General features: G+C 48.5%; 1 protein-coding gene across 2 annotated transcripts; it reads left to right on the plus strand.

Moving 5' to 3' along the window:
* The first annotated feature begins 4,450 nt into the window (after positions 1 to 4,450).
* GPSM1 (G protein signaling modulator 1) lies at positions 4,451 to 59,108 on the plus strand. 2 transcript variants are annotated; one of them, XM_077305711.1, is made up of 14 exons: positions 4,451 to 4,582; positions 19,128 to 19,349; positions 23,624 to 23,759; positions 26,845 to 26,987; positions 27,487 to 27,610; positions 28,545 to 28,660; positions 30,835 to 30,990; positions 35,121 to 35,229; positions 37,245 to 37,371; positions 39,342 to 39,412; positions 40,739 to 40,909; positions 53,075 to 53,234; positions 55,219 to 55,427; positions 57,598 to 59,108. In XM_077305711.1, exons 1-14 carry the CDS (start codon positions 4,527 to 4,529, stop codon positions 57,832 to 57,834), a joined length of 2,037 nt encoding a protein of 678 aa, XP_077161826.1. In that variant the 5' UTR covers positions 4,451 to 4,526; the 3' UTR covers positions 57,835 to 59,108. The 2 variants fall into 2 exon arrangements, with proteins under 2 accessions (XP_077161826.1, XP_077161827.1); XM_077305712.1 differs by lacking the exons at positions 53,075 to 53,234; positions 55,219 to 55,427; positions 57,598 to 59,108 and adding exons at positions 44,075 to 44,185; positions 44,371 to 44,662.
* Positions 59,109 to 70,992: the final 11,884 nt, after the last annotated feature.

The raw sequence follows: 70,992 nt of genomic DNA on the forward strand, positions 1-70,992 counted from the left end.
TTGCAGCTCTGGGCTGTTTCTCCCCCTCTCCCCCAATTGCAGGGTCTCCTCCTCCCCACATTGCTTGGCCTCCCCCCCCCCCATGGTGCCAATGTCAGGGCTTTCTTCCCCCTCCCTACCTGTTCCTGGCCGCCAGCTGGCCACCCTCCTGGCCTGCGAAGCTGCCTGAGTCGGCAGCGTGCATGTGGGCACAGGCCATTGGCAGGCAGGCAGGTGGTGGCAAGGCCAGGCATCACAGTGTCCCCCTAAAGCAGGGGTAGTCAACCTGTGGTCCTCCAGATGTCCATGGACTACAATTCTCATGAGCCCCTGCCAGCAGTTGCTGGCAGGGGCTCATGGGAATTGTAGTCCATGGACATCTGAAGGACCACAGGTTGACTACCCCTGCCCTAGAGAACACCCCTGGCTGGGTATCTTAGAGGTCTAGACTGATGGTTTTAAAGTTTTAAATTGCATGTTCATTTCATTAATGCTACCCACCCATGAGCATCTGGCTGCAAATAAAAATGTATTATTACTATTCCCTCTATCACTCAAATAGCTGTGCTTGCGATGAAGAAGACCTGGCATGAGCCTCCCTATTTGGGCTTCAAGGCTGCTTTTCTTGTGTAGACTCTCACCCAGATGTAGTCTCCAGGGTAGATGTTTTGGCTTGTGACATCTGTGGGAACTGTCTGCTTATGCAGTGCTTTCAATATTCCACACAGCAGTAACAGAGATTTGCTCAGAGCACCTGACAATTCTGAGATAGTTTTTCTTTGGGGTAGTTCATTCCCTACAAAAAAAACTTTCCAAACAGAATCTCAAAGACTGTTTATGCACTGGAGGTTTCATGCCAGGCTGCAGCCTGGAGTTTTCGTTGTGGCAGGTTGCCCCACCTCTTCCTGCACCCACACGGGGAGCATTTGGCCAGGTGCTCCTAATCTGCCCCCAATTTTTGCACCTGCACAGTTGCTGGGGCAGTGAAGTTCCTAGTGCGTAAATGGTCAAAGAAAGCTGATATAAACCTGACTATATGAGGGCAGTTCAGCGAAATCAAGTTGCAATTGCTGAAACTGATAGTTGCAAGGGGTCATGCAGGCCATCTAAGTCCAACCCCCTGTTCAATGCAGAATCAGCCTAAAAAGCATCCACGAAAAATATCTGTCCAGTTGCTGCTTAAAGACTGCCTGTGAGGAGTGCTGACCACCTTCTTAGGCAGTTGTTTCCACTGAACTACTCTGTGAATTTCCCCCCTTGATATCTAGCTGGTGCCGTTCTGCATGTACTTAAAGCCATGACTGTGGGTCTTATCCTATGCTGACAATAGGAACCACTCCCTGTCCTCCTGTAAGTGGCAACCTTTCAGATACTTAAAGACAGCAATCCTGTCCCCTTTCCCTGATCTGGCTCTTTTCATTTGAAATCTCCAGGTGAAGGTTTTTCTCAGTTCAAACCTAAAGAAAAATGTCTCTCCTCACACCAGGTGTTACAATGAAACATTATTACAATGAGCATTCTCTGTCCTGGCCCCCACCTGGTGGAACGAGCTCCCGGAGGAGATCAGGGCCCTGACGGGGCTTAAACAGTTCTGCAGGGCCTGCAAAAAGGAGCTTCTCCGCCAGGCATTTGGTTGAGACCAGGCACAACCAACAGCGAATTAAGGGCCCCCGCTCCCCCCTTCCTCCCAGAACTCCACCAGAGCGCTCTGTTCCACTGTTCCATCGTTATATTATTTTATTATATTGTTATACTGTTACATTATTCTGTTATATGGTTACAACCACTGTTATTAATTACTGTATGTTTTTAACGAAGACTGTTTCATGTATCGTTGACTAGTTTTAATGTAAACCGCCCTGAGCCTTTGGGGAGGGCGGTATATAAATCTAAATAAATAAAAAATAAATAAAAAGGAAGCTATCATTCTCAGGATACCATGTACACCACTCATATGTGCTTCTTCCCCTGCCCATACACGTTAGGCCTCTGCTAATGGTGCCCATGCCAAAACAAATGACTCATCCCATCTCTTTGGGCAGGGGTAGTCAAACTGCGGCCCTCCAGATGTCCATGGACTACAATTCCCAGGAGCCCCTGCCAGCATTCGCTGGCAGGGGCTCCTGGGAATTGTAGTCCATGGACATCTGGAGGGCCGCAGTTTGACTACCCCTGTCTTTGGGTAACAGATAAACGGGGGGGGGGGGAGAGTTCTGCACTTCCAGGCTCTCCTAATATTTGGTGACCTGCCACACCCACCACTCTGGCCCACCCACCTCAGTTCCAGTTCTCTAGAGCTGTGCAAGATGAAGGGCGGCAGGCGGCTGGGGGAAGAACACATTTCCTTTTCCCAGGCAGAGCATATGGTGCATTTCACAGCCTTCTGGTGGCTGGCACCCAATGTGATGAATGTTGTTGTTCATGGCAACTGTGTGTACAAACGCTTGACTGACTGGGCAAGAAGCTGGAATGGCAGAGGAACACACCAGAAATGCCTGCTGGGATCCACCGAAAGCAATTTCCAGTCACCAGGGACATACAAGAAGTGCCTTCCCAGGCCCAGGGACACCCACGTAGTCTGCCCCCTATTAGTGCCCCATTAAAACAGAAATGGCAGCTTTTTAGCCGGCTGTAAACGTATCAAGCGGTGAGCCTGGTCTTTGGTTCGTGGTCCAAGTATTATCTGATCTAGCCAGCAGTCACCCACTCTAGGATGGCCCACTGGGTAATTCTTCCCCATGCTGCAGTGCTATGGGGTTCTTCCAGCCCCCAAAGTCCTAATGTTGCTGAAGCAAAGACAGAATATGACGAAAGCCTGAGAGCGCCTCAAAAACCAGCAGCATTTCAATATGAGCTGTTGTCAGTCACAGGTATGTGAAAGGAAGATCATGCTGGGAATTCTCCTTATGAGAAAGATTGCATGGGACTGGTGTGAATCCTGTTATGAAGCATTGACATGCAATTCGCTATGGAAGGGGGGAAAGGGAGGAGCCAAGAGAGCATGAATCTAGGTCACATTAATCAAAAGAATAAGCAGTTATTTGAGATGGATGACAAGAGGTCAGCGCTTAGGAGAAGCCGGTTAAAAGAGCAATTAGAGAGGGTGGAGAATCAAGGATTTGAAGTATTGCCTTTTCCTGGGACTGGAAAACACTGGAGCAGGGGTAGTCAAACTGTGGCCCTCCAGATGTCCATGGACTACAATTCCCAGGAGCCCCTGCCAAATGGCCAAATGGCAGGGGCTCATGGGAATTGTAGTCCATGGACATCTGGAGGGCCGCAGTTTGACTACCCCTGCACTAGAGGATGACTTGGCAGCCTCCCTCTGTGGCAAGGCCATCAGCTTTGTCTAGCTGGTGGATTGGTGAAGAGCGGCAGCCTCTAACCTGGGGAGCCCAGTCTGATTCCCCACTCCTCCTCCTCCACATGCGGCTGGCTGGGTGACCTTAGGCTTGTCACAGTTCTCTTAGAGCTCTCTCAGCCCCACCTACCTCACAACGGTGTCCGTTGTGGGAAGAGGAAGGGGTTATGTAGTGTGGCTTTAAGTCTCTACTGACTGTTGGGGTGGAGCTACAGGGTTCCTGTGGAGGAAACCCAGGGGAGATTTATATATGGTCAGTTGTGATGGAAGTTAGCCTGTTCTGTGGCATGAAAGTTGTTGCTGAGTGCAGACTGTGGGAATGAATCGCCACAAGCTGCTTTGTACTATAAATTAAATAATAAATCAATAAATCATCAAGTTACACTAGAGAAGTGTTGGTTTTCTCTGCCAGAAGAAAATTGCCATCCTTTTCCCCTCCCCACAACAGACACCTTGGGAGGTAGGTGAGGCTGAGAGAGCTCTGAGAGAACTGCTCATTCAGAAAGGCTCTATCAGCTCTGTAATGAACCCAAGGTCACCCAGCTGGCTGCATGTGGAGAAGTGGGGGAATCAAACTCGACTCTCCAGATTAGAAGCTGCCACTCTTAACCATTATGCCACTCCGGTTCTCAAGGAGGAGGGGGAGGGTAATGATTGTAAGTCACTTTGGCACTCATTAGGGTAGTGAAGATGGGGCATAAAAGCCGAGTTCGTCTTCTCTTCTTGTGAAAGATCCAGCGGTACAGAGCCTCCAGCTGCCAGCTCTCCCCCTGGTGAAAATGGAGGGAGTGTGTGTATGTGTGTGTGTGGGGGGGGGTCTCTGGCCGACCCTCAGGAGTCCCCGGCCGCAACCGCCCGCCCCGCTTGGCCTTCTGCAGGGCTCCGGCGGGACTGGCTGCCGACGGGTCTCCCGGGGCGCCTAAGGCCGGGGTCCTGCGGGAGAAGAGCCCGCCCAGTCTGGCGACCCTGCCCACGGACGTTTCGCCCCAGGCGCCGGGCCGTCGGGAGCAGCGGCGATCAGAGCCCTGTCGTGGGTGCCGGAGAGGGCGGCGAGAGGGGGGGGGGTCCCTCCGCGGGGCTGGCGGCGCCTGGGTGGGGGGCGGGGCGCGAAGGAGGGAAGAAGCCGCCGCCTCCTCCTCCTCCTCCTCCTCCGCCCGGAGTGGCGCCGGGCAGCGTCAGGCCCGCCATGGCATCGCCAGCCGCTGCAGAGGCAGGCGCGCCCGCGCGGAGGCTCCACGCCAGGTAGGTAGGTAGGTAGGTAAGGCGGGCGGGGGCGGCGGGGCTCTCGGGTGTCCGGAGGCGGAGCGCCCCCCTGAGACCCGGCTTCGCCGGCCTCCGCGCGGGGGCTCTGGTTCCGCCCAGCCACGGCGCCCCCTTTCTGCCGCCGCGGGTCGCTCTCCCTCCCTCCCTCCCTGGGGGGCCTGGGCGGGCGCCCCTGGCGCAGGGTCACGGGGGGGGGGGCGGCCCCGTCTTGGCGGGGTTGGAAGGCGCGGGTCGGGCCGCGGGCGGAGGCTGCCTTTGCCTCGGGGCGGGGCTTCTGTCTGCGAGGGCTGCGTGGCTCGCGAGGGCTGTGCCGCTGCCCACTCTGCAGCCGCGCTTCGGGTCCGCGCCAGCCTCGAGGGAGGCAGGGAGGGCGGGCGGGCGGGCGAGGAGGCAAGTCGGACGGGACGGGTGGAAGGAAACGGCGCGCTGTGGAGTCGCCTGTCCACGCGGGGACCGGGGGTCGAACCATCTTGCGGTCGGGGCAACCTTTGCCTCTCTTGCCGGCGGCAGGCGTCGCCATCCAGCCGCTTCGAGGGTCTCTTGCCGGGGGTGGGAGTGGCGCCGTCTGTGGCTGTCCCCCAGCGCCGCATGCTTGGCCAGCCCGCGGCGAGCAATGTGTCCCCTGGTGGGGTCTCCCCTGCAGCCTGCCAGGCCGTCCTTTCTGCAGGGCTGGAAGTGTCGTTCTCGCCTGTTGGCCTGTCGGGGTCTCTTGGGTCGACGCCGCTCAGGTGCGAGGCCTTGTATGGACAGCACTGTTGCTTGCCCTTGTGGTGGACCCGCCTTTCTCGGGAAGCTTTGCCTGTAGCAAGGCTGGGATGTCAAACCTGTGCGGGAATGGCCATGAAGGGCCAAGCATGTGGTCTCTGTCAAAGAGTTATGGATGACCAGATTAAAGAGAAGAAGAACTCGCTGAAGGGTTATAAAATTGTTTTTAATACATTTCACTTGGGTTTTTACAACTTGTGTTCTCCGTGTCTCACAGCTTCTCCTTACCTCTGAGACTAATTGGCCTCAGTTGGTGTGAATCTTCAGGAGTTCTTATACCTTTGGGACATGACTGAGAAGTCTCCTTGTGGGGTTGGATTGTCCTGGCCCTGAGCCAGCCCTCCTTACCTCCTGAGACCTCTCTGGGAGAGAAAAAAAGATTCCCTCAAGGCTTTGGGCTATTGGAAAGCAAAAGGGAGCAAGCCCCTCCTGCCTCCCTTGCATTAGAAGTCATAAGCCTCATTTCATGCCAAGATCCTTGAGGTTTAAGATATATTTAGTTTAAGCTTACCTTTACAGAGGCCTATTTTTTTTTAAAGAAGCGCTAAAGTAAAAAAATATGGTTTAAATCACAGAACCATAGGTCATCTTGTCCAGCCCCCTGCAGAATGTAGGAAATGTCCACAAGAGCCTAGCACCTGCACAAACTGTTCTGTCCACCCACTTACAATCTGGCAAAGTTCACAGAATCAGCATGTCTGTCAGATGGCTATCTAGCCTCTGCCTAAAAACTTCCAAAGAAGGATAACCCACCACCTCCCAAGGAAGCCTGTCCCACTGAGGAACCACTCTAATGGTCAGGAACTTCTTCCGGATGTTAAGCCAAAACTTCTTTTGAATTAATTTAATCCCATTGGTTCTGATCCAACCCTCTGCTCTGCTTCATCTAATATGTGACCAAGTTTTGGTGCTTTTTTGGCGGGTATTCTTGTGCTTTGTTTGTTTAGTTTCGGGAGCAGTCTGATTCCGTGACTGCTCCGGCCGCCATCTTGAAGGCATCATGGACAGAGGGTTGCAATAGGAGAGAGAACATAAAACTTACTTGCAGAGCCCCACAAGGAGCGGTCTTCTCTCCTGTCCTATTCAACATCTTCATGCGGCCTCTTGCACAACTGATACAGAAGTTTGGGATGAGTTATCATCAATACACAGATGACACCCAGCTCTTCCTCCTGATGGATGTCTGCCCTGACTCTCTCCCAGAAGCATTAGCCAGCTGCCTGGAAGCAATTACGAGATGGCTCGAGCAGAGTCGTCTGAATCTCAATCCTTCAAAGATGGAGGTCCTGTGGCTGGGTAGGAAAGACCCGTGTCTGGAAGCATGTCTACCCACCTGGATGGTGTGCAGCTCTCTGCGGCTCACTCCGCCAGGAATCTGCGCATGATTCTGGAAGCTTCCCTCACAATGGAAGCCCAGGTTGCAAAGGTAGCACGGCTATCATTTTACCATCTCTGCCAAGCTATCAGCGCCCTAGCTGGCCCTGGAATACATAGCCCCAGTGATCCCTGCAACAGTCACCTCTAGACTGGATTTCTGTAATTCGCTCTATGCAGGCCTGCCATTAGCCTTGATCCAGAAACTACAGCTGGTCCAAAATGAAGTGGCCAGGATCCTCATAACACTGTGGAGGTCCCACATCTGGCCCATTTCCCACCAACTGCAGTTGTTGTCAGTTGAATTCTGGATCAGGCTAAAGTTTCTGGTAATTACCTTCAAGGTCTTTTGATTAATGCCTGAGGGATCGCCTCCCTGCCTATGTCCCTCAAAGGCCCATTATGCACAGAGTGGAAGGTCTGCATTCGGGGTGCAATGGCGGCGGCTAAAATCACCAATTATGCACGCTGCAGGCGGCAACCGGGTGCAGAGTCAATGTATGACGCCGAAAAAGCGCAACCAGAAGTAGCTCCGGAGTAGCCGCATGCATAATCGGATACTCTGGTTTTTGCCACCGTTGCGTTCCGTCCCGTGCGTAAGCGGTTTGCTTCGCTTCTTCCTCCTCTGCGTTCTCTGTGCCGCCGTTTCAGTGGCCGTGCATAATAGGCCAAAGAGCTCTACGCTTCACCACCACCAACCGGCTAATGGTCCCTGGCTCTAAAGAATCCCGTCTGGCCTTGACCAGGGCCAGAGCCTTCTCCATCCTGGCACCCCCTGATGGAATGAGCTCCCGGAGATCAGGGCCCTGATGGAGCTAAAACAGTTCCTCAGGGCCTGCAGAAAGGAGCTCTTCCACCAGGCATCAGGTTGAGACCAGGCATAACCAACAACATCTGATGGGCCTCTGTTCCCTCCCTCCCAGAACTCCATCAGTGCGCCCTGCTCCTAGACCTGTTTGAATGTTGCACTGTTTGCATTGCCACAATTATCAGTTATTAATATTAATGTTATGGTTATTTATATGTTATGGATTGTTTCTTGTATTGTTTATAGGTTTTCTGTAAACCTGAGCCTCTGGGGAAGGTGGTATATAAATATAATAAACAAAAAATTGGAATACTAGAATAGAGGGTTACAATCTATTCAAAAGGGACAAACAAGTAAAGAAGGGTGGTGGTGTAGCAATCTATGTTAAGTATACTTGTGAAGAAATACAGGTATCTGGGCGTTGTGTATGCGTGGCAGCAGAGGGCTGAGCTTGGGGTTCAGGCGAGCGTATTTGATAAATAAAAAAGGAGTAGGAAATGAAAATGCTATTATTGTGGGGGTCTGCTATAGACCACAAAGCCAGTCAGAAGACTTCTAGACCAAATTACACAATTCTCAAAGAGGGAAAAACAATGGTCATGGGTGACTTCAATTACCCAGATATTTGTTGGAAGACCAACTCTGATAAAAATACAAACTCCGATAAATTCTTAACTTGTCTTGCCAACAGCTTCATTTCCCAGAAAGTTGAGAGGGGAACCAGGAGCTCTGCTATTTTAGACTTGATTCTCATCAATAGGGAAGAACTGGTAGATGAGATGGAAGTAGTGGGCACACTTGGTAGAAGTGACCATGTGATTTTGGAATTTTCAATTGTGAGAAAGAGAAAACCTTTATGTAGTTGAACATATAAACTGTATTTCAGGAAGGCAGATTTTAACAGACTTAAAGGTATGTTGGGTAGAGTCCCGTGGTCAGAAAGACTTAAAGAGATGGGAATCCAAGAGTGCTGGGAGTTTATTAAAAGTGAAATACTAAATACTCAATTACAAACAGTTCCCTGAAGAAGAAGAAGAAGAATAAGAAGAAGAGTTGGTTCTTATATACCTCTTTTCTCTACCCAAAGTAGGCTCAAAGTGGCTTACATTCACCTTCCCTTTCCTCTCCCCACAACAGACACCCTGTGAGGGAGGTGAGGCTGAGAGAGCCCTGATATTACTGAAGAAGAAGAAGAGTTGGTTCTTATATGTCGCTTTTCTCTACCCAAAGGAGGCTCAAAGCGGCTTACAGTCGCCTTCCTTTTCCTCTCCCCACAACAGACACCCTGTGAGGTGGGTGAGGCTGAGAGAGCCCTGATATCACCCAGCTGAGTCCAATCCCTTCTTGAAAAAATACATTTGCGAATCCTTGTTGAAACCAGGGACCCAGCCAGATGAGGTGCAAAGGTCGCTAATATACTGACCCAGGGGAGAGGTGTACTGCCACAGCTGCTGAGTTGGTCCGAGCCTTCTGTTCTTGGAAGGGGTCTACAGAATGCACCTGCAAGGACTCTTGCAGCCTGTGGACACTCATGAGTTCAGGATCCTGTCATTCATAGAGGTTGGCCTATCATTCCCCGATCTCCCCCCCCCCCCCACATTTGTCCCAACTTGGCAGACAATTTGGGCTTCGATGTGAAAGGTATCCCCCCAAGCCCTGCATAAATCTTGCTGCTTTGACCAGGGAATAGGACAGTATCAGGAGATCTGTCGTATCTGGCATGGAACTTTCACCCAGCTACCCCCCTCCCAGGTCCCTGGCTGTACACAGGAAAGTGTGGGGGTGGGGGTAGTACCTGTGGGTAGAACAGGGGGCCCCTGTAGCAGAGGTACGTACACTGGGGGCAGCAGGGCATAATACTGGGCCCCATGGGGTATGTGGCCTAATTTAGGGGGAGCTGGCCCCGGGTTGTTTTTTGTGAGGGAAGCAGCCACCCATGTGTGGGGTATAGGTGGACACTGCGTCCCCTGTCTGTCCACTGAATGGGGGCAGTTAAAAGGAAGACCTCGGTGTGACCTGGCCAGAGACATTCATCCCCATTGTTGCCATTGTCCCCTAGGGTGGCTTCCCCCCTCTAGTCTCTGAGGTTACCCACAGCTCACTCAGGTGAGCATACACTTGCTCAGACAACCCTGCAGGCAGGTTCAAGTTGTCGGCCCATTGGCTGATGGAGCCCTTTAGATAAAGACATCCAAGATTGGATTGTTTTGAATAATTGAGCCAGGCATGAGCTTGCGGAAGCAATGGAGATTGCATAGAATTCCTTCTTCGCAGTCTTCACGGCGATTTCGTAAGCATTCATAAACATCCTATAACTCTTGCAATTCCCCTTTCCACTTGCACAGCTCCAATAACTACCATGGATCTGGCTTTGGGTGGGAAAACAGGACATTGGGGAGCGGTTTCGTTGATGGCTTTAGAGAGCCGGAAATGCTAGCCCACTGGGGGGCATCAGATCCTGCAGAGCATTCTGGAATCCAGTTGGATCTGTAAGTCTCCTTTGGCAAGCAGAAATCTGCTGGTAAGGCATTCGGTGCACCAGACAGAGGGCCAAACTCTTCAGATGTTAAAATATGGGACAGACTCCATAGAGTAGGAAGTTGTAGATTTCTACAGAGTTTCTTTTGCTTTGCAACTTCATTTAGCTATCCAGGCAAATACTTGACTAATGGCCTCCTCCTCCAGACGTCATTTAAAAGTTCCTTCTGCTCTGGTACACTCGGCTCCAAAGAGCTCTTCCTCCTTGCTTCCCTGACTGGGTTAGGCCTGGTCAGAGAAGCTTTTCCTAGAGATGTTCTAAAGTCCTCCAAATCTCAGAGCTTAGCCCACCCATCATCTCTCCTGCTAGATATATTGGCATTTGCAATAAACTTGGTGAGTCTGGTGAGTCTAGAAAGCAACTGAGCTGACTTCTCCCTTCTTGCATGTTCTCTGACCTGAGAGGGGAAAAGTTTTTGCTCATTTCAGCCTCCTAAGGAAAAATAATACATCAGTAACAATCCAGCAGTGGATCTAAACCAACAGAACTCCAATGGCTTTGGTCAGCAATAACAACTACAACTTAGACAAACCCCCAGGTCAGGCTGGTTCAGGTCATGGAGGGGGTGTCTGAGGGAGTACCCATGGATGCCGTTGGGCCAGTGGAGAAGCTCCCTTTTGCAGGCCTTGTGGAAGTTAAGGCAGCACCCTGATCTCTTCAGGGAGCTCATTCCACCAGGTGAGGACCAGGACAGAAAGTTCTGGTCCTTGTTGAGGCCAGACACACTTGTATGGGGCCAGGGATCATTTCCTGGAGGGGGATCTCAATTCTTATGTCTGTTGTTTTTAGGAGCCATGATGGACATGGGTCTAGGGCAGGGGTAGTCAACCTGTGGTCCTCCAGATATCCATGGACTACAATTCCCATGAGCAAATGCTGGCAGGGGCTCATGGGAATTGTAGTCCATGGACATCTGGAGGACCACAGGTTGACTACCCCTGGTCTAGGGGGCAAGTGGTTGGCCTTGTTGCTGTTAGCATCCTGTCAACTTCAGCTAACGAGAGTCATCTGAAGTAACTCAGTGTTCTCTTCAAGGATGGCCAAGAGGCCTCTAGTTCACTTTCTGTGTCCAAAGTTGGAGGGAGGTTGCGGCGGAGAGTCAAGATTTTGTCTTCGAAATGACTCACAAATCCCTCACAGCTGATATTTAATTGGCTACTGTTTTGGCATCGAGGGTGGTGAGGGATTGAACTACTCTGAATAATTGTGCTGGGCATGAGTGTGCAGATGTGATGCGTGTCGAGTTAAAGTTGCGTTTCACTGACTTCACCGCCATCTCATAGGCTCTCATCTGCATTCTATAAGATGTTCTCGATTCTTTGTCTTCCTTCAAATTCACTCTAGTCATCTCAGTTCCAGTATGTATGTATGTATGTATGTATGTATGTATGTATGTATGTATGTATGTATGTATGTATGTATGTATGTATGTATGTATGTATGTATGTATGTATGTATGTATGTATGTATGTATGTATGTATGTATGTATGTTTAAATTCATATCCCACCAGTCCCACAAAGTGGCTTGTAGCAGGAAACAATAATAAAACCTACATAAATTGCTCTAAAAACACTATAACCCCCTATAACCTTCCCTAGCAGCGAAATGCCCACCTGCCCCTGGCTCAACAGACCTTTTCGATAAAAGAGTTCTCGGGGGGGGGCAATGGACTGACTAGCCAGTGGCAGCCTGGATCTTACTAGCCCTGGCCTCAACAAAAGACCTGGCAGAAGAGCCCCATCTTGCAGGCTCTGTGATCTCCTGGAAACTCATTCCACCAGGTAGGGGCCAGGACCGAAAAATCCCTGGCCCTGTTGAGGCCATATGAACCTCCCTTGGGCCAGGGACCTCCAACAACTTCATACCCATGGAGCGCAGTGTCCTGCAGGGTTCTTAAGGAGATAGGTGGTCCTGCAGATATGAGAGGCCCAGACTGTGGATTGCCTTGAAGGTTAACACCAGAACCTTGAACCTGATCTGGGCCACAACTGGCAACCAATGCAGGTTCCTCAGCACAGGCTGGATATTGGTCCTCCAAGATATTCCAGTGAGGACCCTATCAGCTACATTTTGCACCAGTTGCAGTTTCTGTGTCAAGTACAAGGACAGGCCCATGTAGAGCAAGTGTCAGAAGTCTAGCCTGGAGGTTATCTTATTGACTTCAGAGTTGTTGTTAAATCTGAAAAATTCTTTGAGATCCTCTTGACATCTTTTCAACAATTCCAGGTTTTGCATTAGTAATTCATTAAGTCTCCATCTTCTTATGCCTGCTCTTTGTTGTACCAAGATTAATTCTATTGGAGAGTGATCGGTGAAAGTGGCCGGTAAAATTTGTGTTGTTTGACATAGAGGAAACATTCCCTTGAATACCCAGCATTGCTCGATTCACGAGTAAGATTGGGATCACGTGGAATAGAAAGTATACTGCCGCTTCGTTTTATTTTGTTCTCTCCAAAAATCACTCATTGATGACTGATGTAAACAATTTAAAAACTTCTTTGGCAGTTTTAATCCTGGATTTTTACTTGATTCATCCATTACTGCAGTGGTCCCCAACCTTTTTGAGGCTGGGGACCAGCAGGGCAACTGCCTGCCCGTGCATGCCGCGCATGCGTGCCCGCACCTGCATATTGCCCATACGCTGCCGAAATCGTGCATGCGCAGCACTTTCGTGCATGCGCAAAAGTGCAGCAAATGTGCGATTTGGCCGCGCATGGCGCATATGCGCCACGCATGAGCAATACGCAGCCGCGGCCCTGATTCCCTCTCCCCCCCCCCCCCGCAGTAAGAAGCTTCCCGGGCTGCAAGCTTGCGGCCTGGGAAGTTTTTTACTGCGGGGGGGGCGGGGAGAGGCAGCCGCGGCCCAGCGCCAAGGCCTTTACAGCCCGGCACTGGGCCGTGGCCCGCGAGTTGGGGACCACTGCATTACTGGATCAGGCACAGCGATAGCATTACCATCCACTATCCACTATTTTCATTATAATTTTGGAAAAACTTTTCAAAAATTTCTCCTAATTATTTGGGGTGTAGGTATTCACCAATGTCCATTCTTTCCTATTTGCCAGTTTCGGGTTCAAAAATAGATATCTTCCTTGTAGATATTTGAATTTCACTTGTGTGTCCAGTTTCAGATTAACATATATAGCCACCCCTCTCTGTTTTGAGGACTCTGATGCTTATTTCCCAATCTTTTAGCTTCTAAAAGATGCTCATGAGTCTTTTTAATATGGTTTTCTTGAATGCAAATAATATCTGCCTCCAACTTCCTTAGCTGTGTAAAAGTCTTGGACCTTTTCCCAGGGGCATTTAACCTATTAATATTTACAGAAATTATTTTCAGTTGCTTCTTTTTCTCCTCTTTGTCGTCAATCAGCTTGTCTTTTTCTAGCAACACAGCCAGGGGTTTTTGTTTCAACTGTTTTGATAGTGCACCTGCCTGAAGGTAGCACTGCTTCCAATGCAACTGGAATCTTCCAGAAGTATCTGATCTCTTTTTGAATTAGAATTTGACACAGGAAGAGGAGCTCTGCTCTTTTCTTTAACAGGTCTGCTGATAAGTCTTGAAATACCTTTGCTTCTTGGTATTGGAAGAGTAGTCGTGTCTCTCTGTTTTTACGTAAAATTGAATCTCAGATTTGCTTGTCAAATCTTGTTAAGATGTCTCTGGGTTGCTTGGCTATTGCCACTGCTTTAGAATTAACTCTGGAAATGTTTTCCATACCAATGTTTTCAAAGCCACATTTTCCCCATGGATGTGAATCGGGTTCGATTTCTGGCGCCAAGACTGGAAGGCAAGGCGGCTAATTGGCTCATGGGTTTACTTGATGCAGACTCTGCCATGCTGCAGAACTTTGAGAAGTTTATGTTCATCTTGAGAAAGCCATTTGAAGACTGGTTTCAGGAGCATATTGATTCCGTTTCAGCAAAATGTCAAATCCCCATTGTCAGCTTCTCAATGAAACAGGCTAGGCTTTGCGGCAAAAGGAGTTTAATGAAAAAACATTACAAAGTTCATAACGTTTCTTATTGAAACTGAATCAATATGCAATGCACAGACCAGTATCCCCTGAAAGTCTCACCCCCAAAAAGTCGTGGAACCACCGTGGTGAGCGGAGGCGGATTTTGCCAGTTCCCAGGAGAAAGCCTGCCAAGCAATCTCTTCCAGGTGCGGGTCCTGTGTAGCTGGCTCAAGGCCATCCTTCACAATAACACACCATCTCCCCTCTCCCATGGCAACAATTAGAATATCCAACAGTTCCAGCGCTTATTTAACAGATCAAAGAAATGCAGGCATGAAACATTCACATATTTCCAGGTCAGTCGTCCCCCCCAGCAGGTGATCATACACAAAAATAGCCAGAGACCATGGCAGGAATCTAACAATAGGCAGTTAACCATGCACCCTTATTCTGCTGCTCAGCCCTTAGTTCAGTGGTGGGATATTCTGGCGAGGGAAGGAAGGAGGCCTTCCTTTTCTTTACTTGTTCTTTACCTGTTCTGAAGAAGAAGAGTTGGTACTTATACACCGCTTTTCTCTACCCGAAGTAGTCTCAAAGTGGCTTACATTCGCCTTCCCTTTCCTCTTCCCACAACAGACACCCTGTGAGGGAGGTGAGGCTGAGAGAGCCCTGAGATTACTGAAGGAGAAGAGTTGGTTCTTATATGCCGCTTTTCTCTCCCCGAAGGAGTCTCAAAGCGGCTTACAGTTGCCTTCCCTTTCCTCTCCCCACAAAAGACACCCTGTGAGGTGGGTGAGGCTGAGAGAGCGCTGATATCACTGCTCGGTCAGAACACTTTTATCAGCACCATGGCGAGCCCAAGGCCACCCAGCTGGCTACATGTGGGGGAACGCAGAATCGAACCTGGCATGCCAGATTAGAAGTCTGCACTCCTAACCACTACACCAAACTGGCTCTTAGGTTAGGTTCCACAACCATATGCCTGGTGGAATAGTGTTGTTTTAGAAGCCTTCCGAAACTTAATTAGTTCTGTCAGGGGCTGAATCTCAACTTGCAGCTTATTCCACTAGGTTGGAGCCAAGGCTCTGTTCGAGGGACCACCAACATGTTGTTATTGGAAAATCATAACATTTTGGGGGGGGGGCATACTTGGAAAAGTGGTCCCTCAGATATGCGGGGCCCAAACCACATAAGGCCTTAAATGTTAGAACCTACACCTTAAACTTGATCCAGAAATTCCATTGGCACCCAAGGCAGCTGATTCCATCCACAGTGTCCTAGTAAGGACCCATGCAGCTTCATTTTGCACTAATTGCAGTTTCTGGGTCAGGGTTAAGGGCAGAGCTGCATAGAGCAAATTACAATAATCTAACCTTGAGGTGACTATCGTATGGATCATTGTGGCTAGGTTTACCAGGGTCAGGTAGGCACAAATGGCTTCGCCTGGTGGAGATGGAAAATTGCCTGGTGCTCTGCCTTCATGATCTGTGCCTCCTTTGACAGGAAGGTGTTGAAGATCACCCCAAGTTCCTGTTGTTAATTTTACTCTGCCCAGGCAGGGAAGATGTGCTTTCTCTTCCAGCTTTTTCTTCTCTTTGTGGAGTTCTACTGAAGCCATCCCATTAACAGCTTCAGGCACCTGGCTAGTGCGGGGGTGGTGGTGGTGGTGGTGGTGGTAACTAGCTAGTCACCCTAAAGAAGATAAACCTGGTGACACCCCAGCCCATACTTCTGGACCAGCATTATGCGGGTAGCATAAAGATGTTAAATAATATTGGGGAAAGTCCTGCACCCCATGGTACCCTGTTGCCATTGCTTGCCTCTGTATAGTAACCCTGGAGTTCCCGGGTGGTCTCCCATCCACATTCCAACCAGGACTGACTTTGCTTAGCTTCATGAGGAGAAGCTGAATTAGTAGCTGGCGGTTGGCTGCTGGCAGAGAGTCACTGCTGAGGGGAGATTCAAGTCTGTCTGTCAGGGAGAACCAGGAGTAATTTGCTGCAATGTGATGACCCCGTTCCTTACTGTGAGTGGGAAGGAACCCTGCCCAAAGAACCAACACTGTTGAAAGCCAAGATGGGGCCCACCCATTTAATTGTGGGTTTCCTGAGTTGAACAGACTGCAGTGGGACTTGCCTAGGAAGGGCTTTTAGCATCTGATTGCCTTTTGGTGTCTGGCCAGGTCAGATCTTCACCAAAGCACTCCAGAGAGAACAGAAGGCCTCTTTGTAAGGGAGCAATACAGAGTCTGACCACGTCAGGCAGGGCTTTCCTGACTGTGCAGAGGTGAGAGGGTAGGTTGAACCCAAACAACTCCTGGTTCTTACCTGCAGACCAGGAGCTGCCAGCCATTGTTCATCCCAATCCAGCTCTGGCTTCAGCCCATCTAGCTGCCACCAGAAATCTCCAGAAGCAGTTCTGTGCCCTTTGGTTCCGGGGTTGCCTACGATAAAGTGACCTTTGCCTCGTGGAGGCCATGCTGGAATAAAATGCCCCATCAGTTGTGGTTGGCCCCCCAAATCCATAAGCCAACTCTTACCCTCCTTTTTGCTGGTGGGACACTGCCAGTTTCCCAATAAGACAAACTTCTGTATAAGAAAGTTTCTTTATTAAGAATGAAAACATCTGTTACACATAACTGAAGTCCTTTGTCCATGGATAGAGTATAGTGAAACTCATTCTCCCTTGGGAATATTGCTAACTGCATTTCACAGATAGACTCAACTTACGCGATAACCTAAACTACAAAGAGGAGAAGAACTAGAGGTGTGGGGGAAGAAGGGAGAAAAGGAAGGTAGAGGGTGAATAGCCATGAGAAAGCTAGCAGTTATAAACTAAACAGCAGAATGCAACCTGAAGGAGTCAAGACAGGTATCAGGGGAACATCACAGATCACAAACATGGCCGAAGTACCCAGGGGATTCCGACAGACACCAGAAGAGCCCTGCTGGATCAGGCTAGTCCAGCCTCCTGCCTCACACACAGTGGCCAGCCAGTTGCCCTGGAGGCCCAGTGAACTGGACACAGAGCCCAAGGCCCTCTGCTAATGCTACCTCCTAGCACTGGGGTTCAAAAGTATATGGCCTCTGAAGGTGGAGGCTCCCTTAGTTGCTGTGACTGACCACCACTGAGGGACCTGTCCTCTATAGATCTGTCTAATTAAAGCTGTCTAAGCTTATGACCATCACTACATTCACTGGCAGTGAATTCTACAGTTTGATTACTCACAAAGTGAATAATCATCTGTCTTGTATTTTTTGCCTGCCAACTTTATTAAGTTGTCCATGGTTCAGGGAGAGAAATTATTTATAGATACAGATGTAGAAGAAGATATAGAAGGGTGGAGAGTGTCCTGGCTGTCCAAGATGGATTAGGGCCAATCAGAATGCAGCCGGCAAAGCTGGCCGCACCCTGATTGGTCCACACTCTCCAGCTCCCGCCCTACTTCCCTGGATGCTCTCAGATGCCTGAGAGAGATGCACAGAGACACAGAGAGCCCTGCCAAAGTGCAAACGACCCCTGATTATCTGCTATGGCTCCTGCTGTGAGGGAGACAGACAGACAGAAACTGCAAACAAGCCCCAAACTGACTCTTGCTTCCCTGCAAGGAGCCCTGATTACCTCCTATGGCTCCTGCTGAGAGAGAGAGAGAGAGAGAGAGAGAGAGAGAGAGAGCTGCGCCTGCCAGTGTCCCCTGGGTCGTAGCACCCATTGCATTCCTGTTTGCAATGGGCTTTCATGCTAGTGTATGTGTATGTGTATATGTATATATATATATATATATATATATATAGTAATAAAAGTAAATACCTACTATTCAAAGCATATAGTGAAGTATAAAATAATACAAAACATAAAGTGCTATTGATGGACTTCATGCTGCAGCTGGAAGATGCTTATCCTGGATGCTTTAAGCTGATCCTACATTGACCAGGGTGGACTAGGTGGCCCATATAGCCCTTTTCAACTCTATGATTCTAGGATTCTATGAAAATGTATCTTGGACATTTTTCAGGCTAAAAACAAAGTATAAAATGATATTTAAAAGATCAGCCTTCTAGTCAAAAGCCTGGGTAAATAGAAGAGTAGTGGTCTGTCACCTAAAAGAAAGTAGTATAGGGGCTAGGTGGGGAAGGGCATTGCATGGGCCAGGTACCACCACTGAAAAAGCCCCATCTCCAATCATGATCAACTTCATTTCTTAAGCTGGGGGTACATAGAGCAGGTGTGCAATATGGACCCAAAAGCCTGAAAGACAAGAACCAGCACTTCTAATTAGCAAATTGGTGACCAACAGCAATCTATCGGCACTGGAGTGATGCCATCCCTGTATCCCACCCCCACAGTAGCCCGGCTGCCCCATTTTGGCTGCTGCCTTCAAAGGCAGCCCCATGTAGAGTGTTTGGGGAGGGACCTTGTCAAAAGCTATTTGAAAAGTCAAGTGTATGAGGTCTATCCCTACCCACATGCTTGTTGACCTGCTTTATCTCCTGTATTAGTGAAGCAGCATTTCCTTCTGCCGAAGTCATGCTGATTTTCTCTTGTCAGGCTTTGTTCCTCGATCTTAGAGCAGGGATAGTCAAACTGGGGCCCTCCAGATGTCCATGGACTACAATTTCCATGAGCCCCTGCTAGCATTCGCTGGCAGGGGCTCATGGGAATTGTAGTCCATGGACATCTGGAGGGCCGCAGTTTGACTACCCCTGTCTTAGAGAGCAGTCCTGCCACCTATTTCAGTTGTAAATATGCAGAACTAAGGGCAGAATCTTGGTCTCAAAGCTGAGAGTGATTTTTCTAAACTGATGCAGAAATTATAATTTTTTTTAAGTTGATGCGGAAATCTTTTGGCGCAACATCTGGAGTACTTGGAGGAATGAAAGGCCAGACAGGAACAATTGGCTGTGTCTGTCAGCCAGTTCCTTTCTAGCTTTGCAGGTGAATAGTAGGAAGTAAAACCTGTGATTTTTTTAGACTTTCCTAATCTGAAATATCCAGCAGATCAACTTTGGAGGTTTTCCCCTGGGTGATTTTCCAGAGTTTTAGAGACTGAACTTACCGGTTTGGTGCATCTCTGCAGGATGGAGGCTTCCTGTTTGGAGTTAGCCCTTGAAGGAGAACGTTCCTGCAAAGCTGAGGATTTCCAAGCTGGTGTGGCCTTCTTTGAAGCAGCTGTGCAGGTGGGGACAGAAGATCTGAAGACACTGAGTGCAATCTACAGCCAGTTGGGCAATGCCTACTTCTACCTAAAGGAATATTCCAAAGCTCTTGAGTACCATAAACATGATCTCACACTAGCAAGGTAAGCACCCAGCATCCAGAAACACTTCCTTACTGGAGGGACAAAATCCCATCTCTGATAGTGTCATAGGAACCTTTAATCTGGAGGACGGGTTGATTCTTCACATAGAATAATAGAGCTGGAAGGGACCTCCTGGGTCATCTAGTCCAACCCCCTGCACTATGCAGGACACTCAGTACCCTATAACTCATCCACTGTAACCTGCCAGCTCCTTGAACTTTCACAGAATCAGCCATCAGATGGATAGCCAGCCTCTGGTTAAAAATCTCCAAAGATGGAGAACCCACCACCTCTCGAGGAAGCCTGTTCCACTGAGAAACTGCTCTGTCAGGAATTTCTTCCATATGTTTAGATGGAATTTCTTTTGCATTATTTTCATCCCATTGGTTCTGGTCCATCCCTCCGGCTTTAAAAACAACTCTGCTCCATCCTCTACTTGATAGACTTTTAAATACTTGAAGATGATTATCAGATCCCCTCTCATTCATCTCCTCTCCAGGCTAAACAGACCAACTCCCCAACCTTTCCTCAAACATCTTGGTCTCCAAACCCCTCACCATCTTTGTTGCCCTCCGCTGGACACGCTCCAGTTTGCCTACATCCCACTTCAACTGGGGTGCCCAAAACTGAACACAGGACTCCAAGGGAGGCTGAATCAGAGCAGTGTAAAGCGGTTTAGCCATCAAATCACACTGCTAACTAATGTTCAATGTATGTCTACTAAGTCTCCTAGATCCTTTTTGCACATACTATTGCCAAGACAAGTCTCCCCCATCCTATATTGGTGTAAATTATTTTTCCTACCTAAATGCAAAACTTTAAATTTGTCTCTATTGAATTTCATTTTATTCAGTTTAGCCCAGTTCTCGAGTCAAGATTATCCTGTATTCTGATTTTGTCTTCTGTTGTGTTTGCTACCCCTCCCAGTTTAGTATTGCCTGTAAATTTTTATAAGTACCCCCTCTAATCCCTTATCCAAATCATTTATAAATATGTTGGACAACACAGGCCCCAGGACAGATCCCTGGGGAACTCCACTTGTCATTCTTCTCCAAGAGGATGCTGAACCATTAGCAAGTACCCTTTTGTTATGATCTGTCAACCAGATAAGGATCCAGAATAAGGATCCATACCGCATTTTAGCAACTTGTAGCAAGAATATCATGTGGGACTTTATCAAAAGCTTTACTGAAATCCAGATAAACTAAGTCTACAGCATCCCCCTGATCCAGCAAGGTAGTCACTTTCTCGAAAAAAGAGATATGGTTGGTCTGACATGACTTTTTCTTGCGAAACCTGTGCTGAGTCTTAGAAATCATGGCTCTCTGTTTCAGCTGCTCAAGGACCGACTATTTGATGATTTGTTCCAAAATTTTGCCTGCTACAAATATCAAGCTGATTGATTGGCAGTTACCCGCATCCTCCTTTATCCCTTTCTTGAAGATGGGGACCACATTTGCCCACCTCCAATCGTCTGGCACCTCACCTGTTCTCCAAGAAATGTAAAAAAAAATGGACAGAAGTTCAGAGATTACATCTGCAAGTTCTTTTAGCACTCATTTGGCCCAGAATGCAGTTCATCTGGCCCAGAAAACTGTTTCATTTAAAGAAACTAGGTGTTTAGGGACTGCCCCCACAGTGATCCTAGGCCACCATTCCCGTTCCCCGTGCTGTGATACATTTTTGCCACATTGAGCACTATTTCCCTCACAAGAGAAGACTGAGGAAATAGGAGTTAAGCAGTTCAGCCCTCTCTTCATCATCTAATTTCACTTTCTTTTCCTCACAGTGGTCCTACGGAGTCCCTACTCTTTTTCTTACTTGAAATATAACTAAAGAAGCCTTTTTTCTATGTTTAGCACTTCTTGCTAGCCTTATTGAGTTTTAGCTCTTCTAAACATTCTCCCTACAATCATTGGTTATTTGTTTATACTCATCCTTGGTAGTATGGCTTCCCTTCCGTTTCCTAAATGATTCTTTTTTATTCCTTGAATCATTTGATAGCTGCTTATGTAGCCACCTTGGCTTCCTTAGGCTCATTCCATCTTTTCTTCTCAAGAGAATTGTTTGTGACTGAGCCTTCAGTATTTCACTTTTAAGAAACTCCCCGCCCTCTTGGACTCCCGTCTCTTTCTGACCACGGGACTCTACGCAACATACCTTTAAGTCTGTGAAAATATGCTTTCCTGAAGTCTAGTCAATGTGTCCGACTACGTAAAGGTTTCTTTTTCCCACAATTGAAAATCCCATTTGCCTTTTTAGCCACTGAGTCACACTGTTGACTCATGTTCAATGTATGATCTATCAAGACTCCTAGATACTTTTTGCACAGGCTACTGTCAAGACATACTACTCAACATACCTTTAAGTCTGTAAAAATCAGCTTTCCTGAAATCCAGTCTACGCGTCTGACTACATAAAGGTTTACTCTTTCCCACAATTGTAAATTCCAAAATCACATGGTCACTACTACCAAGTGTGCCCACTAATTCCAACTCATCTACCAGTTCTTCTCTATTGATGAGAATCAAGTCTAAAATAGCAGAGCCCCTGGTTCCCATCTCTACTTTCTGAGAAATGAAGCTGTCGGCAAGACAGGTTAAGAAATTAATGGAGTTTGTATTTTTAGCAGAGTTGGTCTTCTAACAGATATCTGGGTAATCGAAGTGCACTGTTTCCCCCCTCTTTGAGAATTGTGTAATTTTGTCTATGAATATCTCATCCAAGTCCTCTGACTGGCTTGGTGGTCTGTAGCAGACACCCACAATAATACCACTCTCATTTCCTACTCCTTTTATATTTACCCAAATACACTCAATTGAACTTTCATACTCAGGTAGCTGTATTTCTTCACAAGTATAAACATTCTTAACCTCCCCCCTTCTTTACTTGTCTGTCCCTTTTGAATAGATTGTATCCCTCAGTTCTAGTATTCCGATTGTGAGTACTATCCCACCAAGTTTCTGTGATTCCTATTAGATCATAGTCCCCCTCCTCTGTTAGGACTACTAGTTTCTCTTGTTTGTTTCCCATACTCTGTGCAGTAGTGTAGAGACATCGTAATCCATCCTTTGTGTGCCCCATAGTTTTGTTTTTTGAACTTCTTTGTAAGTTAGTAGTTCCTCTGGCTTATGTGCCATTCCCTGTAGATTTCCAATCTTCCCATGTTCACTTCTTGCCATTACACTAGGTTTTGAAATGATCTCTTACCCCCTTTGGATTTAGTTTAAAGCCCTCTTCACCAGGTTTGCAAGGGTTCTCCCCAAAATACTTTTTCCGTCCCTTGTGCGGTGCTAACCATTTCCTGATCGTAGCCCCTCATATTGACATCGTAGACCAGGGGTAGTCAAACTGCGGCCCTCCAGATATCCATGGACTACAATTCCCACGAGCCCCTGCCAGCGAATGCTGGCAGGGGCTTCTGGGAATTGTAGTCCATGGACATCTGGAGGGCCGCAGTTTGACTACCCCTGTCGTAGACCATGATCCAGAAATCCAAACCTTTCCCAATGACACCAGTGACGTAGCCAGTCATTTACTTGCATGATTTTTCTCTCTCTTCCTAAGCGACTTAGAGGAAGAACTGATGAACATACAACTTGTGCTTCTAGGTCCTTGACCTTTTCCCCCAGACCCACCAAGTCTTTCTTAATACGTTCCATGCTGCGCTGGGCAGTATCATTTGTTCCTACATGGATGAGAAGGAAGGAGTAATGATTTGTGGGCTTGATGAGCCTGTCCAGCCGCTCTGTGACATCCTTGATGCGTGCATCAGTTAGGCAGAAGACCTCTTGAGACAACAAGTCTGGTCTACACACTTTGGCCTCTGTGCCTCACAGTAGGGAATCCCCAATTACCAATACCCGTTTCTTTGTACCCTTGGGATCAGGCCTAGAACTCACACCTGTGGGGACCTGTGAAGTGTTTCCTGGACTTCGTGGGGGCTTTGGGGAAGAAGTCCTAGAACTCTCACCTGTGGGGTCCTGTGACTTGTTTCCTGGTCTTCGTGGGGGCTTGGGAAATTGCTCATGCTCCTCACTCTTCCTCCATGTGCGTCCAGCTGGGTGACCTTGGGCTAGTGACAGTGCAGAGTGGTTCTTGCAGAGCAGTCCTTTCAGAGCTCTCTAAGCTCCACCACTGGGTGTCTGGGAGGGAAGGTGATGGCATTCATCTCAGCAGTAAAGGAAGGAAGTCCTCTAGAATATTTTCACTTTGGGTCTTGATTGTGACTTTGTTCTCTAGAAGCTACTTCTGTCTTCTGATTTTCTCTGCAGAACCATTGGGGACCGCACCGGAGAGGCGAAAGCCAGTGGGAATCTAGGAAACACGCTCAAAATCCTTGGGCAGTTTGATGAAGCCATTACCTGTTGCCAGAGGCACCTGGAGATTTCTCAGGAGCAAGGGGACAAGGTACTGGGCATCACACAGCTGCCTGCCATGTTGGAGGGGAAACCAGATGGATGCATCATATTTTGTATTTGGAACAGACTACTTAGAATCATAGATTAGGTGAACAAAATACACTGACTTGAATTGATTGATTTTGGCTTCATAGTCTCTTCCTGGCCTGTTGGCAACATCTTGTCAGCCTGGACTGTCGGGTGGGACTCCAAAGGGTTATGCTTAAAGAGGATGCAGGGGCCAAGGGGCGTGTGTGTGTGTGTGTGTGGGGGGGGGGGGGGGGCTAGGCAGTAGCCAGGCTGTAAAAGGCTCAGCAGGAATATTTCACACCCTCCTGTGATGGGTTTTTACCTGGCCTCTCATCTGGTGGCCTCGAAAGTGGCCAACTGGAATAAAGTTCATTTAGAACCACCTCTTATTAGAAAATAGCATCACTAAGAATGACAATGATCAGTGGCACAATAACATAAACTATTGATTTGAGAACGAAATACCCACACTGTGAGTTTATTTAAATATTCCACTTTCCCCCCCCAAAAGTGGCTAATGCAGATTACAAAAGCAGGTTTAAGCACACCTGTGCACCCATAGTATTTAAACACCACAAAAACCGCAACATGTAACAGAGAGGAATCCAGAACATCTGACCGGAGAAGGTGCCCTGGAAATCAGTCTCCTTCAAAGGTCCTTCTGCTTTGCAAGTCAGGGCCTATCTGGCTTTTTTTTTGCCAGCCCATTTCAAAGAGGTTCCAAAGCCACTAGACTAAAAAGAAGTAGCCACTCACTCAGGCCAGCCAAAAGTCTGGCAAAATGTTTTGACCTGACCAGGAAGACAGATCTGCAGCTTCTCATCGCCTCGGATGGTGTGGGGGCACAGAGGGGACCTCCATAGACCTCCTGATTGGCAGGAAGACTTGTATTGGGGGGGGGGGCACAGATAGGCCTTCTCCTTGTCCAGGCCCAGGGAACAGCCAGTCCTCTGGACTGAGTCTTGTTTATCAATGTAGCACTTGTAGCACGTGCTGTGGGCCCCACAGTTCAAGGGGCCCCGGCCCTGCTTTGCCAGCAAAGATCCTGAATTGAGTGACAGACATCTTGCCAGGGAACCCACACATACGTTTGGCCTCTTCTGCCCCACCGGCTTCACCTGAGGCAAGGGGCCTCATTGCCTGGATCATCAAGCTGCAGAGGGTTTGGAGAGGAGGTGGTGGCAGCAGGTGGGAGGTGAGTCAGTCGGCCAGATCGGTGACGGTTTTTGGATTCAATCCCATTAAACCCTTTGAAGGGATTTGATCATTGCAATGTTGCAGAAGATGAGCTTTGAAGCCTTCCTTTTGCAAGAAGTCTCCCCCCCCCCCCATCTTTGGGTGCTCCCCTTTCACCTCAGCCCCACAGGAAAGGCTGGTTTCAGCTAAGATCCCAGAAGAATCCCAGAGGTTCACTTTTGTAATTGGGGGGAGTGGCAATCAATCTATGTGCTCACAAGAGCTGCAGAACACAACTTCTTTATTATTTCCCTCCCCTCCTCATCTCTTTGCTAGCCATTTGACTATGTTCACACACACAGGCACAAAGCACAACAGGAGAAGAGGGGAGAGGATGGTCTGGCACCAGCATGTGCTGCATTTGATGGCTTTCCCAGCAGCAGCCTGCCCAGCGACAAGGCGATCCACCCCCAAAGAAACAGACTCCCCCTGCAAGAAAACCCTTGAAGGGAATGCCAATCCCCCCCCAATCTGGAATAGTCACTGACGGGCAAAGCTGAAGGAAGAGCAGGGGGCTGCGTGCAGCTTATAGAATCATAGAATCATAGAATCATACAGTTGGAAGGGGCCATTCAGGGCATCTAGTCCAGGGGTAGTCAAACTGCGGCCCTCCAGATGTCCATGGACTACAATTCCCAGGAACCCCCTGCCAGCATTCGCTGGCAGGGGGCTCCTGGGAATTGTAGTCCATGGACATCTGGAGGGCCGCAGTTTGACTACCCCTGATCTAGTCCAACCCCCTGCTCAACGCAGGATCAGCCCAAAGCATCCTGAAGCATCCAAGAAAAGTGTGTATCCAACCTTTGCTTGAAGACTGCCAGTGAGGGGGAGCTCACCACTTCCTTAGGCAGCCTATTCCACTGCTGAACTACTCTGACTGTGAAAATTTTTTCCTGATATCTAGCCTATATCGTTGTAGTTTAAACCCATTACTGCGCGTCCTTTCCTCAGCAGCTTGGAGCTGCTGTTGTCAGCTGAGCCAGGAGGGTGTCCTCTGCACTGCAGTGAGTAGCTTGCACATATAACAGGATCCCTGGGAGAGACATTCATGCTCTGGAACTCAAATTACAGCCCTCAAAGAGGATGACAGTCCCTGAGTGTACTCACATTTTAAAAAATTAGTTGTGATTCTTTTTTATGTTATAAAGAAATTTAGAGTTCAGGATAATGCTAGTAAATGTTTTCCGCAAGTGAGGGTATCAGTTGCTTCCAGAGTCCCAAACTATCCCTGGAAAGGTTGCCCCGCTGTTACTTGTGCTGCACAAAGAACAGCTCCAATTGTGCTGTGCGAGGGCCATGCTGGCTCTGGGGCTACAGGCCCTGCAAATCCTTAAACTGGGCCTGAGCCAGGGCACTTCTTTTAAGAATGATGCTGCCGTCAGGTCCAAGAAAACTTGGGAGTAGTCTCACCTGGATGCCCTCAGAGCCTGGATACCTGCCCAGGCCCTACTTTTTGAGTGACAGCCACACTTGCTGCACCAGACAAAGTGGAGCGGAGTCACTGCATGTAGCTGAGGAGGAGCGAGTCTGTAAGCGTGGACAACCATTGAAGGCATCCGCTGACTCCCAGGCCAGGCTGTCTTTCCTGACCGTGGCCAAGTGGGGCTGGGATGAATGGCTCTTCAGACTGGCTCGCTGGCCCAGTCGCTCCTGCTGCTGCTCCATGAAGGAGGCTGACTGAAGACATGGCAGGTCCAGGTTCAAACCGGAGGATTCCTGGGGTGGCCCAGGAATCTGTGGGCAGAACCTGAAACAAAAATTGACTTAGCAACTTAGGGTAAACCTGGGCAAGACAGAAAGCCCTCTGAGTGAAACCTCTGTTTGTTTAGGTAGGGGAGGCCAGAGCACTGTACAACATTGGCAACGTACACCATGCTAAAGGGAAGCAGCTGTCTTGGAGTCTGCCGCAGGAGCCCGGGCACCTGCCCCAAGAGGTCGTGGAGACTTTGGAGAGGGCATCCGAGTTTTATTTGTGAGTTGAGTACCAGCCCCTTCTCTGTGCTGTGAGCAGGAGGGCCTGCCAGCCACACAATCTCACCTTTGGGGTCCCCTGCCCAGGCAGACTCCTTGGTCCTTCTCAGGGGGCAGGCTGGGAAGCCAGCCTCTCCTTCGCTGCTGGTCCTGGCAGCAGCACCCTCCATCTCCAAGGACCTTTGCAAGGACTGGTCCTGTGCTCAGGCTTGGAGGCCAGCAGGGTTGGCCTTTTCATGGAGCCCTTGGGGGGCTTGAGATGCTGTTTTGAGATCCCTGCTAGTCCCGTTGGTTGAATCCCAAGCTAAGGGCTCAAGCAAGATGTGCTGCTTGGAACAGAAAATCAGAATGTACATTCCCTTCCTGCCACTCTGCCAGGCATGCCAAACGTGGTCCTGAGGGGGGATGGTTCTGGCTGGCCAGGCCACCACCGGTGCCCTTCTCTGCTCTCCTCTGGAGGTGCAGAGATTCACAACTCCTCCCTTTCGGGTCTTCTGCAGGAGGAACCTGTCCCTGGTGAAGGAGCTGGGGGACAGAGCGGCTCAAGGCCGGGCCTACGGCAACCTGGGCAACACACAGTATCTGCTGGGCAACTTTCGCAAAGCAGTCCTTTTCCACAAACAGGTAAGACCTGCTAATACCACCAAGGAGGCCTGGAAGTTTCGTTTCAGTGATTCCCCACCACCACTTGCAGTCCCTGTGGCACAGTGGTTCTCAAAGCATGTTTACAGAGCTAAATTAATTCATTGAGAGTGGCGTGGGAATGTGCTGGCAGGATCTGCTTAGAACAGGGGTAGTCAAACTGCGGCCCTCCAGATGTCCATGGACTACAATTCCCAGGAGCCCCCTGCCAGCGTTCGCTGGCAGGGGGCTCCTGGGAATTGTAGTCCATGGACATCTGGAGGGCCGCAGTTTGACTATCCCTGGCTTAGAACTTCAGGCCAACCAAGAAGGGGGTGAGGGAGAGAGAGAGAGAGAGCTAGCTGGTTCTGGCTGGCCAGTTTTCTGGTGCTGCAGTGATGCTTCTCTTTATGGATCAGCTCCAGGGCCCATCCTTATTCCACCTGCCCAGGCAGAGAAACGTGGTAAAGCTGGAGCCTGAAGGATTGCCTGGTTGCTAGACATCACATTTGCCCTTCCTCTATTGGGGAGGGGCAGACTGCCAGGGCCTCACATCCTCTGGGACGCACAGGAGCATTGGGCAGTGCCCGGCCGGCACGTCTGTGGGAAATGCCCACTGCAGTCTCAGAAACTGCAGCGGGTGAATGAGGCACTAGGTGCGGAAGGGCCCTCAGCTCCCCAAGCGGCGCTTTCCCCATGCTGAGTAAGCAGAAAATAATTCATTTTTTGTCTTCCTTTTTGAATTGTTGGTCTTCCTTTTTGAAAGTGCTGAGTGTGCCCCACCCCAGCCTTGGATGTGTGGCTTCCAGGGCTTTGCTCTGTTTGCAGTGGCTGCTCCTGCACTCTCTGTGTGTGTGTGTGTGTGTGTGGGTGTGTTGATGCTTCCCCAGCGGGTGTTGTGACAGCAGCTGATGCTGTCTGCCTGACTCTCTTTCAGAGACTGGCCATTGCCAAGGAGTTTGGGGACAAGGCTGCTGAGAGGCGAGCGTACAGCAATCTGGGCAATGCCCACATCTTCCTGGGAAGGTTTGACATCGCGGCTGAGTACTACAAGTAAGCAGAGAGGCCTGCATGGAGGTCACCCCCCCCTCCCTTTCTAGGTGTCAGGATTGTAGAATCTCTGCCATAAATTAGCCTGAGTTCCTCCATGTCAGTTATATTGCTTGGCGCCTGGTTGCCCCAGGTCCTGTATTCTTGCTAACCATAAAAGTGAATAATTTGTTTTTGTAACCTTATCACATGTTGTGGCCTCTCGGCTGAGCCTGGGTTTGTTATCACCTAGTCAAGGCTATGAGAATGTATTCCTGTTTTAATTACACATGTGTCTTTTCTCTTGCTCCCCTCCCTTGGGAACTGTCAAGTTTTGAGCGGGAGAATTGTATTGATAAGCAGAAGCAAATCTGTACTCTAGTCAGATTTGACTTCTCAGTCCTATAGCGTGTAGTACTTTCCAATAAAGCTTTCTTTAATTAAGAAGCCTGTTGTGAGTTCTCTTCACGTTTGACACTAGGCTTGGCAAGGCAGCTCTGATAGAACCGTTGCTGTCCTGCTTGGACTTCATCTTGCCCATTGCCAGGATGGGAGCGGCTGTACGATTTTGCCCTTCAGCATAGTTTTCAGGGCCTGCCTGTGTTACAAGCACATCCTGGCTTCTGTGAGAAGGACAAGGATGGCTTAGGTCTCTGTGGGAAAGTGTGGGATACAAATAGCCCTGTTCCAGGTTGGTGCTGCGCCATCTAGAGCTCTTCTCCATAGCCTCTTTGGAAATCTGGAGCTTGGATGCCCAAACCTGGCAGCCATTTGGGCCGCAGGCAGCAAGGAAGGGTGAGGTGGGGCTCCGCTCCCCATTGCAGGTGAGGAGAGAGACTTCTTCTGGGCAAAGAGAGCCAGTTTGGTGTCGTGGTTAGGAGTGCGGACTTCTAATCTGGCATGCTGGGTTCGATTCTGCACTCCCCCACATGAAGCTAGCTTTGGGCTCACCACAGCACTGATAAAGCTGTTCTGATTGAGCAGTGATATCAGGGCTCTCTCAGCCTCACCCACCTCGCAGCGTGTCTGTTGTGGGGAGAGGAAAGGCAACTGTAAGCCACTTTGAGACTCCTTCGGGAAGAGAAAAGCGGCATATAAGAACCAACTCTTCTTCTTCTCCTCCTCCTCCTCCTCCTCCTCCTCTTCCTCCTTGGTTGGCCGGATTACCCCCTGAATATATTTGCCAGTTGTCTGGAAGCAGTGGCTGGATGGCTCAGGCAGAAGAGGGCAGGACCAGGAAGCGTGTCTCCCATGGATGGGGTGCAATTAACACCTGCACCGGTCGCCAGAAATTTGGGAGTGAACTTTGATGCCTCCCTTTCTATGGAGGCTCAGGTCACAAAAGTAGCCCGGATGGCATTTTCCATCTTCGCCAAGCTAGGCTACTAGCATCCTATTTGTCCTCGGACCACTTGGCCACCGTGATCTATGCAACGGTCACTTCCAGTCTAGACTACTGTAACTCACTCTATGCGGGCCTGCCCTGGTCTTTGATCCGGAAGTTACAGCTGGTAGAAAATGCGGCTGCCAGGGTCCTCATGGGGACATCACGGAGGGCCCATATTCAGCCAGTGCTTTGACATCTGCACTCGTTACCAGTCTGTTTCCGGGTCAAGTTCAGGGTTTTGGTATTGACCTTTAAGTCTGTGTCCTGTTTCCTGCAGGACCACTTGGTTGCTTATGCCCCCACAGAGTTCTTTGCTCTGCGGGTATGAACTTACTGGTAGTCCCGGGCCTTTGGGATGCTCGCCTGGCCTCAACCTGGGCCAGGGCCTTTTCGGTCCTGGCCACAACCTGGTAGAATGAGCTCCCGGAAGAGCTAAGGTCCCTTTCGGAGTTGTCAGCTTTCCGCAGGGCCTGCAAGATGGAGCTCTTCCGCCAGGCATATGGTTGAGGCCAGGGCAGGGCCCACCATTCAATCTGAGATCCCCCATGTCCATCGTGTCCCTCTGATAATAAATAGATCTGTCTCCCCACTCTCGCCAGTAAGCCAGTCAGATGGTTGGCTCTGGCTGGTCGAGGGGCTGAGCTTGGTTAGTAGGTTTTTGCTTGCCATCTTGTTACAGCTGCCCTGCCCTCTTTTAGTCTGCTGTCTGGACAGCCTCAGCCACAAGGTGCAAGGTGTGTGTCAGACTGTGCCTGCAGCTGGCAGAATTGCCTTTCCTCCCTTACATTCATCCTGCCTGTTTTTCATCTAGGAAAACTCTACAACTCTCCAGACAGCTGAAGGACCAAGCTGTGGAGGCTCAGTCTTGCTATAGCCTTGGGAACACATACAGCCTCCTCCAGGACTATGAGAGGGCCATCGAATACCACCTGAAGCACTTGGCAATCGCCCAGGAGCTGGAGGACAGGTGAGAAACTCCAGGTTCCTTAGAAACTGAGTTTTTGTGCTTTTACTTTTAGGTGGGCAGCCATACTGGCCTGAAGTTGCAGAACAAAGTTTGGGTCCAGTCAAGCACAAGCTTTTTACTATTTTTACAATTTTTGTAGAAGTTTGCATTACGACTGTTGCACACCGCCCCTGAGTCTGAATGGGTAGGGCAGGTTAACAACAGCAACAACAATAATTTTGATAATTTTAATAGTAATATTTTGATAATTTGACTAAAATATTGTTGGTCTTAAAGGTGCCCGATTGTACACATATTTTGTTCTGTAATTTGACTGTACATCTCTATTCTAGTTGTGGGAGACCTCCAAACCACCTCTGGTCTTCCCTATTTCTTTTGAAGGACCTTTTCAGTCAGAGGCTACCAGGGACCTGTGAAGGACCTATTATGCATAGCGGCAGCCACGCCAGGCTGCCGCCATCCTTTGCGACGGGGCAAAAAGCCCCGCCATCTCCTGCATATGCACGGGGGAGGAGCACACTGGCTGCCCCGGTGCAATGACCCCATGCACGCAACGCGGGGCTGGAAGCAGCGGGAGTGCTCTGAAGCGGCAGCAGCAGCGGTGGGGGGGGGGGGATCAGGGGTATGGGGCCCCCACTGCACGATGGTGGGGAGAAGCATGCTGCTCTCCCACCATGGTGGGGGTGGGGGGATGCCCCTGTCAGCTCCGTGGACCCACGGCGCTGGCAGGGCGAGAGGCATCCCTGTAGGGATGCCGTAGGTAAGGGGAGGAGCCGGTCCTGAAATCCTGGCTCCTCCAATTATGCATACGGCTAGGGCAACCTAGCCCTCGCCTGTGCTCACAGCGGTCCCAGGCCCATGGAAGATTCCGCGTTTCGTTAACGCAGGTCTTCTGAGGTCCTGAGTCGGGCCAGGTCTCAGATGGCGGCGATGTCGAGCTTAAATGGGGATTTTCCCCGAAGCCCTGTTGCCACCATCACAGGCATTTCGGCCTCTGCATTCTCTGCCAAGGCACCCAGCCCTTCAGCCATTTGGCAGAAACATGGGGGTTGGTGCATTTCCTGTTGCAGCCCATTCTAAGATATTGCTGTTTTGCATGTGTCTGTAACATTTGTGACGCCTTGGGCATGTTCCACTGGTGGAGAGGCTGGGCTGTTCTCCTTCCAGAGGAACAGGTTCACAGCATTCCTTTGGAGGGAGAAGCCCATGGTCCTCTGTCCACCTCCCCCCTTGCTGCCTGGGATGGTTCTTGGTGTGCTGTTGGAAGGTTGGTGTGGCTAGGAGACAGCACAAGGCTCTCGTCAGCTGACATTTTTGGTTCAAGTACCGATGGATACCAGCTCTTTGCAGTGTGCGGTCGCTCTGGAGACTGGTATATGTGGTGTTCAGTACCCTAGCTGGATTCTCCTGGACCCTTTTCTGGGAGAGACAGGACAGTAGCCAAATAATGGCCTAACCAAGATGGGGACCACATTGTTCATCTTGTTCTACTGAGGATCTGGAATACTGAAAAAACATCCCTAAAGCTCAAAGATGTCTGGAAGTTCATTTTGGCACAAGAGTGATCTAGCAGAGGAAGGCGGACAAACTCTTGGGTGGTGCCCAAAGTTGCCTGCAGATGAAGGATCTGGTTTTTTTTTGTGTGTGTGGGGGGGGGGAGCGTGGAGCGTCTTCTTCATCTGGAGGGGAGAGTCAAAGGGTTTGGGAGAGGCCTGAACGAGGTGGGTGCCTCCACCTGTAGGGAAGGTGTGCAGTAGGTCCTGAAACCAACAAGCACGCTTGGCCTTTCTTAGAGAAAGGTCTACAGGGCTAAAAATCCCACAAATAACAGAGCCCTTCTTGAGCCATTGTGAGAAAGATTTGGAGGCAAGTCTCCTGGGCTGAACGTGAAGCATGCTGTGCCATTGGAGGAGCAACTGAGTCTGTTTGGCTTGACTCTGCACCTTCCCTCACCACATTTCTGCCAGTCCTGGAGGAGGGGCACCCTGAACCCAGAGAAGCGGGTAAGGCAGCCCCGTCACCCTCCTCTGTCTGGCCTTTGGAACTTTTCACTAACACTAATTCCTCTCGCTATAGAGGCAGGAATGAGAGGGTCTAGGAGAAGGAGGTTTTGTTCTTCCTACCTCTCCTCATCCCTGGAAAGGGCCTTCCAAACCATTTCAGGATGACTTCCTGAACCTGGTGCATTGGGGAGCCGGCAAATGGTTGTGCAAGAGCTGCTGCAGTGTTGGGAGAGGTGTTGAGGGCACGGGGGAGCTTCTCCCCTGGCCTACATAGTGTGGCGGTCGCTCCCTTGCCATCAGTAACCTAGCAGCTGACTTCTAGCTAGTCGGCCCATTCAGGGAAGAGAAAGAGGGGAGCTCTGTTCTCAATACCTGTTCTCCATAAAGAGCCACTTGCTCACCAACATGCCCAGTGAAAGGAAAAGATCTGCAGGCCTGTTTGGCTTACGTACTAGGCAGTTGTGTGCAGCACAGAAGAGCAGGCTGCCTCCGGTTGAATAGCTGCCTGCCAAGCAGCCCCACCGGAAAGCAACAGGCAGCTCTTCCTCCTCAGGGTTATTTCTGTCTAGTTTTCTGGGCTGCCCCTCACTGGTGGAGCTGCATCTTGCAGGCCCAGAGTGGGGGTGGGAGGTGCTGGTTTAATCCTGCAGATGAAGGCTTAAACCAGGGGTAGTCAAACTGTGGCCCTCCAGATGTCCATGGACTACAATTCCCAGAAGCCCCTGCCAGCATTCGCTGGCAGGGGCTTCTGGGAATTGTAGTCCATGGACATCTGGAGGGCCGCAGTTTTGACTACCCCTGGCTTAAACCTTCTGGAACTTGGGCAAGGCTTACGGCAGAGTTGTGCTGCTTCTCAGGAAAGCTGGAACTAGGGGGATTTTGAATGTGTCTGAACCTCAGCCACTAGGGGGAGACAAAGATTTAATCTATGGAAAAGAAGAGGATGGGGAAGACCTGTGCCTGCACATGAAATCTTAGGAATAGAATAAAATTTTAGTGGTCTTAAGGTGCCACTGACTCACACTTGGTTTTGCCATGGAAGCTGAGAGAGACGCTTCCTGGGTGGTCCAAGTGGGGAGCAATGCCTGAACTAGGTGGTTGGGGGAGGGCAGTCATAGGAAGTCACTCACCTGAATACCTGCAGAAGGGAAAGGGCCGTTGGGCTGATAATCTGATGTCCCCTTGCGGAAACTTGATGTGAAATGCACATCACAGATATTAAAGATTATTTGCTTGCAAGCAACAATTTTTCTCTTTTCTTTGTTAGACTTGGTGCAGCCATTTTCTTCTTTCAGTCGTAAAAGCCCAAATTTGGACCCTCCATGGGTACGGAAGTCCGTGTTTCACTGTTTTCTGCACACTTCAGATTGGGCCACAATCTTTCCCTCCCCTCTTAAATGTGAGGGTTACTGAGCTAGCACGATGTCGTGGCCTCTAAAGTGGAGAGCCAGAATTTATTTCCCACTCCTCCTCCACACGCAGCCAGCTGGGTGGCAGTTCTCTCAGAGCTTCCTGCCTCACAGTGTCTGTTGTGGGGAGAGGAAGGGTAGGTAATTGTAAGCCACTCTGAGACTCCATTGGGTAGTAAAAAGCAGGGTACAAAACGCCAGCTCTTCTTCTCTATTAAGTCCTGTTGAAGAGGGGATCCCTCCTGCTCCATTGAAACCACTGAGTTGCTATTATAGACGGAGGCTTTCTCAAACAGGGTTTTGTGAAACCATCGAGTTTCTTGATGGCACTGGAAGGGTTCCCCCAATGTGTGGGAGTTATTTAAAATTTATATGTTTTTAAAATTTATTGGGTGATATGAACATATATGGTAATGTTAACCCACCCCTCCCATAATGGCCAATGGGTGGCTCGGAGGGGGTGGAAAGGGGAGGGGCCCCAGGTGGGCAAGTACCATGTTGTGGTTCCCAACTTTATTCTGCATGATGGCACCACTTCTGGGGGTTCTCAGAGCTTGAAGAATATTTCAAGGGGTTTTCAACGATAAAAAAAAAGTTGAGAAAAATAACTATTCAGCAGTCTTGGTTTATTTCTGATGGGAACTGCAGCTGTCAGAGGAGTGATGTTGACGTATCTCATTGGATGTAATGAAATGAAGATGATTTTTTGGTTTTGCAGAGTGGGAGAAGGTAGAGCCTGCTGGAGTTTAGAAAATGCCCACATGTCTGTTGGGAGCCATGAACTAGCCTTGCACTTTGCAGAGAGACACTTGGAAATCTCCCAGGAGGTACGTGGAGTTACTCTTCTCCGAGCAGCGGATTGTCTTCCTCCTTGTGTTGTCTCACCCACATATAGGCAGGAGGCTGACTCCAAAGGTTCTGTTCATGGAGAAGGAAGAATGACACTTCTCTGGGGAGGAGCCATGGGATGTGGGTCAGACTTAGCTGCTTTCCACTAAACACCCTTCCAGCTTGCTAATAAAAGCAGTGAAAACTAGGAATGCACGTAGTAAAAAAAAAAGGTACTTTCCTGGTTTGAGTGTTCCTGATATGGTAAAACTTGAATAATCCAAAGTTTGGATTTCAAAGAAAACAGCACAAATGCAGGTATTATCTCATGAAAAGACTATTGAATTCATTAGAGAGCATGGTTAAGAATGTTTATTGGTGTTTTATTAAACTCAATCAAAGTGGTGGATGCAGCCATGAAATCAAATGGTGAATAATGTTAGGCATGAACTGAATATGGAAGAGTAAGGATATCAGCCTGAATACAAGTGCCGGCTAGTCAACGCTGTTGTCTTCCCCATGACAAGCTATGGATGCAAAAGCTGGACCCCGAAGAAGGAAGACAGGAGGAGAAGAGATGCTTTCGAATGATGTGTTGGAGACGAATGCTGAGAATAACATGGGCAGCTGAAGTTACCAGCAAGACAGTTTTAGAGAAGAGCAAACCAACTATGTCATTAGAAGGGAAAATATTACAGCTAAAGTTCACTTACTTTGGACACATCATGCGATCAAACTCGCTAGAAAAATCATTAATGCTCGGCATGGTCAGCAGCAAAAGGAAACATGGTCATCAAAGGATCCGCTGGCTCGACATGATCAAAGATGATACAGGGATGACCATGAACCAACTAAAAGAAGTAGTCCGAGCCGGGGGCGCATGGCCAAGACTTTCCTATAGAATCACCGAGGGTTGGACACGACTGAACGGATAACATGACGATCATGTTTTATAAGACTGCTTATATTTTTTCATTTCAGTATTGTATAGATTCAGTGATGAGGAATTTCAAAAGCAAGTGTTTACCTAAGAACTTGTTTTCATGAAGCTGGACTTAATTAGGAGAAATAAATCTTTTCTTTTGATGCCACTGTAAGCTTGAACCTTTTTCTTGTCTCTTCAGTTTTGGGGCTGATGGGTCTTCCATGGTTTCTTACTTTCTGTGAGCTGCAGCCCTTTAACAAGAAGAAGGTCATTCCAAGGAACAACCCTTATCTCTTTGAGGAGTTACTTGAGGAGTTACTGAGAGCCAGTTTGGTGTAGTGTTTAGGAGTGCGGACTTCTAATCTGTTATGCCGGGTTCGATTCTGCACTCCTCCACATGCAGCCAGCTGGGTGACCTTGGGCTCGCCACAGCACTGATGCAGCTGTTCAGACTGAGCAGTGATATCAGGGCTCTCTCAGCCTCACCCACCTCACAGGGTGTCTGTTGTGGGAAGAGGAAAGGAAAGGCAATTATAAGCCGCTTTGAGCCTCCTTCGGGTAGGGAAAAGCGGCATATAAGAACCAGCTCTTCTTCTTCTTCAGTAATCTCAGGGCTCTCTCAGCCTCACCCACCTCACAGGGTGTCTGTTGTGGGAAGAGGAAAGGAAAGGCAATTATAAGCCGCTTTGAGCCTCCTTCGGGTAGGGAAAAGCGGCATATAAGAACCAGCTCTTCTTCTTCTTCAGTAATCTCAGGGCTCTCTCAGCCTCACCCACCTCACAGGGTGTCTGTTGTGGGGAGAGGAAAGGGAAGGCGACTGTAAGCCGCTTTGAGCCTCCTTCGGGTAGGGAAAAGCGGCATATAAGAACCAACTCTTCTTCTTCTTCTTCTTAAAGTTGACCCAGCCAACTGCCTTCTTGCTTAGATGTTCCATGTATTAGCTGGCTGCTTCATATTGCTCTCTTAGGATTTGCCATTTGCTCACTTACTTTCAGTTTCATTTTATCGTATTGTATTGTTCTGTTTCAGTAGTTGCATCGACATGGGGGTCTGAACGTAATTAATGACAACTTGCATGTTGCATTGTAGATTGGCGACTACAGTGGGGAGAGAACAGCTCGCATCAACATTGCACACTTGAAGTCTTTCTTGGGTTTGCAGCCAGGCAAGAACGAACAGAGCATGTCTACTTTTTGTGCCGGCTATGAAGCACAAGGTGAGATTCCTCCTGTTTCACTCCTGCCATATTGCTGTCTTCTGTGGTCCGTGTGTGAAGGGGCTTGCAGGTTCCTGGTATTTGTCCAGATCACTGAATCCTGGGTGCCAGTGATGGTGCTGCCTGTCTTTTTGTTCCTCCCCAGTGTCCACGTTAAGTCCATGAAATTTAGGCAGATGTTTATAAAGTACAGACAAGACAGATGTTGCTGCTAGCGAAGTTGGGATGCCCTGGAGGAGGCAGATTAGTCTTTGCTTGATGTTGCAAGATTATCTTTAGTAAATAGCATTAAGAGTCCTGGGTTTTATTAGACTCCACATTTCTACAGAAGCCAGACTATTTCATCTTTCACCAGATCTTGGACCAGACTGGCTTTGTTATTCTGCTCCTGTGACTTCTGGGTTAAAGAACTGTAATATATGGAAGATATCATGGAAGATTTTAATTAGTCTGTGTGTGTGTGTGTGTGTATCTATCTATCTATCTATCTATCTATCTATCTATCTATCTATCTATCTATCTATCTATCTATCTATCTATCTATCTATCTATCTATCTATCTATCTATCTATCTATCTATCTATCTATCTATCTATCTATCTATCTATCTATCTATCGTGAAAATGAGGATATTGGGTTGTTAATAGGATGGATCCATTGCCATCACATTATGCCATTTTAAAATAAATCCTTCTGGCTTCCTGTTTGCTTCTAAGTTTATTTCAGGGTTCTGGTCATTACTTGAAGGTCCATCTATCCTTGTATGAGCCTGAGCACCAATTGCACTCCAGACAAAAATTTGCCAATAGTGCCCTTATCAAAATGGCAAATTGGGGCAATATTGGGCCAATTTCACTGTTGGCCTCTTGAGTCAACTTCACTGCTATGGAATGAGCTGAACTGGAGATCTGCAGGTTCCCACTGTTGTTTGCATTCAGATCCTTTTTCTTTCGCAATACGATTTTGAAAAGATTGCACAGATCCTAGTTAAGTGATGGAAGCCAGTGCCAGACCAGGTCAAACTTCCTGTCAAAACCCTGAGGAGCAAAACCGTTTTGCAGCATTCAAGGCTCACAGAGGAAGACATCCAGCATGACTGAGGCACACTGCCACCGCTTTTGCCGTTTGGGGGGGCACTGAGGCAGATTCCGCATAATGGAAAAAGAAATGTGATCAGTGCTGCATGGGCCAGTGCAACATTTTGTAGCATCCTACCTTCATTTCACACTAGAGAGCCCTCCCCTCTTTTCTCTCCACAATCGTAGCGTTTGCAGCGTTCCTTACCGCCTTCCGAGAAGTGAGGAACGCATTACGAGCTTCCAGCACCTCCCCCAGCTCACGCCCATCAATCATTCCCGACAACCAATCACCTCGCAGCATGACTCTTTAAAGCCACAAACTCTTTTTTTTTTTAAATGAATTATGCGATGAAACGAGAATCCGTTTATTCACGTATGCATTGGTTGTGTGGGAAAAAATCATTTTAAAGTCTCACTTCCGCATCTGCAACCAGATCATGGATGTGACTCGAGAAAGAGAAACTGTCACATTGGTATATTTAACTTGGGGAGGGAGATAGCGTGGGAGGAGCACGATCCAGGATGTGTTTTTAAACCATCCGGCAGCCTCGCAAATGCCTATTTGTTGCTCCAGCCTCTTTGGCATTTTTTTAAAAGAGCAAATCCCCACTCCCTGAAATGAAGGGGGCGGAAGCGAGGACTGGACATCTCCTCGTGTGGCAACTACTGTCCTCACCGCATTTTAGGCATGCAGTGTCACCTGCAGTATCGGCTCTAGAGCTCTGTGTGGGTGGATTCCGGCTATGCCCAGCAGCCCAGCACTCATGGAAGGTGCCATTTACTTGGTGTTTCCCATATGTAGGAAGCAGTGGTCTGGGCTCTAAACTGAATGCTGTCTGATTGTCCTGAGAGCTGAATTTTTGTGACAGCTGCTGATCTGATTTCTTTTAGGGGCTCGACCAAAGAATATCCAGAGGAACAGCACGAGGAGTGACAGCAACCTTCAGTTCCCCTCTCAAAAGGTAATGGGAGTCTGAAGTAGGTGGGGATAAGGCTCCCTTTGACTGCCAAGCAAGCTTGTTGGATGTCTGTGACAGCCGGGAAGTCTGTAATTAGCAGATAATAGGGATTAAGCAGAGAATTCCAAGGGAGCTTGAAAACTGCTTCATACTGGGCAGCTGTGTTTTGGCCAGGATCACATGAGATTCTTTGTGGGGGAGATGAGAGCTGCCCATCTCCTTTCTACCCTTTGGTGGCATTTCAAAGTCCTGGCTTAGTCTCCGGCTGTGAGTTCTTCAGAGTGTTCTGGGAAGCAAAAAAACTAAACTAGCTTTGATGCTGGACTTTTGTAGTACTTCCTATGCAGCTGCTGTCTTCCTGGATCCCTGGTGCTTTCCTTCAGTGCCCATCTGTGAGAGTCCAGTCTATTGCTCCCAATAAGCAGAACTTGTAGGTTAAAATCTTTATTGAGAGAACAACGAAGCAGACAACTTCAGGTCCTTGCTAAGGCTAATGCCCCTGGGATTCATTACCCCTTATCAGCCATGTTTAGGTATGAAAAACCATTCAGATGTTTTCCCTCCTGGTAAAGGTAAAGGTATCCCCTGTGCAAGCACCAGGTCATGTCTGACCCTTGGGGTGACGCCCTCTAGCGTTTTCATGGCAGACTCAATACAGGGTGGTTTGCCAGTGCCTTCCCCAGTCATTACCGTTTATCTCCCAGCAAGCTAGGTGCTCATTTTACCGACCTCGGAAGGATGGAAGGCTGAGTCAACCTTGAGCCGGCTGCTGGGATTGAACTCCCAGCCCCATGGGCAGAGCTTCAGACTGCATGTCTGCTGCCTTACCACTCTGCGCCACAAGAGGCTCTTCTCCCTCTTGGTACAGCCAAACAAAAGTCAGTAACCCTGCTGCCTTTGGCCTTCAAGGCCAGGAGGACATAGCATGTTCTCAAAACATCAGATGGCTCGATGGCTAAACCTTTGCAAAGATGTGCAAAGAATACATTAGATCAAAGGGTACATACATTGTAGAAGGAAATGCAACAATGGCAAAGGCCCATGATACATCATAAAACTGGCCATATGAACCCCCGAGCTAGGTTTTTGTCAATGAACTCACCCATTACGAAGTTTTGGACAAAAGAGGGCCTTCCCTTGTCCCAACCCTTTGGGTCTTGGCAGCTCTCCCATTTCAGAGTTTGTTGGACCCTGATGGTGGCCTCTTTGGCCTTCAGTTGTCCTAAGGGAATGTCGTTGAAACACTTTGAAGTTATTTGCATGATCATATCTCTTTAGTTGTGTCTGTTTAAAAACAGCATAGAAATAGCCATTTGTTGTTCTTTCCAGGATCAGAATGGAGAAAGTCACCCCATGACAGATCTGAAGACTGCTGGAAAAGAATTTTTGTCACTGCCTGCCAGATCCTATAAATCCACAAAAAGCCAAACTATTTTTGAAACCAAACCTCCCCTGTCTAGCAGATTCCCATTGGAAGCCTGTGATGTCCAAGTCCAGTTGGTAAGACAATGATCATAGTATTTTTATTAATGGTGTCTGTCAACACATGGGAAAGCTGCTTTTCTCCCTGGCTTCATTGTATTGAAGAGAAAGAAATACAAAGGACACCCAGAAAGCCCAGACCACTAGCTACCATGTCCAGGGGGCTCAGGCCTGAGCAGACACATTTTGCAGTCCATGCCAGGTCATCTTTAGATTTTAGGGCAACAGCATGGTGGGGGGAAGGGGGTAAGAAAGAAATAAGTTTCTAGCAAAAAGCAGGTTAGATAATATTAGAAGTGCTTAACTCCTGTTATTTTGCAAAGTTTATTTTGCAGTGAAATTTTCATCTAACTTAACTGCTAATCCCTTTGTTGTTGAGTTCAGTATTGAGTGACATTATTATCAAAGTGGCTTCCAGTGCCACTGAAAGAAGAGTTAGACTCATCTGAATCCAAAGGGTGGTTAGACTTGCACTGTGGATCAGGCGGCTGGAAGAGGGTGATTCGGCACTTTAGTTCTTCCATCTAAGGGGATGTTCATTGAGAACCTGGCCTGCTGGGAGGGCTTTCTCATTCAGGAGAGGCCTGTCTACCATTAAGAGTTCCAGTTGACTACAAGTGAACACGTGCTCAAAAGCTCTCTACCAATTAAGACCTGACACATAGAGTTTGTGGGAAGGAGGCTGAAGTGGTGCAAAATTATCACTTCCCCTGAGCCCCCCCCCCTCACCTTTACTGCTGAGACTCTAGCAGAGGGAGGGGGTGCTGTCTGTGAATGCATAACCAAAGCATTTATTGGGGGGGGGGGATTTAAGCTCCCCAATGTAATTTTTTACAGGTTTTGCATTTTTCTGCAATTATGCACTGCTGATTATACACTGGGTTTTCCTGTGGCCTAGCAGTCCATTCCCCTCAGCTTAAAATTAATTTTCTGCATCTAATGTTTCTTTCCACTTGGATTCATTTTGCCTTTTAAATTTTTTTGACTGAACCATTTTCACAATGTTCAGACTCCACCATAGAGTCATTTCACTTTCTACCCAGGGTATCCAGGGTTGCTTTTTTTTTTTCTTTCTTTTTGAGAAATGCCCCTCACGGTCTTCCAGAAACAGTTCCTCCATTGGATCCCCGCCCAGGAGGCCACGCCTCCACCATCAATATTGCGCTACACTCTCTGCTCATTGGTCAATTTCAGTGAGGAGGCGCCTCTTGAAATCTCAAGGAGAGATTCTTAAAGCTCCTTTCACTTCCAGGTGTCCATTTTAGTGAAAGGTTTCCCCACCTTCATTTTGTCTAAGCTCCTGTATTGAATAAGCAGTTATATTTAGTATAAGCCCCCCCCAGTTTAGTGAGGATCGGGGTTCAGTTTTAGAACTATAGACAAGCCTTTAGTTGTGAATACCCTCCAGGCATCTCCCCATTATTTCTGCAGAATGTGTATCAAACAGCGGTGGTGGCGGGGGGGGGGGAGTGTGAGGGATGGTTGAGAAATGCTCCCAAGGTCCTATCTGCCTTCTCCCCTTCCCTCCCATCTTATCAATTTTGTTTTCTAACCTTGCTGGAAATGGGGGCGGGGGGGGGGAGAGATAAGGCTTCCAGCAACCAAGCTGAGGCTTTTGCTGTCTCCTTGATAATGGAGGGTGGTGGAAGGATAGGGTGACCTATGATAGACTTCATACTATGAATGGCAGGGAAAACCTCAAGGCATTAAATGCATTGCGACTTCATATAGGATTGGGGGGGGGGGGAGGTGATCAGTGAGAACTGACACCCAGGAGTAAACACAGCAACTTGAGGAAACGACTTCCTGTTAATATAAACATGCTCATTGCTAATTGCACTAGTCAGGAATTTTATTCAAAATGCTACTTCCAGCCCTCCCCTCCCCAGCACAAAAAAAAAACAGTTCTTTTCTTTAGGGGTGCAGAGATTATAATCTGTAAACACAGGAAAAAACAGAAGAAACCATGTCTGTGCAGAGGTGTCCACACAGCTACCAAATTAACCCAAGCCACATCCAACACTGTGAAAACTGAGGGCTTTTCCGCACATTGGGCTATATAGTGTCACGGCATCTGATTACAGAAGCACTATATTATATCGTGCCTCGCAACCTTTCCTCACCTTAAATCTGTCTTTTCCCACTGTCTTTTAGCGTGTCTTACCCTCCTCATGTCCTGCTGGGAAAGGCAGAAGAGAGAGCAGTGTGCTTTGTACATGTCACGCTTCAGCCTGTCAATCACTCCAGGCAACCAACCCCCTTACACCATATGCTTACGCAGTTTAAAGGTCCCGCCTTTGTTTTTAAAACGTACTTATTTGTTGAAATGCGTATTCAAGGCATAATATATGCATAGTGCTTTTAGAACAAAGCTCATTACTATATGTCAGGGATAGTCAAACTGCGGCCCTCCAGATGTCCATGGACTACAATTCCCAGAAGCCCCTGCCAGCATTCGCTGGCAGGGGCTCCTGGGAATTGTAGTCCATGGACATCTGGAGGGCCGCAGTTTGACTACCCCTGCTATATGTATTTTTAGTTGTTGGCCAGATGTCTCGCCAATCTCACCCCCATGCCCACATGGCACACCCACAACACACCTGTATAAATCCCTCAGGAAGCACACCTTTCAGCCATTTCTCTTTGTCTGCCTCAACTGAGTAGCCACTTTTGTGCAAACTTGAAATGGAGACTCTCCTGCTGGCTTTGCTGGCTCAGTCCTCCATTCTTGTTGCAAGAGTATATACCACCCTCTTGTGAATTAGGCTGGACGTGGCTGTGTTTCAAGAGAGGATGCTAATGATCTGGTGGAAGGTGCATACTGGTGCATCATTCCCCACCTGTGCCCTGCAAAGCCAGTTCTTGAGCCTCTCCAGGAGGGCTCGCAGGGCAGCAAGGCGAAGATGGTTTTCTCTCTCCAAGGTGCGCTTCCCAAAGCAGATGTGGATGGACTGGAGAACCACAGACTGGTGGGATAATTTTGTACTGGCCACCTGGAGTGATAAAGAATGGATTCTAAGCTTCAGGATGTCCAGAGGAACGTTCATTGAAATTGTCTCCGTACTTTGAGGTCGGCTGGAGCGCCAGCCTACTTACATATGCCTGCCCGTCCCTGTTGAGAAGAGGGTTGCCGCTGCCCTCTGGCACCCTGGCAGCTTGACTTATTACAGAATTGTATCGCAGCAGTTCGGACTGGGGATGTCAGCCGTCGGGGAGATCGTGCTAAAGTTCTGCTTTTCCATGGAGGCAGAGCTGTACAGCAAGGTGGTGTGCCTGGGCGACAACACTGGAAAGGTAGGTAGTCTGTGGACCTCCATAAATTCCTGAAATGTTTTTTTTTCCCCTCTAAGAAGAACTGCAGCAACAAGTATGCATTTCTGTGCCGACCTACCTGGGCACATGCCAGGACAGTGGCCAGAGTACTTTGCTGAGTGATTTAAAGTTGACACTGTTTTCCTTTGTCTATTTCCTCACTACAGAGCATGGATGGGTTTGGAAGGCTGGGTTTCCCACATTGCTTTGCCATGGTAGATGCTTGCTACATCCCCATTAGAGCCCCCGAAGGAAGCATCAAAGAGTTCGGAAACAGGAAGGAATTTTGCTCCATGCTCCTTCAGGGAACTGGACCACAGTGGGCACTTCATTGATGCAGAAGTTGGCTGGAGTGGAAGAAGACATGATGCCTTTGTCTTCAAGGTGTCCAGCCTCTGTGCTGCCATGAATGCTGGGGTCTTTGTCCCTTGGAACCCAACTGTGAACACTGAGGGAGTTCAGGTTCTTATCCTAGGCAGTGGTGCCTACCCCCTGAGAAGGTGGCTCGTGACACCTTACAAATGGCCACGCACCAATAGGCATATCTACTACAACCTGAGGCACTCCTGTGCCAGAAAAGTGGTAGAGCAAGCCTTTGGGAGGTTAAGGGGACAATGGAGGTGTTTGATTGCCTGGCTGCATGTACACCTGGACAATGTTACCCCTCTTGTCATTACGTGTGTCATCCTCCACAATATATGTGAGGAGAAGGGGCACAAAATCACGGTGCCCCTGGAGGAGTGAGAAGAAATGGTGATTGATGAGGAGCCAACCATCATGGACCAGGCTAGGAGGAGAATCTATAATGAGGGGATCAGGGTTAGGTACACAATGGCCAAGTTCCTGTACAGTTACCGGGGTGGCAGGTGACTGGTTTCCTTTGTACTTTCTGTAAAGTTTAAATAAAGTTTGCTCGGTTCATTTAAAGGTACAGATTCTCTGGTCTTGCATTTTTTCTCTGCTTAATGTGGGAGGGCATTCCGCAGGCTTGAAATGGGAGGTTTCAAACACAGCCTGTATTGCAGCTCGCCCCCCTATAATGCCTTGTGGGTGGCGGGGATAGCTGTGCTCTTTAACTGGCAAACCCTGTTGGACTAGGACTTTGATACATTTTTTAAAAAGTTTGGCTTTTATTCATTGCTCTACTGAACAACTGCGATTCTCCAACATGTTTGCACCACAAAAGGGAGTCTTCTGGCAGCAGGGAGAAATTGAGGCTCTCTTGGAGATGGTGTGGGATTCCAAAATCCTTTCTGGGATTCCTGCCCAGACTTATGGCCAGCAGCCATAGCCACACCAGGCATGCTTATGTGATGCTGGCCAGGAAGGTGGCAGAATGGGGCTTCCACCGCACCTGGTAGAAGGTGCGGATCAAGTTTAAATGATTGAAGCTTGATTTTTTTAACAGCCTGGAAGCTTGTGGGGGGGGAGAGAGAACCCTGAGAGAGTGGGCAGAAGGTCTTCTACTCTGAGATGCTAGACATCTGAGAGGCTGCAGGACACCCAGTGTTGGAACAACACAGGCATCTGTGCAAGTACATTTGGAGTGGGTTTCCTAGTGGCTGTTTCCCCCCCCCCCAAAAAAAGCACCAAAGTGATATTTCTAGACAAGCATTTCCCAAGAAGCAATCTATTAGTGCTGCAGATTTCCAGCCACAGATAATATAGTTTGTGGGTGCTGGAAGTGAGTGCTACAACTATAGTTTTAAAGGGGCTCCCTTTTAAAATATTTGTTGAAGTGTGGGTGGAATTATCTACAAGGTTAGTTCAAAGCAAAAGTGTTCTTGCCCTTGTAACGTTCCTGGTCAAACAGGAACATGATTCTCTTCAAGTCAACAATAGATGTGGTCCTTGGTTGCCTGAAATGCCTGGTGTTGCCATTGTTTGAAGTTCATTTCTCCCCTCGCGTAATAACAGCCATCTAGTTAGACGCACGGTCCTTGTGGGCTGCACACCAAGACCTTGGGATGATGTAAGTAGCAGTAGGTTGCTTTGATGGCTACATGATTAAAGAGCCCTCACTCCACTTCCCTCTCTTCCCTGCTGCTTCCTGCCTCCTCAGCAACACAGGCTCCAGGAAGAATAGCAGGAACACAGGCTCCACCACCATTGGTCCCCAGCACCCAGGGCAGATGCCTGGAGGGCACAGAGGAGCAGGAGGAGGAGGGACCGTCTACCTCTAGCGCAGCCAGAGGTATGTTTCTGCATTATACTGTGTTAAGGGAACATGGCACAGTGTGGCATGATCCATCAATTGGTCTATATGCTCCATCTTGGTCTAACTCCCAACCTCTCCAACCAAATTTTAGCACATCTCCATGTGGAACGTCCAGAGGACATCATGGCCTCGCTGGCATCCTTGCAGGAGACCAACATCAATGCTAGTAAGTAATGCCCACATGTCATCGGCGGTTTGGGTCCCTGGCTTGCACACATAACGGTAAGGAGTCCAGTGCTTCCAGCGCACTAATCTGTCATCTTTTTTACACAGTGCGAGAGATGTGACATGGATGACATGGACTGTTGGAGGAGGAGAGCGGGGGTCTGATTCGGTGCCTGGACAGGAAGATGAAGGAGCTGAGGAAGGCGATAGAGGAAATGGCTGCAGAAAGGAGGAGGGAGGAGGAGGAGGGAGAGGGAATGTGAATAAGGGTAAGGGTGGGATGGAGGAGGGCACTGAGGGTAGGAAAGAAGGGAGGGTGCTTACAATGTTCAATTTTTATTTCATTGTTGTGTTTTAAAATAAAAATTTAGTAATTCACCTGTTGAGCTCTCCAGTCTCATTTTTTAAAAAATGAAGGATACAAACCCACCCACACAGATTTCCACTATCCAAAAGACCCCTCTGGCTGAGGACCCCCTATTTTCTTTACACCCACAACTGCCATCCCAAGTAGAAATTATCATATCAATGACTGCTTGAGTAACAGAAATCTTTTGTTTTTAACAAAACTGTGTGTGCTTGGAAAAGCAACCTGCTGTCTTGGGGAATATATGTCCCTAGGCTTTATTATTCTCTTCCTTTTGACCAGGCGTCTGGTCTGGGTTGCCTAGCTAGTTCCAGGAGTGGGGGGGGGGGAGGGGGGCTGTGGACCAGGTGGGGTGTGGAGATGCATTGCAGTCTGCTGAGCACAGTTTTCCCTTTCTGGCCGCCACAGTCCCTCTAAGGATGGCGTTGTTCTCCCGCAAGCTGGCACCGAATGCCTCGCGTGCCAGCCGTGACTCTTCCCTAACAGTATCCATTTCCCTAATTGAGAAAGCTTCCATTCTGTCCAGCCCCTCTGTCTCCAAGCGAACCATAGAATCTGCCACAGCCTGCACTGCTGTGTATCCTCCTCTCCCTGCTCGAGTAGCCTTTGTGAGCAGTGAGATGTGCGTTTCTGCCCACCCCACTCATGCATCAGTCGTTGCTCTGCTGAGAGTCCACCCTTGGGACCTCAACTGGCCTCTGTGCTGCAGGTTCCTCCTCATCCTCTCCATACCTCTCCTCATCTACAAATAAAAAACAAAATAATTTCACCATTGGGAGTGTGTGTGTGTGTGTGTGTGTGTGTGTGTGTGTGTGGGTGCATAAACTAACAGCACCGCTGACCTCTGGAAGCTTCATCTTGGCACTGCCCATTGGTTGCCCTTAACCCTATGTAGAGATTGCACTCCAAATGTGAAGCAAAGATACACAGGCAAAGATCACACCATGTTTTAAAAGTAGCATGCTCCTGTGGAAAAGAATCAGATTGCAGTTCCTCCAGCTTACTGTCAATGCTTACCTACCGGGGCCTCCTGTGGTGCTTGGGGGAGCTGTAGGTGGGGCACAGCTGCAGGCGGCATACAGGGAGTAGATGGGATGTAGTCTGTTGAGAACAGTAATTTTTTTCAGAACTTAATAGGCATCATAAAAGTTAAGAAGCAGTGTGTCTAAGCGTGCCGCCTTTTGAAGACATCAATCTTTTCATTAGATTGTCATCTACTGCAGTAAAGTTATGCTTGTCCTGACCTATTCTGGTGTGGCTCAGACTGCATTCGCGTGGCCACCTCTTTGAACACCTCCCTGTTCCTGTGGGAGGTGTTCAGGGCATTCTGTACCTTCTCCGTGAATATTGCGAGGAGGTCCCGGATCTTGCGTCCCTCCAGGTGGGTCCCTTGCCACTAGCCAGGGCTGCGAGGTTTGCTGAGAGCTGCCCTCTATTTTGTTCTCGACTCCAAAGGCAGAAAATGGCTGGTCAAGGGAACCAACAGTGTTTTTTGTCTTGACCCTTGAGTCAGACAGCCCCCCTCACCAGAGAAGTGATTGAGGATGTATCCCATTTGGGACCCTTGGAAGTCCACTTCTAAATATCTTATCCATCCCCTTCAACTAATGATACCATGTGGTTAGGGCAAACTTAATGGTGGCTGCATCTTTCTCCCAGTCCCCCCAATTCTGCTCCATTTCAGTAAGCACAGGGATGTAACTTATTATCCACTTTCCTGAAGGAACATTGGTCCCATGGCAGTGTCACTAGCATCTACTTGTACCACAGATTGCAGTGCTGGGTCAGTTTCTTTAAATCTTCCAATGCCAGTTGGCACTATTGTCTTTTTTTTTTTTTTTTTTTACAATCCAATTTCTTAGCTCCATCTCCCTCCCCCTAGTATTTAACAAGTCTGTGAAGAGGAGAGATAGCTGGCAAAATTTGAAATAACATTTCTATATGTTTGCAAATCCTAAAAAACTCTAATTGCCTCCACATGCTCAAACAGGTCCTTTGTAAAAGGTAACAGGTAAGAGTTAGAATAATAGAATTTGAAGGGTCTCCAGGGTCACCCCCTAGAATGCAGGAAATTCAGAAATCATCAAAAATTAAAATCATATAATCATAGAGAACTTGAGAATACCTTGTTGAAGCTGAGGCACAGGCAAACAAGTGTACCATATAATCCCTTGATCTGTACCCCTCACCGTGAGAACCAATACAGTGTGGGAAATGTTCAAACTATCACAATAGCCAGATAGGCAGAGCCCAAGACTCACCAGATTAGAAGTCTGCGCTCCTAACCACTGCACCAAACTGTTCACCATCTGTGAGATGTCCATTTTTGTCCTGATTTTTTCCTTGATTTGATAGCTAAACCCTTAGCAAGCCCCAAGGCTCGTGGGACAGAAAGAGTAGCATAGAGAGACTAACTTGCTTTCCCCCACTCAAACCAGCCCAGCCCCCCCAGTTTTATGTGCTAGATAGATGTAACAAATGCTTGCTATTTTGACGCATCCACCAATGGGGTTAGCTTTTGGGGCATAGTTTCATGAGCAAACTTTGCTCTGGTTTGTTGGAAGGAGACTGTTCAATTTCCTTTCCAATATGCTTACTGGCTGTTTGGGGTCATTTTGCACCACCATGGTTGCTAATTTTTAGGCTGCCCTAAATAGAAGTTGAATGCACATCTTGAAGCAGCTTTGTTTGAGATGCATTATTTTCCTTCAGTTACCCAAACAAGGATTATTAACTATCTCTGTGCTGGCAGCAAGTTCCCCTCACCAGGAAATGCTGCCACACAAAGCCTTTGGTTAGAGGTGTTGTCTTCCCAGTGCAGAGGTCCCTTTGTCCCAATGGCCGTGGGGCTGTTTCATGCTTCAGAAGCAGGGAATGGGGCAGATTTCAGAGGGGCTGGAAGACCTACTATGGAAGACTACGTTTGCAGAACAAGTTCTGATTGTAGGCTTGGTTATTGTTTCTTATGCTAATTATGACTATAGTTGCAGGATTGCAGGATGTGAGGACAATCTGGCTGCAACATCTGTCACCCCATTGATTGCCAGGGTTGATGCAACTATTGTTACAGGGGGAAGCCATGTTGCTATGCTGTGGAACATTTAGATTTGAGTCTAGTGGCACCTGAAAGACCAACAAGGTTGGGTGTTAGCTGTCAAGAGTCCAATAGTGAACTATGTCTCTTGAAAGCTGATGCCCTGAAAATTTCCTGACTCACATCTAGCTATGATCATGTTACCAGCTCTGTCCTGACACAGCACCCATTTGCATGTGACTTTGCCTCCCCCAAAGCGTGCCTTTGCCCCACGACCACCCCTGCAAAGACTGGCTGAACATGCCACAACCCCTTGAGGCAAGGGAACATTTTTCAAAATGCTACCTGGGCAGAAATGCAGCAGGGGAGACCGTCTCCACCCCCAGCCTGCCTGGTGGGGAAAGCTGCACTTGCCCACTTTCATGCCTTCATGGGGAGAAAGGAGGAAAGCACCAAAAGAAGCCCTTCCTCCTTGTTCACTGACTCTGGTGTTCAAATGAGATTCCAATTGCTGATCATTTCCTCAGCATCCAGGTTGTCCCTTGAGAAGCCAGTGGTCTGTTCCAAGGGCCTTGAAGAAAATGGTCCATCACATTTGGATCTGGCGGGGAGATTCTCTTTGCCACTTGTCAGGACTCAACAGTGCATTCGAGATGGGGGAGTAACATATTGTGTGTGACTGTAGCAGACATGCACACCCCATGTGTGCACATGTACCTCTCTGAGGAGCACTTCCTTCTCTCTCAGGGAGGCTTTGCCTGAAATCCATCATTCAGGTCTGGGTAAAAATATCATGATTGCTCTCTATAAAAGGCATTTGGTTGGTTGGTTGGTTGGTTGGTTGGCTTTTTCGTGAAGAGCTATAATTTTAGTAGCACTGTGCTGCTGTGGTTTTTGGAACCAGCAAGCGATTTGTGTGGTAAGGCCAAGGGCTGACAGAGCCCAGCAGTTTCAGCAACTGCTTGAAGAGCACCCTGGGAGGTAGAAGAGCAGCAGCCTTGCTGATTTTGGCACGGCTTGCAGAAGCCCAATCATCTTCCATAGCCCTTTCTTGCAGCCTCCTTAACCCTCAGCTGGGCTTCTTCCTATTGTTAGTAGTATTAGTATTCAGCTGCTCCATCTCCCAAAGGTGGCTCTCCAGCATGCTATATGGTCCCTGATGATCACATTCTTCATTGGCATTTTGTCCACAGCTCTTCATAAGATAGCCTGCCCTATGGGACCCAAGCACTGAATGTGTTTATTTGCAATGTTTTGAAAACTCCTGTACAATCACCTCTATTAAACTTAGCATTAAATGTAATGAAAATTGATTTATCTGGACACAATAACACCATCTCCCCACCCCATTCCAGAAGATGAGTAATGAAGACAAGATAGCTCTTTTGTCAGAGAGGGAGGCTGTGTTTAGTGAACCGACTTGGTTGGGGGTTAAAATGTTAGAAGCTGGGAGACCTGGGTGCAAATTGCCAGTGTGCCATGAAGCTCCAAGTTTGCCAAAAAATCTGAAAGAGATATCTGTTTGTCTAAGCCAGGCGTAGTCAAACTGCGGCCCTCCAGATATCCATGGACTACAATTCCCATGAGCCCCTGCCAAACTGGAGGGCCGCAGTTTGACTACCCCCGGTCTAAGCTTTAAAAAAAAAAACTAAAACAAGCAAAGTAAGTCGCGTGAAGAAAGGAATGTCCAATGAGATCACCAGTCTGTGTTGAGAGAGCTCAGTGGCCATTTTGAGGGTTGCTTGCCAACCACAACAATATTGCTGAGGCTTCCAAGACTTTATTTCCGTCAATCAAAGGGGGGACGGATATTGAAAAAGGCAAAGATGGGAAAGAGGAAAGAGCAGGTAAAGGGGACATGAGGCTAAGCTGAAGAGGGAGTAAGAGAAAGAATGCTAGGAGAAGAGAAAGAGGGAGAGGCTGCCAGGAGGAGGGAAGGAGAAAAAGTTGAACACTTGGATGGTAAATAAAGTTGAATCAGCAAGATGGGAAAAAGCAGGAAGAGGAGAGGATATGGGGGTGCCAAAGGGAGGGAAAGGAAATAGTGTAGGGATATGGGTACTTTTGAATTTATCATAGGATTGATTGTTAGTTTGCAGGAGAGTGTCAATATTACTGTTGTCCATGATAAGGAAATCATGCAAGGATCATATCAGTGAGCCCCTGATGTCCATCATGAATCAGTCACTGACTTCGGGATGCCTTTCTTAGGTCACTAAAACGGGCATCCATCCATCCACTACTTAAGAAATAATCCCCCGGATACAACTGGAATAATAGGATTGAGGGGTGCAACTTATTTAAAAGGGACAGACACATACAGGGGAGGAATAGCCCTTTATGTTAAGAGAATATATACTTGTGAGGAAATACATGTGTCTGAGCATGAGAGTTCAGCTGAGATTCCATGATCCTATGCCATAGCAGGGGAGCACTGTGCCTCAGGTCTGGAGCATCTAGACAGGCCCTGGTGCTCCACCATCTTCTGTCCGCAGGGGCAGGCATCTGGGAGGGATAGGGGGTGTCCAGGGCCACTGGTGGGCCTTGTGCATGTGCATCTGGCCCCCACAGCCAGTGGGCAGGGTATGGGTCACAGCATCTCTTTCGTACCTTTCCCACCACGTATTACCCAGGGGACATTCCACTTCCTGGATATACCTCTGGACATGTTGACCTGCTCAATACTTCCACTGTTAAATTCTTCTCACTTCATGAGAACAGAGCTTGAGCCCAGGGGCACACAAAAGCTTGTCTCTTGAATAAAACATTGTAGTCTTAAAGGTGTCATCGGACTCAACGTTTGTTCTGCTGCTTCAGACCAACATGGCTGCCCACCTGAATTTCCCTTTATGAAAGTGAGAATTCTTTCTCCTTCTGATCCCCCCAATAAAGGCTTGTGCAGTAATGAGTCCCAGGAGCTGCTTTCAAAGTACTAAAACTAGCAGGGAGTTTCAACCTTCCATCTTGGAGTGGAGACCAGAACAGCTGACGCCCACATTGTCTACACTTGGAGCTGTCTGTTTTAAAGGCAAAGTGTGGAAAGCCAGCTGTGTATATTGTAGTATACGTTTTTTCTTGTTTCTCCAGAAAATCAAGCGGGCCCCTTCAGAAGAGGAGTGCTTCTTTGACCTGCTGAGCAAATTCCAGAGCAACCGAATGGATGACCAGCGCTCCACACTGGAGGAATGCCAGAAGGAGACCGGGGAAGCCGCCTCCACACCACTGCCTGTCTTGGAAGAGCAAAGATGTGAGCACTGTGCTGAGCTGTCCTTGGCTTTTTTCTGGCCCATGACTCTGCTTCTTACAGTACTCTGCAAAGGGAAAGGGATCAAACCCAATGTAGGATTTGCAGAAATAATACCATTGTTGCATGAGCCTCTTGTGGCACACAGTGGTAAGGCAGCAGACATGTAGTCTGAAGCTCTGCCCATGAGGCTGGGAGTTCAATCCCAGCAGCCGGCTCAAGGTTGATTCAGCCTTCCATCCTTCCGAGGGCGGTAAAATGAGTATCCAGCTTGCTGGGGGGTAAACGGTAATGACTGGGGAAGGCACTGGCAAACCACCCCGTATTGAGTCTGCCATGAAAACGCTGGAGGGCGTCACCCAAGGGTCAGACATGACCCGGTGCTTGCACAGGGGATACCTTTACCATTGTTGCCTATGGAATAAACTGCGAGGTCAACCATGCAAGCATTAATGGACGCTATGACTACCCTGCCTACGAGACATGGCAGGAACTCCCAACACACGCGTTTCAGAGGCATGACCTTTCTGGGCTTTGCTTTCTTCCATTTCTGTCCCAGCGTCTTTGTCAGCTTTGGAGGGAGAGAAGGGTGAGGGATGCCAGGGGAATAGACCATTGAAGGCCTTGTGTGTTGAAAATGCTTTAGCAAATTCTTCTGCTTCCCGTGGAGTCTTTCCACAGTACCCCCTGGGGGCTTGGCATCTGCTGCTTTCCAAGCTCAGCCCCTGATCGGCCACAGTCCTGAGAGAGGGTGCAAAAGAAGCCCGCAGATGTTGTAATGGCTGGAAGCATAAGCACCCACCCTTGTGAGATGCGAGCCATCTCCTCATAGAAGAGCCAAATGTTCCAGGACCAGATAGGGCACTAGTAGCCTCGCTTGGCAAAGACGGAAAAATGCCAGCTGAGCTACCTTTGTGATCTGAGCTTCCATCATTAGAAGAAGAAGAAGAGTTGGTTCTTATATACCGCTTTTCCCTACCTGAAGGAGGCTCAAAGCGGCTTACAGTCGCCTTCTCATTCCTGGGTGAGGCTGAGAGAGCCCTGATATCACTGCTCGGTCAGAACAGTTTTATCAGTGCCGTGGTAAGCACAAGGTCACCCAGCTGGTTGCATGTGGGGGAGCGCAGAATCGAACCTGGCATGCCAAATTAGAAGTCCGCACTCCTAACCACTACACCAAACTGGCTCTCTCCTTAAGGAGGGATCAAATATTACTTCCAGGCTCCCAGCACCCCATTCAGCCTGGGAAGGTGTGCTTCCTGATCTGGTCCCTTCTTCCCCAGCCAAAGGACCTCTGACTTTGAAGGAATCAGTTTAGGGTGTCTTGCTTTGAGCCCCCAGCCCCCCTTCCATGGGATTTGTGCATGACGAGGCCCATCCATGGAAAGGCTGCTTTAACAAAACTACTATGTGAAACCCTTCTTCAAATGTCTTTGCATTCCTTTCAATATTAAACAGTGCCAACCATAAAAAATTGCTTTAAGATGCTTTGGGCTGATCCTGCATTGAGCAGGGGGTTGGCCTGTATGGCCCCTTCCAACTCTATGATTCTATGATTCAAGGTGTGACCTTGGACGGTGGAAGGAACGGAGGAGTAGGGAATGGAGGCTAGAAGAGTCCCCCTGGGAAAAGCAGGCCCCCTCAGCTGAAGGTATACATGGGTACAGGGCAGCGACTCAACAGATAACTTTTCATGGATACTTTAGGCTGATCCTGCCTTGAGCAGGGGGTTGGACTAGATGGCCTGTAGGGTCCCTTCCAACTCCAGGATTCTATGAAGATCCAGTATTCACATTGCACAGTGGGAAATTCTTGCAGATACCTAGAGTGAATTGTCATTTTATCACATTCAACGCTAACTTGCCAAGTGACCAGCCCTCCCTCCCTTCTTCTGAGCGTCACAAAAGCTGCATTTTAAAATTGTTTCCTGGTAAATAACTCTCTTCCTGGATCTTAACTGTGTCTCTTGCTCTTCTCCAATCCCCAGCTCAGTCCTCCTCCATGGCTTCTCCACAGACTGAGGAGCTCTTCGACCTCATTGCCAGCTCCCAGAGCCGGCGCCTGGACGACCAACGTGCCAGCGTGGGGAGCCTGCCTGGCCTGCGCATCACTCACAACAACATGGGCCACCTCCGCATGGAAGGGGATGCCCAGGAGCCTGGAGACGAGTTCTTCAACATTCTCATCAAATGTCAGGTCTGCTGGTGGGAGAGGGGGGGGCAGGGGCCAAGGGACTTGTCGGACCTGCCACTTGATCGCAACACTGGCTTGCCGCAGGAGGCCAGGGGTGGGAATTCGATTTAGAAATGCCGTGGGGGTCAGAGGATACACAGAACAGTGTCAGGAGGGTGTCACTTGCCCTGCCAGGGGGTCCTTTGTGCAGACATTGGGGTCATGTGCTGCCCCCGATGGCGCAAATAATACTCTACAGCAGTGGTCCCCAACCCCCAGGCCGCGGCCTGGCGCTGGCCCACAAAGGCCTCGGCGCCGGGCCACGGCTCCCTCTTCCCGTCTCCCCCAGCAGCGAGAAGCTCGCCAGGCCACGAGCAAATCGGCCGCCGAAGTGGACGATTAGCTTGCGACCCGGCAAGCTTCTTGCTTTGGGAGGGGGGGAAGAGAAGCTTGCCGGGCCACAAGCTAATCGGCCGCCAAAATCAGCAGATTGGCTGGCGGCCTGGAGGGGCCAGGAGGGAGAGCCGCGGCCGCCGGCATGCCAGCGGCGCAAACGTGCACATGCGGACTGCCACGCATGCGCGTTTGCGTCTGGTGGGGCGCAAACACGCACACACGGCAAATCCACGCATGCGCGTTTGCGCTGGGGCTGCCACACCTGCGCAGTGCCCCGGGCAGCCCTCTCCCCTTGCAGCGCAGCAGCGGGCCGCGGCAGCCAGAAGGTTGCCGACTGCTGCTGTACAGTGCCTGTTGGGGCCAGAAAACATCATGGGGAATCCCCTCCCCCACAGTCATAGCCCAAGGAAAGCCCCTGCTGTCGCCTGAACTGCATTCTGCTGGCTGCTTTCCGCAAGTCGTCCTAGCGATCACACAGCAGGGCTAACGTGCAGTTTGGCCCTGGGTGGGTTTCAGGAGTCTTGGCATTTTCGTATTAGTCTTTTATGTTGAGACGTTATGGCAAATGCAGAAGGGGACAACAGCACTGCCAGATAAAAGCAAAGTTCCAGCCTCCCCAGAACTCCATCTCTGGCAAGAAGTAGCCGGAGGACCTGGCCAGGAGCAGCAGCAGACAGCCATCCATAGGGCAGGGGTGGCCAAACTGGCTCTAATTCCCATGAGCCTCTGCCAGCATAGACCTTTGGAGAGCACAGCTTAGCCACCCCTGCCCTAGGGCTTGTCTTTGGCATCGGGCTATCAAAAATATACGGGGTGTAGTTATGCCTGTCCATTCCTGCAAGACACTTGAGCAATACCAGCTTCCTGCTCTTTTGTCAAAGGTAAATCTTATGCTGGTCTCTGCTGATTTGCTTTGGGTGCAACAAATAAGTGTAATATAGTTTTACTGCGTTGAAAATCTGTATAGTTACAAACTGTATAGTTACAATTACTGTTCTCCCCTTTTTCTGCTCCTGAGAGCCAGCATGTTTTATGGTTAAGAGCGGCAACTTCTAATCTGGAGAACTGGGTTTGATTCCCCGCTCCTCCACATGCAGCTACCTGGTTGACTTTGGGTCAGTCACAATTCTCTCAGCGCTCTCTCAGCCCCTCCTACTTCACAGGGTGCCTGTTGTGGGGAGAGGAAGGGAAGGTGATTGTGGGCAACTTTGAGACTCCTTCGGGTAGGGAAAAGCGGGGTACAAAAAAACATCTCTTCTTCTTCCTACCCACCAACCTACGTTTATCTCCCCATGCCTTCTGCTTTCCATTCTCCCCTCCCCTCTGCCCTGTGCATGGTAACAGGTTTCCTAGGGGTTGCTGCAAGCTACAGATGCCCCTGCTATCATTATGGAAGATTTTAACCCCCCAATATAGAAAGTCTTTCAATTCCAGATCTTTCTTCCCACCTGGGGCTTTTTTCTGGTACTGGCTGGCTCCACTTTCTGGATTTAAGTGCCAATGGATGGATGGGGCCATGTCAAGTAAGATTGTTGGATGGACAGATGTGTTGGATGGGGGTCAGGCCAGGCCAGGCAGCAGTCATGGCTCTCTGCAGCGGCCGAGAAATTACTGTCCTGAGGCGTTTGCATTCCCCACCCCTCCACCCACCCCTCTGGGACACTGCCCTTCTTCACCCCAGGTGCAAGTCAGTTTATCAGGAAGTGTGCTCTGTAGGGACCCAACAGCCATAATCTCTGCCCCGTTTGCCACCTTCCCCTCCCCCTTTCTGAAGGTGAGTTTGTTTCCTCCTCTGCAGTCCTCCCGCATTGATGACCAGCGGTGTGCTCCACCCAGCCCCCATGGCCCCACGATGCCAGACGAGGACTTCTTCAGCCTCATCCAACGCATGCAAGCCAAGCGCATGGATGAGCAAAGGGTGGACCTGGCCTCCGCCCAGGAGGAGGAGGAGGAGGGAGAAGGGCAGCCCGAGGAAGACGAGGAGGAGGAGGAGGAGGAGCAGCTGGAGCTGCAGCAGAGGCCCAGCTCCAGCTAAGGAGTCAGCCCAGAGGCAAGGGCAGAGCTTGCATGTGGGGTGCCCCCCACTGGATGGAGGAGCCCCACTGCCTCCCAAATGTGCACCCAGGAGTACATCTTCTCTGTGCCACCTCCTCATAGACAAAAAGGGTATGGGGGTCTGTATCTTGGCTGCATCTTTCTCTTCCTCTGCTCCTGATAGAAACAACAGGATTAGCAGGAGCACGGATCAGGGCCTTCTACTGAACTTTTCTCTGCAGCCCAGCCTGATCTCTGGAGGAAGAAAGACCAGTGCTGAGAGAGAGAGAGAGATCCCTTGCAGTGATGTCCTTAGGAGCATTCACGGAGGATAAAGCTCTTGTTGCTCTCTAGTCTTGACAACAGAGAAGGAACACTTCAGAGGAACATGGCGGGGACAGCCTTCCCCCTCATGCCATGCTTGCAGAAAATTCGTGAGAAGCCTCAAACCAACTGCGGCATCCCCATGTTATCGGCAAACAAGCTGCATTGGAAATGGGGCCAATTTGTTCTCAGCTTTGTTCTCAGCTCAGAATTTGAGTTGCTTGAAAGAACTGGGTTAAGTCTTTGTGGAACGGAAGCAGCAGCAGCAGCAGCATCATGCGGTGGGTGGGAAGGCCTCCAGAGGAGCTCAGGACAGTGTGAGGCAGAAGTGAGCACCTCTGGCACCACCAGGGAGGACTGTGCCGACCCACTAAAGCTTCTGCTGTTTCAAAGGATGCCGCCAGGATTGGGGGGGGGGGGAGGCAGATAGCTCCTCTTCCTTGATTGCTTTGGAACTCCTTAAGCCTGGCAGACGTTCTATGCAGGACAGGCTGCATGGTGTGAGCTGCAGCAAGAGAGGCCTTTGGGGCAATTGTCTGCCTCTGCTTTTTTTTCCCCACTGCTGGAACTTCAGCCCACCCCAGGTAGAAGCCAGCGGACCGGTTGTGTCCCAAATGCACTTGGGGCCTCCATTGTTTCCACATCACTAGCCGGGGCCTGCAAGTTACTGATGCAGCTAAAGGATGGAGGGCTCAGCGGTGGATCCAGCACTGGGGACCAGGTGCCATCACCATTTTCTCCTGCCCCCTCCTCCTCTTCAGCTTCCCTCTGTGCTTGTCTCTCTCCAGCTACGGCCGGTGCAAAGAAGCCGCTGCTGGAAGGCTGCCAGGGGTGGGGGAGAGGGCCAGTACTTTGGTCTATCTCTAAAGAAATGAAGGTTGGTCCACAAAATATAAAAAAAGAGAGAAAAACTGACCTGAAGCAGTGCCAAAATAAAAACTTCAAACTCAATTGTCTCTAATTATTGTTGTTTTATTGATCTTCCATGTCTCAAGGTCAAGCCAGAATGGGATCCAGATGTTAACCCCCATTTTCTAAGCCCACGCTCTTCCTCAGTGGCTTGTTCCTGTGTGTCATAGGACAATCCAAATTATGATATCAAGGAATATAGTGACAAAACAGTTATAAATCAATAAATTGTTCTTCAATATTCACTCTTCAGCTCTTTCAAATCAATCACTCCCTTTTGAACAGCATAGAAAATCTATAATATAAAAACATTAAGTGATAAATTCTGTATGGAGTCATATATATACTTTTCTTATCTATCTATCTATCTATCTATCTATCTATCTATCTATCTATCTATCTATCTATCTATCTATCTATCTATCTATCTATCTACCTACCTACCTACCTACCTACCTACCTACCTACCTACCTACCTACCTACCTACCTATCTATCTATCTATCTATCTGTATATGTATATGTATATGTATATGTATATATCTATCTATCTATCTATATCTATATCTATATCTATATCTATATCTATATCTATATCTATATCTATATCTATCTATATATCTATATCTATAGATATAGATATAGATATAGATATATACACCGCCCATTTCTTTGCAGCTCTGGGCAGTTTACACAGAACATTATAATTTACATGAATTTACTTCATAAATAAATATACACATTTTTACCCTTATCTTCCAAATTCTTAGCATACTTTGGCCAAAGGCACTTCCTCTGTAATGAGGACCAAGAGTTCAAGTTACACTCTGGTCCCAAAAGGCAAGCAAACAGAAACCAGGAAACGTACACAAGAGGCTCACTCAGCCAAAATTAATGAAAGGGGTAGTCTCACAAAAGCACGTTAAGTCCCATGAAGTGGTAAAAACGGTTGGATGTTGGGCTTCCAAGACAAAAATGTAAAAGTTCTCCCTCTTGAAGCAGCAGACGTGGCACATCAATGCGTGGATGGGTGGCTGGCACTATTCAATGTCCAAAATATGGCTCATGCTGTTTTATAACCTAGTGATGTGTTAACAGAGGCCAATTGACTAAGTTAAGAAAAGTATATGGAATTTATGGCACTATTTATTAGCATGGCGGAAGGGGCTGGGCTGCTGCTTGCAGGGCAGTGGTGGGCAGGGGGGTGGCCCAGGAGCCCCATCGCTCTCAGGCTCCCCACTGGGCTCCCCAGACCAGAAGGCAACTGTGTTGTGCCCCCTTTACTTTCCCAGGAGGGCAGACCCTGGACTGCTCCATCGCTCTTGTCGGAGGCAGGGAAGTGTAGCAGAGGACCCCCCCTGTGCCTCGAGAGGCAGGGAATGGCCCACTTGCCAATGCTGTGACAATGTTCTTGCCAAGCCCCCTGTCTTGGGCCATGGGCTGCTGGCCTGCCTTTCTGCAACTGTGCCTCGCCCTGTGGCTTCTGCTCAGGCCCTGCCCAACTCCTGCATCTGGAGATCATCAGACAGGAGGAGCTTAGCCTGGCCAGCCTCATCCTCCTGGCAGGCCTTGCTTTCCTTGCCCACCTGTGGCCAGCAGCAGGCCAACCAGAGGAGAGGACATCACCTGCCCTTTCCCCGTGGACTGGCCCAGCCAGACGTGAACTGAACCAACAGTGGGTGATAATGGAAGGTATTGGCACATGGCCTTTTTTAAAATGACATGTGCTGTTGATAATGTAACATCATCTGAGGGATATGGGGGGGGGGGGCTCAGATCATAAGGTAACATTTTATTAAGATGGAGAGCATGATGGGGCAAATGCTGCATACCCTGGAGGGTGTTTGGGGTTACCAGCAAACCAGAACTCTTCTCCTGGGGTGGGAAGTCAGACTGTGAGTCCACTGAGCACAAAAGTGGCTACTACAGGAGGGTGTTCCAGGTCTGGTGCAGGTGACACAGCCCCTAGAACAGGGGTAGTCAACCTGTGGTCCTCCAGATGTCCATGGGAATTGTAGTCCATGGACATCTGGAGGACCACAGGTTGACTACCCCTGCCCTAGAAGACTGTAATGCAACTTCACAAGGAAGTCACAGCCTGTCCCTACGCAGCTGCCTTTGCACCCATCAGCCCAGGGATGCTGATGACCAGATAGATCATCCAAGCGGCCAGGGGGGCTGAAGGAAGCCTCAGGGCTGCAGTGAAATCTTGTGGGTAAGTGTCCTTTTGGATCTCTCCATGGGAAACAAGGAAGAGATGCGGTGCAGCTCTCCAGGCAAAGCCCTTCTGGGAAATTCAAACAGTGGAGCAGCAGCTTCCTCACCCTACTAAGATACTTCCAATTATTTTTTTATGTTGTGCCCGTGTTTCTTAACTGGTCAGTGTACCAGTTTCCCTTCTTAGTCTAACTTCTTTTGTACGGCTGTCCCCTGCTGTGGCAGTTACCTGTAAGAGGATTCACCGAAAAGGAGTCTAGCCATTGTACTGAGAACACGTGAATTAACCTCTCAGTCAGTGCACATGAGGGGTGCCTGGATAAAAGCATCTTGTCCACTGAATGGACACTTAAGATGCAGATACCAGCAATTGAAGTCTTCCATGACCCGGAACTAAATAACATCCCATTCAACCTCTAAGAAAGGAGCAGGCTATTTTTCCCCAGACCAGGAAGCATAAACATGATGATGAAGCACAGGAGCTAAAAGGCCATGAAATATAATCTCTGTGGCATTTTGAAGCACAGCCCATTAGTTGCCAGTCACAACCGTAAAGAAACCGATTTTTATTTAGAGAGGCAGAACCTGTTGTCCTCAGCAGTTGGAACAAGTAGTTCTTCCATCCTGTTTTCTCCACACAAAAACTCCTCTGGGAGGTATGTTAGGCTGAGGGGGGTGGTGACTGGCCCTGGGTCTCCCAGGCAGCTTCTGAAGTGCCCTCGGGGGGGGGGGGTGAAACCTGGCTGGCTGAGACCCGAATTCAACCTGAGGTCCCACCTCAGCCTGCAGCTCATCTGGCTTCCAACACCCAATTCCATGAGGTTTTGGCCCCTCGAGGCACAACTCCTGTGTGCACCAACTGAATGCCCTTGGGAAGGCAGCCTGAGGGTGCTGCCTCTGCTTCATCATAGAGGTGGGGGGAACCATGGGGCTCAATCAGTCTTACTGTTAACAGAAGAATTCCTGAGGTAAACATTAAGCATGAGGAGAAATTCATGTCTTCAGTATCTTTAATATCATCAGACGAGATTCCCAGGTCATCCCTCGTTTTGTTGCGAAACTTCTTCGGCTTTGTAATAATTGCTATTAATTACAAACAATGTTGTTTTTGTTAGGTGAGAAGTTGTGTCTGACCCATCGCGACCCCATGGACAATGATTCTCCAGGCCTTCCTTTCCCCGGAGTCCATTTAAGTTTGCACTGACTGCTTCAGTGACTCCATCCAGCCACCTCATTCTCTGTCGTCCCCTTCTTCTTTTGCCCTCAATCGCTCCCAGCATTAGGCTCTTCTCCAGGGAGTCCTTCCTTCTCATGAGGTGGCCAAAGTATTTGAGTTTCATCTTCAGGATCTGGCCTTCTAAGGAGCAGTCAGGGCTGATCTCCTCTAGGACTGACTGGTTTGTTCGCCTTGCAGTCCAAGGGACTCGCAAGAGTCTTCTCCAGCACCAGAGTTCAAAAGCCTCAATTCTTTGACGCTCGGCCTTCCTTATGGTCCAGCTTTCACAAACCCAATGGACAAGTTACAAACAATATGTCATTATTCTATTGCTGTAACAAAATTTAAAAACAAGTTACCAAACAAATGTATTTATCACATGACCAAAAAATTCAAACAGAGCACAAGGTTTCTTGAAAACAGAATAGAGGTCTTTAGCAAATAACAAGGCAACAGGAATTGTATAATCATTAATTAGAAACAGTGGATATTAGACAAACAGACAAGTTTTATTGTATTAGCCATTGGCCATCACAATACTTTCAAATCTAAATAGTATACAAAAACATGAGATAAAATAAAAGTCAGATTCTAAAATCACAAGACTAAAATTGTCTAATAGATACAGAGAGCCCTAAAATTATTAGGACAACACAATTTGTCTACGTAGTTAGACTTTTACTTGGTGAGAGGAAGTAGGGTAACTCGGTTGGAAATATACGGGTCAGTATCTGACAACAACAGGATTAAATACTCAGGGGCTTTTCGCACGCCTTCAAAATCGCACAATGGTTGCCAATTGAAAACACTACTGATTTGCCATTATGCACAACGTCGTTGACAATCTGCCACACACCTGAAACCGATCCGCAAAAAGCGCTTCCTTGTAGCGCTTTCAGGGAAATCCCCAAAAGTGGATTCACCCTCCGGAAAGCGCTACACTCCTGCAACCAATCTGCAACACTAGCGGGAAAGTTCTGTGCGTTACCATTGGTGTGGTTTCTGCAAAGTCCCTCCCCCTGGCTCTCTCCTCTGATCTTCCGGCAAAGCGATAGCCATTTTTTTTTCTCTGAGCGAGCGGGGCTCAACCCACCAGCGAGCCTCTGTTTAGAGGCTTCCCCGGCTTCAGTCCCTCCCCAGAGCTGTTTAGTCACTAAGCACAGAGAAGCCCGTTTGCTGATGTATTTTCCCTTTATTTTTTACACTGTTTTCGGCCGAAAATCGGGCCCGTGGGGGGGGGGGGGATTTTTTTTTTTACTCGGGAGGAGCGTGGCAACGATGAAACGGCAGCTCAAACACCACCTGCTAGCTGGATGGGTCTCTCTGTTGCAACGAATCAACACAGATTCATTGCAATGGGTGGGTTAAAAAAAAAAAAAAACCTTTCTTAAAGGGAAAGGGGCTGTTTGGGAGCATGCTAACGGCTGCCCATTGGCTGCTTGACGGCCAGGGGCGGGACGAGCTTGGCAATAGTGCTTCCTTTCTAGCGATTTTTGCTGAGACCGGAAGCCTTTGGGAAATGATAGAAACGCAACTGGATTCCACTACAAAGTCAGGTATGCATAATGACGAATTCCACTATTTTAAATGGCGATTTTTCATTCAGCAAACAATTTGCTATAAGGATCCCGGTGCGGAAAGCCCCTCAGATTTCACTGTGCCCCAAGTAGTGGGCAAAAGTTTCTTAATGTATTTAGTTCTCAAGTTGTTGTACAGAGGACAGTCCAGAATATAGTGATTAAGGTCTTCAATTGTCTCCACATCACAAATACAAAGACGATCAGACAGGGATATGGAAGAACTGACCACTGCAAACTGCATTCAGCATGGCATGAAAGCTCAAACAGGCAAATGCCATTCTTAGTGTTAACGATGTTATGGTATGGGGATCTGTGGTGGTCTCTTAAATGAGATAAAGAACCCTGCTGCTTAACAGATGAAAATTAAGGTCAGTGACTGAAATTGGCTAAACCAGCCCATAGGTGGTACCATAAAATCAATTTCCAATCTTAACTGTGCTTAATTTTAGTGTCTATGCCCAACATATTATCATTCATGACATAATATTTAGATTCTGCATTAGATAGATATCTCTTCTCAGATTTGAAGTTCGCTGATAAGATGTACTGCAGCTTGCATATTTTGTATTCGTGCTTTTGGTGTTATGGCACCATCTAGTGTCTGATTTAGCTAATTTCAGTCATGGTACATAATATCCACCTGTTTATAAATGGTTATAAATTTCCTTTTGCCTTGTTACTTGCCAATTAGCTCTGTTATGTTTTCAAGAGACTTTGTGCTCGTTTGAATTTTTTCCGTCATGTGGCAAGTACACTTTTAACTTGTTTTTAAATGTTTTTACAACAGAAAAATGACACATTCTTTGCAACTTATAAACATTGTTATTATTGTTATTGTTATTAATGTATTGGCCAGCCCTCCCTAAAATAGACTCGAGGTGGCTAACATCAATGAAATAAAGTACAAAACAGATATAAACACATTTAACGCTAATTTTAAAATATCTTAATCTAAAAACCCTCCTAGGTCAGAATAATTCTTGCAGGAGCTTATTGATGTCCTATTATGCTTATGTTGCCCTAAACCAGGGGTAGTCAAACTGCGGCCCTCCAGATGTCCATGGACTACAATTCCCATGAGCCCCCTGCCAGCATTCGCTGGCAGGGGGCTCCTGGGAATTGTAGTCCATGGACATCTGGAGGGCCGCAGTTTGACTACTCCTGCCCTAAACCATAGGCCTGGTGGAAGAATGCTATCTTGCAGCACCTTCAGAACTTTGACAGTTTCAACAGGGCCTGGATCTTGAAAGGCTGAAAGGCTCCTGAAGCCCACGGATCATTAATGCTTCCTCCTCATTCAGGTGAGAACAAATAATACATGCAGCTTATTAAAAGAGACTGTGACCGTTTACGCACTGGAGGCTTCATGCTGGGTTGCGGGCTACAGTGTGAGCCGGGACAGGTTGCCCAGTTTCTTCCTGTTCCCTCACAGGGAGGCATTTGGCCCAGTGTACCTCATTCGTACCCCAGATTTGTACACCCACATGGGAACCAGGGCGGTGAAGTTCCCAGTGCAGAAATGGTGTCTTTGGCTCTGGGGAAAAGGTGAAGGACTTGTGCAGGTTGTGTTTTTTTTTATCAGTTCTTCCAGTTAATGGCTGTGGCTTAGGAAGGGAAAGAAAAAAAAATTAATCTTGTTCCTGAATGGGGGGAGGGGGAGGTGAGAGAAGTTATTGAGGCTAAAACGCCCTAAGGCACCTGTCAGGAACCAAGCAGTTGGGACCCAGCAGATTCACACATCAGACATCAGTCTCGGGCTTCAGGATGAAGCTTTAAGGAAAAGAATTTGGAGAATCAGGACAAAGATCAGCACATCGCATAAGCTCTTAGACTGTTTACGCACTGGAGGTTTCATGCCAGGCTGCAGTCTGGAGTTTTAGCTGTGGCAGGTTGCCCCACTTCTTCCTGCACCCACATGGGGGAGCATTTGACCTGGTGCACCTTATCCGCCCCCAATTTGTGCTCCTGCATGGGAGCTGGGGCAGTGAAGTTCCCAGTGCATAAACGGTCTTAGACAGGACTCTTGACACTGAGGAAGGGGGTTATCAAGCAAACCTCAAAAGGAGGTGAGAACTACAGGTCAGGAACTAGGGGTTCATGACAGCACCTGCCTCATCCCACCCTCACACCCACTTCCCTCTCCCTTGTTCCCGGGGCCAGGAATTTCTTTTTTAAAAGGTCTAACATCCTGGAGCAAGAAATAGGCTGACAAGCATGTAGGCAATGCCAGAAATAAATTTCCCTCCCAAAGTTGTAACACAAAACATTCCTCTCTAAAGTTCCCTCCCTCCATCAGGAACAAGATTAATTTTTAAAACTTACATTCATAGGCGTTTAAATGGAGAACTATGGATTAAAAAAAATTAGCAGGCATTGCGGGACCTTTAAAACATAAAGAAAAGAGATTGGCTGTCTGGATTGATTGACAGGTGAAAGAGAGTCACATGTAAAGCGCATTTCTCTCTTTTGCCACTTCCAGCAGCACTTGTGGAGGGTGAGGAATGCAAAAAGGCAGCAGGCAAAAGCGAGACAGCAGAAAGGTGGGTAGGGGCTTAGAGGCGCAATAATATTTAGTGCTATGCCATTCAGCTGGTGGAACGCTGGTGGAACAAAACCCACCAACCTGTCCCTGGGAGAAGGCAGAGGGAGGCTGGTGCGAGGGCAGGCACTGGAGGCAGAGATTGTGCTACTTCGGCTCCACGCATTTCCTTAATGTGGTTGCTCTCCTGCAGCTTGCACTTTTTAGTTGGGGGAATCCACTTTATGCAGTTCCCCAGCTAGTGCTTTAAAATGGAGGATGTAGCTACCGGTTTGCTGCTTGGATGCTGGATGTTGGTGACGTCATGCAAAACGCCAAAAATATGGCGTCTGTATAAGGTAAGCATTTCACTACATTTAACGGGTGCGGAATGGCCCTCAATGTTTTCAACAGGAAACCTCAATTTAGAGAAACAGTCTCTTACCAGAGAGTCTAAAACAAAAGCAAAACATTGGGATCTGTTTAATATTCTGAACATTAAAGAACCAATTGAAGTCTGAAGACTCCTTGGAAGCCTGTTTATTATACCGTAATCTTTGATACACCATATCAGTATCCCAGGGCCCTATTACTTGCTTTATGTCTGGTCCTTCACTGGACCAGATTTCATTTTTGCAGAGGCACTGTGATGGCATGTGCTGATTGGGGACTTTTATATGTGACTTTTTCGGGGAGGGGGGCATCATTGGCATGCCACTTCACAGTACGCCAGTGTGGGTGGGTTGCTATGGACACCGGTTCAATTACCGGTTCAATTACTGAGCAGTCAAGGCAGGAGAGCTCTCTGGCTCTAATTTTTATGTCATTTCGTTTACTTTATTTATAGCCATCTCTGCAGAAAGCAGAATTAAAACAACAATGCAATCAGTCAGTGGCAGACAATCAGCGAACAATGCAATGCTACTCGGATTACCGAATTAGAAGGAAACGTGGACATCGGCAAGGTGCAGTGCAGTGGCAGATACTAGGGTTGTGCGATTCGGCATCCGAAGCAGCCGTTCCCGCCAGTAGCAGCCAGTGCCGCTTCGGATGCCGAATCGCACAACCCACTCCAATCCTGTCCCATTATAAAAGAGCAGCTCCATTTCTGCCGCTATGATCCTTTTCTGAAAATGCCTTCCAGAACATTTTTGTTTTGCATGCTCTGCAGTAGGAGAGAACTGCACCCCCCACGGTGCAGTGCTGGCTGCAGAGGCCTGGAACGGCTGATTCGGATGCTGCAGCGCACAACCCTACCTGGCTCCCGGTGGCTTGGGTCTCATGTAAATAGGCGACTGCAGGATCAGTAGGCACAAGAAGAATACCTCCTGCAGTTGCTTGTGAGCGGAAGTGGCCTGGCTCCACTCCAGGTCTCCCCGTCCTGATAACAGGAGCAAGAACCTCAGCTCACAGGCACTTGTTGCATATCTGCCCTCCACACTGTGTGTGTGAAGACTGGCAGCTGAGGGGGGGAATGTGAAGCCTTGCGAGGAGGATAGACCAAAATACACATGCTCTGGGTGGGATTCTGTCGATGGTCACCATTCACACATGCAAGTTGTCCATGCATGTTGCATTTCCTGTGGCAAGCTTGCCATCACATGCGTTCTGGAAGATGAATGTGTGGACTGACCCCATGCATGGCCATACCTGGAACTTCCGTGTGCAATTCAGGAACTGTGATGGTTGCTCATATGTGGCACTAATAGGTGGGCCTGTGTGAAGGCATACCTTCAAAGGTGTACAATAAAATCAGAGTCCAGCGGCACCTTTAAGGCCAACAAAGATTTATTCCAGGCGTGAGCTTTCGAGTGCAAGCACTCTTCCTCAGACTATGAACTGACCATCATGACAGTGGGGATATATAAGCAAAAGTTAATCCTGTTACATTAATAAACTGTGTCACAGCATCCAAATACAACCATATGATAATTCTTTGCTAAACCAGCCAATCAGACCCCTCGAATTCAGTTGTAGTTCACAAATACATATGATAAATAAAACTGTCAATGCCAGTGATCAATGGCTGCCCCCCCATCATTTACTGCTGGCCCCTTCTGTCTCCATACGTGTGAAAATTTCCTTCAAGTAGAAGCTGAGCTGGCAGCTATCTTGTCCTGGGGCCAGAGAGTTGAATTCAAAATTACATTATATATTACTAACAGTCACATAATCCCAATTAAAATAAATTGTGAGGAATATGGATACACAAGTTAAACAAGGTTAGCATGCATAAAAGTAAAGGTAAAGGTATCCCCTGTGCAAGCACTGGGTCATGTCTGACCCTTGGGGTGACGCCCTCCAGCGTTTTCATGGCAGACTCAATACGGGGTGGTTTGCCAGTGCCTTCCCCAGTCATTACTGTTTACCCCCCAGCAAGCTGGGTACTCATTTTACCGACTTCTGAAGGATGGAAGGCTGAGTTGACCTCGAGCTGACTGCTGCGATTGAACTCCCAGCCTCATGGGCAGACAGCTTCAAACAGCATGTCTGCTGCCTTAACACTCTGCGCCACAAGAGGCTCTTTAGCATGCATAGTGAGATTAAAAAAAACCCTCTTTGTCATGTTAGCTACAGGATGGCCTATTGATACAGCTGATAAGCCATCCAGGAGTCCCAGTCAATAGACTTTCCCATAGCTTTGAGCCAGAAGAGTCCCACTTGTGGCATCTCCCAGTTATGCTTTGGACACAGGATGGGGTGGCTGTACAGGGCATGCCAAGCAAAGCAAACAGATGCTGCAAGAGAGAACCATGAGAATGATGAAGGGGCAAGCAAAGCAGAAATTCTTCTCATGTGTCAAAAAGATACTTAATGACTGGGCTGTTAAGCAAATGTAGAGGTGAAAAGGAGACCTTGGTGAGCCCCAACAAAGGCCAACAGCCCCGGAGAGTTTCTGTGGAAAGGTAGATTCAAATGTTGGTCTGAAGTAGATTTAAAGTAGTTGGTCTGAAGTGGACACAAAGATTTATTCAGGGCGCCCTGTTGGTCTTAAAGGTGCTACTGGACTCTGATTCTATTGTGGAAAGGTAAACATTCATTTGGCCAGTAGGTGGTGCCATTGCACCAGCTGGCTCTCCATGAGCATCCTAGTCTCATGATGGGCTCCTACAATTGTCCTGCACAACCATATCCAAACTTGGATGGTGAACAACAGAGAGTCCACTTGTTCCCACCTGAGGGGCACTGGCCATCTAACTGGCAGTGAAATGACTAAGAGGGCTGCCAGTGTCTGGCTAAGGCCAAGCAACTCTTCCAGTCCCTCTGGGGCCGCTCCGCTCAGCCACTGTCTTCCATAGCACCGTCGGCCTGAAAGGGGAAGCTTGGATGGACTCAGACCCAACTGCTGGAATGGCTGGGCTGAGTGATCGTTGGGTTGTTCTGGGCCCCTCCTGTTTCTACCTTCCCCCAACCCCCCAAAGCAGAATGCTGATCTGCAGCAGGGAGGAACCATCACTAAAAGGAGAGAACAGATTCAGGAACCAGGGCAGATGCAGAGGCTTAGAGGTGTTCTGTGCTGCTCTCATTGCTGCTGTGAAAAAATGGAGAGCCCACATAGCATTCCCCCCAGCATTTTTCCTCCCCAAGCCTCCTAGCATGACAATCCCCACCCTAAATAGAAGGAGAAGAAGAGTTAGTTCATTCTTATATGTCGCTTTTCTCTACCCAAAACAGTCTCAAAGTGGCTTACATTCACCTTCCCTTCCCTGTCCCCACAATAGACACCCTATGAGGAAGGTGAGGCTGAGAGAGCTCTGAGATTACTGAAGAAGAAGAAGAGTTGGTTTTATATGCCGCTTTTCTCTACCCAAAGGAGGCTCAAAGCAGCTCACGTTTGCCTTCCCCTCCTCTCTCCACAACAGAAACCCTGTGAGGGAGGGGAGGTTGAGAAAGCCCTGATATTACTGCTGGTCAGAACAGCTTTATCAGTGCTGTGGTGAGCCCAAGGTCACCCAGCTGGCTGCATGTGGGGGAGCATGGAATCAAACCCGGCACATAGAGTCATGCAGTTGGAAGGGACCTCAGGGTCATCTAATCCAACTACCTGCACAATGCAGAAACTCAGAATTACCTGCCCACCCACAGTGACCCCAATTCCATGCCCAAGTGGTCTCTTCACCACCTCCCGAGGAAGCCTGTTCCACTGAGGATATGCTCTGTCAGGAACATCTTCCAGATGTTTAGCCAAAAATTCTTTTGAATTAATTTAAACCCCTTGTTTCTGGTCCGATGCTCTGGGGCAACTGAAAACAACTCTGTTCCGTCTTCTATATGAAAACCCTTCAAGTATTTGAAGATGGTTGTCATATCATCTCTTAGTTGTCTTTTCTCCAGGCTAAACAAGTCAGGTTCCCTCAGCCTTTCCTTATACGACTTGGTCTCCAAACCTCTCACC

Source organism: Paroedura picta, chromosome 12 (genome assembly GCF_049243985.1).
Source record: "Paroedura picta isolate Pp20150507F chromosome 12, Ppicta_v3.0, whole genome shotgun sequence".
In the NCBI taxonomy this organism is placed as follows: Eukaryota; Metazoa; Chordata; class Lepidosauria; order Squamata; family Gekkonidae; genus Paroedura; species Paroedura picta.

What these genes read in the sequence shown, in the direction of transcription:
- GPSM1 (XM_077305711.1), top strand. Translation starts at nt 4,527, where the DNA reads ATGGCATCGCCAGCCGCTGCAGAGGCAGGCGCGCCCGCGCGGAGGCTC. An exon ending in CATGATCTCACACTAGCAAG is followed by an intron (nt 19,350 to 23,623) that starts GTAAGCACCCAG and finishes TTTTCTCTGCAG; the next exon opens with AACCATTGGGGACCGCACCG. An exon ending in ACATTCTCATCAAATGTCAG is followed by an intron (nt 55,428 to 57,597) that starts GTCTGCTGGTGG and finishes CCTCCTCTGCAG; the next exon opens with TCCTCCCGCATTGATGACCA.